Below are 72,089 nucleotides of genomic sequence, written 5' to 3' on the forward strand. Positions count from 1 at the left end.
GATTTGTCTAAGCAACTACTGAAAGCAATTAAATAAGCGATGGATCCACTTTGGTTATTTGGATTGATCATTGAAACTTATGTTCCTTAGGTTGATTCAATAGATTAGTTATGGAGATAGAAGACGCTTCTCACCACCATGTCTCTCCTTATGATTAAACCAATTAGGGAACGTCCTCTAATTAATTTCTAATTAACAGATTGCCAAGGAACGTCCTCGGGCTTTAGGCATCAAACAATTGTTAATTGCATGAAGAAAGAGAGAGATCCAATCCTAACTACTCAAACGCATGAGATGTCGCTAGATCATACAATTCCTTAGTTATTACACCAAGTGTTCTTATGTTTGAATAATTCCAGCAATTACGGACTAAAAATTATCCAAACTAACAATTAATTACCTTGCAATCAAGAAAGTGGCCAATTTAATCAAAACAACAAAGTAATAATAGAAATCAAGCATGAACTGTATGAATATTGAATAACCAAAAGACAAACAATGTGTGTTCAGATCTCACAATCCTTTAAACAACCTTAGTTTCAATCAATCTTCAACTAGATAAAAAGGTTTCAGCCACTCATGACTGAATCAAAATCAAAAATAAAAGAAAGGAAGAAGAAGAAGAAGCCGGATGAGAGTCTTAAGCCAATGGTGTTGCAAAAATGTGGAGAGAGTCTGGAGAGATGGGCGGCTGGCTTTGTGTACCTTTTTATAGAGTTTAGGTGCTGTCCTTGATTCCTAATTAGTGAAGAGGCTGCCCAAGACGCTGCCTATGTGCAACTTGCTGTCCAAGTTGTTGCAAAAGAGGAAAGAATCGCGTTGCAAGCTCACCAGATGAAGGAGGCGCGTGGCTTGTGTTCAGAAGAGGAAAGAATCATGCATTAATGCTTCCAGAAGAGGAAGGAGACGTGGCTGGAGCTTCAGAAGGAAAGAGACACGTTCCAAGGCTTTCAGAAGAGGAAGGACGCACGCCTTGGCCTCCAGAAGGCAAATGGCGTGTGCATGGACTGCAGAAGAGGAAGTGGAGCGCAGTCATTAATGTGCAGAAGTGGAAAGATATCTGTCTTGTCTTTCCTTTTTAGGTGGAGCCTTTGTTTGAATTTTGAATGCTGAATGAAGAAGAGGCAAGTGCATCTCCTTGAAATCTTACTGCCTAAATAGGAAGATTTGACTGCTGTAGTGTGTGCACATCTTTGAACAAGGAAAGAAATATCTGCGATTTGAATTTCAAATAATCTTCTGACTGAGCTTTCCTTATTTGCAAACTTTCTTTTTCTGAAAACTTTTCTTATTTGAAAACTTTCCTTTTTTGGCACTTTCCATATTTGGCACTTTTTGGCAGTTTTAAGAGTATTTTCTCCAGAATGTCTCTTTACACCTAATATCTGCAAAACATGATTAAAACCATAAAATTAGGCAGAAAAGATGCAAATAAATATGAAGAACATAATGATAAAGTGGACTAAAATATGCTCTATCAGGAAGTAATCAAGTTCAATGTTTATGATGCAATGAAATTCCACAATGATGTGTCTCCTGTTTATGGCATTGATATTATTGATGATTTAAGTTAAGAAATTTTTTATTTTGATCAAGATAATTTACTTAATGCTGGTTTATACAGGCAAGAAGACATGGACAGCAGCAGCACCAAGACAGATGCAAGGGAGACAATATGTTGTACCCTACTGGTTGCGGATGATTTGACCAAATCATCAGAACATGCAGATCCTGACTTGCCCAAATCACTGGAGCAGACAGACATAACCAGGAGCAATTTGACCAAATCACCAGAACAAGGATAAGAAAATCTGCCCAAACCAGTGAACATACAGCAAGCACTAGACCAGACAGCAATTGCACCAGATCTGAAAGCTCTACCAGGACACCTCAAATACATTTACTTGGGGGCTGGAAAAACACTTCCAGTCATAATTTCCAATCAGTTGAGTCAACAAGAAGAGGAAAGTATCCTAGAGGTGTTGAGGAAACACAAGAAGGCAATAGGGTGGACTTTGGAAGATATAAAAGGCATCTCACCATCAACATGCATGCACCGAATACTCATGGAGGAGGAGTGCAAACCTGTCCAAAAAGCTCAAAGAAGGCTGAATCCCCCAATGATGGAGGTTGTGAAGAAAGAAATAGTGAAACTCTTAGACACTGGAGTCATCTACCCCATCTCTGACAGCAAGTGGGTGAGTCCTATCCATGTAGTACCAAAGAAGACTAGGATTACTATTGTCCCCAATTCTGAAGGAGAGCTTGTACCCACTCATGTGCAAAATGGGTGGAGAGTATGCATGGATTATAGGAAGCTCAATGCAGCCACAAGGAAGGACCACTTTCCCTTGCCCTTCATGGACCAAATACTTTAGAGACTTGCAGGAAAAAGCCACTACTGTTGCCTAGATGGATATTCAGGATTTTATCAAATCCCTGTTGCACCAGAAGATTAAGAAAAGACCACTTTCACCTATCCATTTGGCACCTTCGCATTTAGGAGGATGCCCTTCAGTCTTTGCAATGCACTAGCCACCTTTCAACGGTGCATGATGAGTATTTTTTCTGACTATGTGGAGAAAATTATTGAGGTTGGACGATTTCACGGTGTATGGCAACTCTTTCAATGAATGTCTAGCCAACTTGGAGAAGATACTTCAAAGATACTTGGAGATAAATTTGGTTTTAAATTATGAGAAGTGTCACTTCATGGTCAACCATGGTCTAATCCTAGGTCACATTGTTTCAGCAAAAGGGATAGAGGTAGATAAAGCTAAAGTAGATACCATCAAGGGACTACCCTATCCAACCAGCATTCGGGAAATTCGCTCATTCTTTGGCCATGCTAGTTTCTACCGTAGGTTCATCAAGGATTTTTCCAAGATAACTCAGCCTTTGTGCATGCTACTTCAACAGGATGTGCAATTTGACTTTGGAGAAGACTGCAAAATAGCCTTTGATTTGATCAAATCACTGCTGGTCACTGCCCCAATCATCTAGCCTCCTGACTGGACCCTTCCATTTGAGATTATGTGTGACGCCAGCAACTTTGCTGTAGGTGCAGTTTTGGGACAGCGCATAGGTAACTCTCCTCATGTCATTCACTATGCCTCACGCACCTTAGATGCAGCACAATGTAATTACTCCACAACAGAAAAAGAGTTGCTGGCCATAGTATTTGTATTGGAGAAATTTTGGTCCTATCTACTTGGGAAAAAGGTGATTGTCTACTCAGATCATGCTGCATTGAGATATTTGATCAAGAAAAAAGAAGGAAAACCAAGGCTGGTACGCTGGATACTGCTGTTACAGGAATTTGACCTGGAAATCCGTGACAAGAAGGGGAAGGAAAACCTTGTAGCTGATCACCTCAGCAGAATACCCTCAGAATTGGAGACCTTTCCCATCAATGAGACCTTCCCTGATGAGCACCTGTTTGCTATTCAAGAAGAAGAACCACGGTATGCTGATATAGTAAATTACCTAGCTACAGGTGAATTACCTACTGATTTGCCCAAATACATGAGAGACAAGATCAAAAAAGATGCAAGATATTATGTATGGGATGAACCTTACCTATGGAAGCATTGTGCAGACCAAGTGATACGTAGATGCATTCCTGATCATGAGATTTCTTCTGTCCTAGCCTTCTGCCACTCATATGGCTGTGGAGGACATTTTGGTTCACGTAAGACAGTCCTGAAGATCCTTGAATGTGGATTATATTGGCCTAACATATTTCGAGATACTTATCTATTTTGTAGGTCATGTGCAAGATGCCAACAAACAAGAAACCTCAGTAGCAGAAGTGAAATGCCACAAGCACCCATCATAGTATGTGAAATCTTTGACATTTGGGGCATTGACTTCATGGGACCATTCCCACCTTCCTTTGGCAACACCTACATACTGCTGGCAGTGGACTATGTGTCCAAATGGATAGAGGCAAAAGCAACAAGGTCTGATGATGCAAAAGTAGTTGAAGACTTTGTGAAATCCCACATCTTCTCAAGATTCGGTCTACCCAAAGCCATAATCAGTGATAGAGGCACTCATTTCTGCAACAAAGTAGTGGAAACTCTCCTTAAAAAGCACCATGTTGTCTATAGAACCTCTACTGCCTATCACCCTCAAACAAATGGACTGGCCGAAGTCTCAAACAGGGAGATCAAGTCCATCCTTGAGAAGACAATCTGCCCAAATCGCAAGGACTGGAGTGTCCCCATATAGGCTGATCTATGGGAAAGCTTGCCATCTGCCCGTGGAACTTGAACACAAAGCCTATTGGGCTGTTAAAAGTTGTAATCTTGATGAGAAAGAAGCTGGACCCATAGAAAATTGCAACTTCAAGAGCTGGAGGAAATCTGACATGATGCATATGAAGCTTCATGGGATTATAAAGTCAAGACTAAAGCCTTCCATGATAAACATATCTCCAGAAAACAATTTCAAGTTGGTGATAAGGTCTTGCTTTTTGACTCAAGGTTCAAATTATTTCCTGGAAAGCTTCGGTCTAGGTGGATTGGGCCATTCTTGGTGGAACACATCTATCCACATGGGGCTGTGGACATACGCAGTCCACAAACAAGCAAGGTTTTCAGGGTTAATGGGCACCGTCTGAAGCACTTCTATGGGGGATTTACTGTGCACCTGGTGGAGGAAGTTCCATTGGATCCCCCTCCCCTAACCTGCTGATCAAGTCAAGACAGTCCGGCCCAAGACAGAAAACCAGGGCGCTATTGGGAGGCAACCCAGCTGAAGTGATTGGGGCAGGTGATTTGCCCAAATCGACAAGCCTAATCACCAAGATTCAAACATCACAGGAATGGTGTGACCAGGGCCAATCAAGCAATTACAATGAGGAAGTAATTTGGCCAAGTGATTTGCCCAAATTACTGACCAAATCACCCTGCCAAGAAGTCACAGACCCAACATTAAATGATCAGGGCAGTTCAACTTCCCTAAATCACTTTAAATAGTTTTTTATTAATTCCTTTTCCCTCACGCTATCTCTCTCTGCTTCATCTCTTTCTTCTTCCCCAAGAACTCCACCACCGGCGACATCAAGCACCATGGCTAGAACCAAGATGATGGCCACCAATAGCCCCGGTATGTGGAGGAGGCGCAGGATGCCTAGACCCATTCGCATTCCCACTGACAGTGACGAGGAGGCCATGGAAAACCCTCCTCCCATCGCCGACAATGCCAACACAAGGACGACCTAGGGAACAGAGACCAGGCGCCCCGACACACCGGACGTCCAGACATATAGCCGGCGGAACAAAGCCAGAATGATTGCCCCACCACCTTCCTCACCAACAGTCGTGATGGACACCTAGGGAGACGAAACGCCTCAAGAAGACACCCCTTCCACTGACCATGGTCAGAACGGCCAAGAACACCTTCACCACTACCACCGTCGAGCCTAGAGCAACAACCAGAAACCCCTATTGACAGACATCCCACAAGCCACAAAGAAGGCAATCTGCTCAGTGATTTGCCCAGACCAGCACACCCAGACCATATCACACAGGCACTGACATTCAACAAAGCCTCTGAACGCACCAGGCTAGACAAAATCTCTTCTCTACCATACCATTCAGGTAAGTTCATACACCATGGCACCCTTGAAGCACTAGGACTTCAAGATCAGGTACGTTCCCTTATTTCTGTCATTGGTTGGGATACATTCTTCTACCTTCGCATGCCATCCTTCACTGAGCTCACACATGAGTTCTTCACCACCTTCTACTTTGACAAATCAACCATGAATACACTGCACACACCAGATACTATTGGTTTTAGGCTGTTAGGACAACGATTTCGCTTGTCCCTGCATGAGTTCAGTATTGCCATGAGCTCTGAGTGCCCTGACTCTACCTGGGATTTTCCCACTGAGTTTAATCCCAGCTCTGCATATTTAGCATTGTGTGACAACCCACCTGACACATACTCACCCACAAAGTCCAAAGACCTGTACATTAGAAATCCCTGCCTTAAGTATTTACACAGGTTCTTAGCATATACATTTTCTGGGAGGAGGGATGCACCAAACATCCTAACCAGAACAGAGTTATACATTCTGTGGAGTATGTCCAAAAACCAGAAAATTCACTTAGGCTATTGGGTTGCCACACAGCTCTCCAGCACCATCCAATATCACCGCCCCCTAATCCTTGGACATCTGATCACTTCCATAGCAGTAAACCTAAAATTACTGCATCCTGCACACACTGACCTTACCCCCACCCACAAACCAACCCCCCTAGACCTTTGCACTTTGGATGATATGGGGTTGCTTTGCAAAACAGGGGAAGTTTTTTCTATTGCACCTGCAGGACCTATCATACCATGCCATGAGCGTGTGTTCAGGAAGAAGACAACCAATCAACCAACTACCTCTCAGCACCCTGCTCCAGCAGAAGAAACAACAGAGATGGCAGTAGAGGAACCAGCAAGAGAGGCACATCCAGAAGCACCACAGCAAGAAGCAGATGAGGTACCACCAGAAGCACCTCAAGATTAGATAGTAGAGGCTCGTCTCAGCAGAATTGAAGACAGAATGCAACACATGAAGCACCAACTGCAACTGCTGGTGGACAATTTTTCTGCCCACAGACCATAACAGCCAGTGATTTGGTCGAGTGATTTGCCCAAATCACTGACCAAATCACCCACAGGCCAGGAAGTCCCTTTTCTCTCTTAATTCTTCTTTATGTCTTTTACATTGAGGGCAATGTTTAGACTAGGTGTGGGGGTACTGGGGGAGATTTTTTGCACTATATTTTGTTTTTGCCTCTTTTTGCATTCTTTTTACTACTTTTTGCATTCTTTTTACCCTTTTACACGCACTAAAAATTTTTCTCACACACATTTCTTTTTCACTTCTGCACACATGCACACACACACATATTTTGTTTTAACCTTTGCTCTACTCAGCATAGATGATCTGGTTAAAAGAGCCTCCTATCTTATGACCCCATTAAATTTTCCAACCCTTTAAACCTAAATTGAATCAATTACAGTGTGTTACCTTCACTTAGGAAGTTTTTCTCTTAAATTGGATCTTTGCACTTGTTATGGTCAAGGGAAAAACATATATACATGCAATAAAAAGTTAGTGTAACTCTCTATGAGATGATTTGCCCAAACTGCTATGAAAAAGGAAAAGAAAAGAAAAAAGGAAAAGAAAAGAAAAAAGGAAAAATAACTCAGCAAAAAGCACACAACACAAACCTGTTCCAATGGTCAAGGACTATGAACAGAGCTAGTAGCCACTTGAACAAGTGACCAACTGAGTAACCGGGGGTGGGTATCACCAATATGCACCTTCGTGTAAAAAGGTTAAGTGACTTTTTCAAGCAAGAATAAAAAGTGCTGCTGAATAAAAATGCTTTAAAGGGGGAAAATCACTCTTAGGGGTTACATTAAGTCTAAAATGAAAGAATAAAGCATGATCAAATAAAAAAACTTTTGGCCATGGTGGGTAAAAGGAAACAAGGAAAGAGAGGACAACCTTAGTGCATGTACTCTACACTGTAGTGCTTCAATTTGGGAGTCTGGGGGGGCTAATTAAGTGGTACTTAGGCTCAAAAGAAAAAGAGGTTTGATTGACTAAGTTATTTGTTGCTTGAGGACAAGCAAAAGGTTAGGTGTGGGGGTATTTGATCAAACATAATTTAGCCACATTTTTACTATCTTTATTACTGTTTAATTACACATTTTTCCAGCTTAATTTATGTTTTTGTGATGTTTTTGCAGAAAAGGAAGAAAATGGAAAGTTGGAGAAAAAGTGCAGAAAAAGCTGGAAAATCGATTGGGTCAAAGTGATTTGGCCAAATCACCCGCAGAAAACTGAAGCAGAAAGCTGAAGCAGAAACCTGGAAATGACTAACGGAAATGATTTGGGCAAGCGATTTGCCCAAATCAACTGCCCAAATCAAACTTGTAACGACCCCAAAATGGACCGTCACCGGCGCTAGGATTCAGGTCGACTTAAGGCCGCCAGAACCCGTAGTAAGCCTGCTATCCTCTCTGTGTACCTGTAAATCTCATACATGATCAAACATAATCTGTGAACAATAAAAACTCTGTTCTCTGTACCAGGACTTAACCTGTGCATGCATTATCTCAGTACCCTGTACTCTGTACCCCTGACTAGAGCTTGCTCTAGATGGGTTGTATCATACCTGTTAAGCCTGGTTTTTCACATATTCTGTAACATATATACATATACAGATCATGTACACAACAAAAGATTTACAACACAAACCACTAAGTCAAGCACATAGCTAACTGATTATACAACAAGCACAGCTCTTTAATATTACATGTCCACTCTAAGCTATTACAAGTCTTTTCTCTTTTCCTGGATTCGTCTGCACTTCCCCGGTACACTGTACACTGAACCTGCAAGACTGGGGTTAAGGGAGTGGGATGAGCTCTATAGCCCAGTGAGTAGAATACTAAAACAATTCATTAAAAGATGATCTGATGGAATGCATCATAACACAGACAGTCCACATCAAGGTAAACCCGTCACCACATAGTCCCAGTAAACTGTGCCAGGCCGTAGACTGGGGTCCTGGTCTTCCTGTACCATATATGTATATGTGTATATAACACCTGTACTTACCATTTGCCAGTATAGATCATGTACCTATACCCGCCAGGCCGTAGAATGGGGTCCTGGACTTCCTATACCTGCCAGGCCGTAGAATGGGGTCCTGGACTTCCTGTCTGGAACCACTGGATCATTCAGCATTTACCCACACCAACAATAAAGCTATGCAATGCAACATCTTTGTGGATTCTAATGCAAGCAACCTAATGCATAAATATGATGCATGAAATAACAGACCAGAGGAACCAGAGAGAGCAGCAGTGAGTACTGCGCTAGAGTGTACAGATCCTGCAGAGTCAGTCCAGAGCCAAATGTGAGTGGAACTAAACTGATACTCGTTTTCATTGAGACATTAAAGCTTTTAGCATATTTCATGCATCATATTTATGCATTAGGTTGCTTGCATTAGAATCCACAAAGATGTTGCATTGCATAGCTTTATTGTTGGTGTGGGTAAATGCTGAATGATCCAGTGGTTCCAGACAGGAAGTCCAGGACCCCATTCTACGGCCTGGCAGGTATAGGAAGTCCAGGACCCCATTCTACGGCCTGGCGGGTATAGGTACATGATCTATACTGGCAAATGGTAAGTACAGGTGTTATATACACATATACATATATGGTACAGGAAGACCAGGACCCTAGTCTACGGCCTGGCACAGTTTACTGGGACTATGTGGTGACGGGTTTACCTTGATGTGGACTGTCTGTGTTATGATGCATTCCATCAGATCATCTTTTAATGAATTGTTTTAGTATTCTACTCACTGGGCTATAGAGCTCATCCCACTCCTTTAACCCCAGTCTTGCAGGTTCAGTGTACAGTGTACCGGGGAAGTGCAGACGAATCCAGGAAAAGAGAAAAGACTTGTAATAGCTTAGAGTGGACATGTAATATTAAAGAGCTGTGCTTGTTGTATAATCAGTTAGCTATGTGCTTGACTTAGTGGTTTGTGTTGTAAATCTTTTGTTGTGTACATGATCTGTATATGTATATGTGTTACAGAATATGTGAAAAACCAGGCTTAACAGGTATGATACAACCCATCTAGAGCAAGCTCTAGTCAGGGGTACAGAGTACAGGGTACTGAGATAATGCATGCACAGGTTAAGTCCTGGTACAGAGAACAGAGTTTTTATTGTTCACAGATTATGTTTGATCATGTATGAGATTTACAGGTATACAGAGAGGATAGCAGGCTTGCTACGGGTTCTGGCGGCCTTAAGTCGACCTGAATCCTAGCGCCGGTGACGGTCCATTTTGGGGTCATTACAGATTGGTATCAGAGCCCTAGGTTCACATGAGTATATGTGTGTTGAAGAGTTAAAGTGTGCATGTTTTGAGAGGTTGAAGGGATGGAGGAGCTTGTTTGCCGTCGGGGCTGAGTTCTGGATGAACTTAGGTTCGGCAGCCGAAGGTTCATTCGGCCGCCGAACCTCTTGCATGGTGGCTTTGGCTGCCACAGCTTGCCCTCCTTCAGACCGCTACTATCTGGTACACAAAGTCGACTCCCGAAACGAAGGATCCCTTTATTATCAATTCTGAACTCTGCAGTGTTGCCTGACTGAACAGTCCTGGCAATTTTCATCAATAAAGACGCAATATGAGGGACCAAACTAGCGTAAGCCTAACTCTAGTAAACTTCCCAAGAATCCCCTTAACCTCACTCTAAAACTCAAGAAAAGCATGCAAAAGAAAAGTTGGACAGGACACTTTCGGCGGCAGGTTCGGCGGCCGAAAGTCCTCTCCAGAGACGAAACTCATGCACCTTCGGCGGCCGAACCCTTTCGGGGGCAAGTTTCAGGGGCCAAAACATACTCCAGAGACGAAAGTCTCTAACCTTCGGCGGCACCTTCGGCGGCCGAATCCCCTAAACAGAGCCGAACATGCAAAACTCTCGGGGGCAAGCTGTGGCAGCCAAAGCCACCATGCAAGAGGTTCGGCGGCCGAATGAACCTTCGGCTGCCGAACCTGAGTTCATCCAAAACTCAGCCCCGACGGCAAACAAGCTCCTCCATCCCTTCAACCTCTCAAAACATGCACACTTTAACTCCTCACCACACATATACTCATGTATATGTACAAAGGGGTCCAAAACTACCTAAACACCCCAACAAACACATCAAAGAGAACACATAATCATGCTTACATGCATAAACCATCAAAAACACCCTTTCTTCCCTAAGCATGCATCTCAACCCAACAAAACCTCTGTAAAACATAAAAAACATGTTCAAGATCTTCACTTACCTCCTGTAAACAAGAAGATGAACGATCTGAACAAAGAGAAATGGCTCAACTCCTCTTCAAAATCATAAAACCTCAAAACTAAGCTTTTTGCTTCAACCTTCAACTTTTGACAAAACAACAAAATAACGCAACTCTGCAGGAGCTGTACCATATGGGAGACGTAGCCACACTTCTGGACAGGGTGTGGAACTAACACCTGTCCAAAATGCTGACTAAGGAAGGCACAAGAGCTGGCTGGCCAACTCAGCTTCGGCAGCCGAATCGCATGCAAAACCATGCAACATTGGGGGGCCGAATCTAACCTTCGGAAGCCGAACATTGGGCATTTTCGGCGGCCGAACTTACCTTCGGCGGCCGAACTTGGCAAAAGTCTCCCTAGACTTTTCTCTTCAAAACACATATCCGTTCAACTTGAACACCTTAAACCAAAATATAACATGTAAGAAAACATCATGCCTACCTTCCTATCGAAGTCTAACACCCCGGATTCCACCAGACGACAGGAATTCCGGTGCCGGATTCTAGCCGGGTATTACAAAACTAATGCCAGAGAGACCAGTAACACGGGAAAGAAGAACAGAAAATCAAAATTCAAAAGTAATGAAGTCCAATTCTACTTCAAACACTACAAAGTCAATTCCAAGAGCCACGAGAAGGTCTTTCACCCAAGGGATTCCATTCACAATTAAATACAAAGTCAAAAGAGGAATCAAAGACTACAAAAGACCAAGTCAAAATTGGGATTCCAAGCCCTAATTGAACTAGGATTCTCCACCTATAAAAAGGTGTCATGAGAGGGCGCTATTATTACACATGGGTATTAAGTAGGTTAAACATATTATGGAAGATGTACATATTAGAAGTTGTGATCCGCACATGAGTAGAAGAGTACTTATAGAGAGAATGCTGAAATTAGGACGTTTCTAGTCTACAAAAGAAGTGGATTATGCCTAGTTTGTCAAAAGGTGCCACGAGTGCTAGATTCGTGGGAATTTGAACCATATGTCGCTAAATGAGCTGCACAATATATCTTCACCTTGGTCTTTTGTTGTATGAGGCATTAATATTATTGGAAATTCACTCCGACTGTGTCTAATGGTCATAAGTTTATTATAGTGGCTATCAATTACTTTTTCAAGTGGATAGAGGCTGAGTCTTATAAGACATTGAGGGCAAAGCATATATCCAATCTTATCATAAAGAATATAATTTGCTAGTATCGGATACCTCATGAGATAGTCTCCGATAATGATATGCAATTCAAAGGTAAATTTCAAGATCTAGTTAATGAATACCATATTCAACACTACAAGTCCTCTCCCTACAAACCATAGACTAATGGGACGGTCGAAACATCCAATAAGAACATTAAGAATATTCTCAGAAAAATAGTAGAAACCTATAAGGATTGTTTAGAAAAGCTGCCTTATGCTCTTTAGGGATATAGAACGATAACTAGGACTTTTACTAGTATGACACCTTTCTCTTCGGTTTATGAGACTGAAGTGGTTCTATCGATTGAGTTGGAAGTGAAATCTCTAAAGGTTGTACTAGAGACTGTGATACCTGAAAATGAAAATGAATGGGTACAGAAGTGGTATGATAAGTTAGCCCTTCTTGATGAGAAAAGACTTCAAACCTTACACCATATGTAGGTCTATCCGAAGAAGATAGCTCGAGTCTTCAATAGAAAGGTAAAACAAAAATTGATCAAATTAGGAGATTTAGTACTTAAATAAGCGTAACTCGTGCCTTTCCATCCCCGTGGGAAATTTAAGACACATTGGGATGATCATTACTTGGTCAAGCAAATCCCGCTTGGAGATGCAGTCAAGTTGTCTGCTTTAGATAGTAATGAGTTTCAAGAACCCGTCAACCTAGACAAGATGAAGCGGTACTTTGTGTGAGATTACCCGATAGGCTAAAAACCCATAAAATGCAATCCATGCAAAAGTTAGGGTAAAGAAAGAAAGAAAAAAAGATAATTGAAAAGCAAAAAGAGAAAAGAAAAAGAAAAAGAAAATAAAATTAGCTAGGCTGAAAACCCACAAAGAGTGATCTAAGTAAAAGGAGAACGAGAGAGAAGGTCTGGATGAAAAATCTAAAAGGGTCATATGGCATGTTGTGAGCCTCATAAAACTTGTATAGTGGGATTTTTTAATTAGTTATAATTTGAGAAAAATTGAGTGTACCCTAGTTAATAAAATTTGCACATGTTTATATATTTGTTTTTATTGTCATTTTTTCTAAGTATTTTGTCTTCAGAAAGGATCAACAATATAGTAAGTAGAATGGGAGTAGAAGTCTCTTTATTACATTTCAGAAATAATTTTTCATTCTCCAAATGAATTCTTTAGGAAAAAAAAAAGAAAAGCTCGCTGAGTTGAAAACCTGAAAAGGTGGCTCAAGTAAAAGTTAGAGCAGAAAAAGAAAAAGTCTACTGAGTTGAAAACCTAAAAAGGAAGCTTATAAAAAGAGAACTAAAGAGTGCAGAAGAGATAAAGAACGAGCTGAAGACCCATTGTATGCTAATAGTTCGTCATTTTAGGGTCTTTTTCATGACCCAGTCTTCTAGAAAAAGAGTTCGTAGTGAGTAGAAGATGCGAGATAAAAAAATGCCAAAGAAAGTACTATTAGTTCAAATTTAAAGTTTGCATTCTGTTTTTCAAAATTATTTTCTAGAATTAAGGTTTTCGTAAAAGGAAAATTTTCTAGTGACAGACATTAGAAAAGAAGTCAAAAAAATTAGAAAGTAGAAAAGAAAAAGATAAAAAAAAAGGAAAAAGAAAAAACATCGAGAGAGAATGGTATCTGCAGGAGGCAAGTAGTTTCTTCTTTTCAAACATAAATCCTTAATATCAACAGAGAAATGGACACCTGATGGTCAAAATAGAAGATCAAAGTCTTTTGTTTTAGATTTGGAGCTTGCATTTATATATTTGCATTTCATGTCATCTAAAATTCATTCTTCATGATATTCTTTAGCATGTTTAGAAATATGCTTAAGCAAGTATGGAAATGAGTTCGAAGAGATGGTGGAGCAAGCATCAAGTGAAGGAATGAGTTTCGATCTATGCTTGAGCGAGTATAGACATAAGAGGAAATACATGCTTGAGCAAGCATGGAGAAACGACATGGAAATATGTACTTGAGCAATCATTAAATAAAGGAATGGGTTGCAATTTATGATTAAGTATACACATAAGAGGGAATACATGCTTGGGAAAGAATGGACAAAAGAAATGACAGAAAGATATGCTTGAGCAAGCATAAATTTAAGAAAGAATTTTATAATGTGCTCGAGTAAGCATAAGCAATAGAATGAATTTGAAAACATGTTTGAGCAAAACATGAACAAAAGAATGAGATTGATGATATGCTTGAGTAAGCATAACTATAAGAATGAGTCTAATAGATGCTTGAGCAAGCATGGATAAAAGATTAAGATGAAAGATGCGCTTAAGCAAGCATAAACCCAAGAATGAGCTTATGCTCGAGCTAGCATGAATATAAGATAATATACCTCTTGAGCAAGTATGAGATTGAAAAAATGCTTGAGCGAGCATGGACACAAAATTAATTCTTGCATCCTACAAAAGTCTATAAGGTACAAAGCACGCCTTAGAGCTTTTCCACTAGACTTAAGATAGGTAGCCTAGATTTTCAATCACACAATCATATTGCATTTCTTCAAGGATTCTAAGGTACAAAGCTTACTTTAGAGCTTTTTCACTAGATTCAATATAGGTAGTCTAGGTTTTTAGTTGCACAATCATATTGTATTTTCTTGAGAGTTCTAAGGTACAAAGCACTCCTTGGAACATCCCCACTAGGTTTAAGATAGGTAGCCTAGGTTTTTTGAACTACATGAGGGTTTGATTATTCCAGGATGGGAGACACGTAGGAAGTCTAGGAGAATTTAGATACAAACCTCAAAAACATAGTTAGATGAGTTAATTGCACAAGTCTTGATTTGGTTCAGGCAAGCTGAGATAGAAGGTGGTGATCTCAAACCTTATGCTATATTACTACACTTTGATGAACTTTAGATATCCTCCAACCTTTGCTAAACTGGGGGACAAACTATAGAATCCTATGTTTTATATTGAGGTAAATGTGCATCTGAAGCAGTGATGGCTCAATGATGAAAATCATATCATAGTCATGGTACAGTTAAAAATAATTTTTTAAAACTGCTGAGAGACATTAAAAAATATTAAAAAATAAAATAAAAATAAAAAATGATAAAACTAAATAAAAATAATTATTTAAATAATAAAATTAATTAAATAATTGAATTGAGAAAAATAAAAGAAAAAGAGAATTAAATTAAAAAAAAGAACAAAAGAAAAGAAAAAGAAAAAACTAAAATAAAAAAAAATTAAAAAAATAGGAGAGGCGGTCCCCTTCACTCCAAACATAATAATAATAATAATAAATTATTTTCTTTCTGTTTTTTTTTTTCTTTTCCTATTTAAACTTATTGAATTATTACTTGTATTTTTTGAAATTCCCTTCAATTTTCATGTATTACTTTTTGATTTATATTGAATTATTTATAAATTTTTAAAATGACAAATATAAGTATGAAATTTTAGTAAGTTACAGTTCAATATCCGAAATTTCATATATTATTTATATTGAATTATTTATAAATTTTTAAAATGACAAATATAAATGTGAAATTTTAGTAAGTTACAGTGCAATATTTGGAATTTCAAAGACTAATAACTTGATTTTAAGATCACAAGATAAGGTGATTCTCGAACCTAAAATTAATTTTGAGAAGCTCACTACAACTTTTATATTTTGAAAATTTCATTTTTCTGTCTCTAACATAACACCATATCACAAATAAAATTAATAAGCAGAGTATAACCTATACTATGATAGTTTAATAGTGATGGAAATAACTAAAAAAATACAAATCTTTTTGGTATCTTTTTTAAGACATTCTCATAAAATTTCACAATTTTCTAAGCATTTTTGCTATTTTTCATTGAATTTTATTTTTTAGTGCCATAATTGATGATAGGAATTTTTTTATAGGTCTAACCTTTGTGAATAACCTTAGGATAAGATGATCATAAAATTGGAATTCAAGGATGCATGCTAGAAATCTAGTGAGACTTTTTTTTGCTATGCGCTAAATATAAACTTAAAAAATATGCATGATTAGGTTCTCCTCTTTGGTGCAAATTAGTTAATGGTATGAAATGAGTAGATGAACATAATAATTTAGGGCAACTTGGTAACTCCTTCACATTAATTTAAAGTATAAATTTGGCATGTTTAAGCTAATGGATGCATATGAAATGGATGCTTTGTGTGATCAATGCACATGGAATAAATAAAGTGCATATCAATGCAGGGGGTTGGTACTTGTTCTCAAGTAAAGTTCGGACGAGAAACGTACCTAACATCTTTCCTTTATCGTACCCACTATCCCAAACCTAGACTGTTGGATTATGGATTAAGAAAAATAGTGGACTCCTGTTAAGGGTAGGTCACGTAACCATGTCCTTCTATGTATTCCCTTCTTTCATGAGGGTGGCGACTCCTTGCCTTCGCTCTTCACCGATCGCTAAAACATCTGAATCCTGTGGTAGTGTTATGGGAAGATGAGACCCTAATCAGTTATGGAGAATTTGTGCACCCATATATTTCAACAAACTCAATAAATAAACAAAAAAAAATAGGGTTAGGGCCCAAAAAATAAATTAAATTAACAACTAACCATAAAACCCCAAGACTCGACAACCGTGAAAGACCCAAACAAGTGTAAAACAAAAGCGTTGCTCTCCTATTCTATGAGACTGCCGACCACTGTTGACCATAAAAAACTAGCATCATCACTTGAACAAAGCAATACTCCTCCAATATAAAACATGAAAGGAACTATGGATCTACTCTTACCTCTTGTAGAACGAGAGGGGAGACGATCCAACTCGGAGATGGGGAGAAATCCGCTCTTTGGTCTCCAAGTTTCCCAAAACTTGCTCTTTTTGTTCAAATATCTTCAAATCAACATAAAGCTTGTTAAAGCATGAAATATCGAAGGAAAAACATCTAAAATGAACTATGGGAGAGCAAGAACTCACCGTGGCCGAAAATGGGGAGAAAACTCGCCCGTTTCGGCCATGGAGCTCTTATATAGGGGCTGACAGACCACCTTTCGGCAGCCTAAAGTGCCTCCAAAACTCCTGCAAGTTCGGCGGCCGAACATGAGGTTCGGCGGCCGAACATGAGGTTCGGCGGCCGAACCTTTGAAACTTTCGGAAGCCTAACTTGCCCCCCTAAACCATCCCACGTTCGGCGGCCGAACCTGGAAATGTCTCCTTGGTCTTCTTCTTTTAAAACTCAATTTCCTTTTTGCTTAAATCCATAAGATACATTAAAACATTTTATAAAAACATGCTTTTACCCTTCTAGAGGTTTCCGACATCCGAGATTCCACCGGGCGGTAGGAATTCCGATACCGGAGTCTAGCCGGGTATTACATATTATTTCACAATTGAACTTAGTCGTAGCCTCTAAACACAGGAAAGCCTCTAGATCTTGGACAGTAGTGATAGGAAAGAGGGAGAGTGCACCGAAACATCAAATCCAAAATATTCATCGCCTTCAAATCATCATGATTTTTGGAGAATAAATATTTAGAATGCTAAAATTTGTAGATGCAAAAATGAAAAAAACTAGAAAAAAGACCAAACAAACCAAGGCAAGGCACAAAATATCTTTCCACTCTTTAAGCATTGCTCGTAAAAAAACTAAAGAAACAAACAAAAACAATTTATCATCTCATCTGGAGGGGAGGGAGACAACCCACATCCGAATAGGTGGGGCAAAGAGTCACACTCACCCTAAAAGAGCAATGGCAACTGCAAAAAACCGATAAAGAACAGTCTTATTTCCCAAAAAAGCAAGACCAAACAAAGAGAAAAACCTCTATTTAAGAAAATAGAGAGAGGAAGAGTTTTTCCATGAACCTAAACATAGGATCTACCTATGAACTTTGGAGGTTTGGAATTCTGTGCTAGTCTCTTCCTTTTTTATATTTTAAACTCAATAAAATACATCAAATTTGAGTGTCTTTAACTTAACTCTACAGTAAATGCATTTAGTTAAAATTTGAGAAATATCGAATGTAATATCATAATCTCATACCCCTTATATTAGAAAAATAATCATCAAACTTTACCAGAATCATCACATTTATTATTGTTATTCAATTTTTTTTATATCAAATATTGTTATTTAGTTAAGGGTATTAATTTCAGCAACCGTATAGCATAACAAACTTTAATCGGTAGGCGTTACTGTCTGCCTATTTTCGATCTTCTTTGTTGTTATATTCGGTATATTCTCATTCTTTATTAGTGAGTTTTATTTGAAAAATAGGTATTTTGAGTTTGTGTATGGTTTGTATTTGATCTTACAAGTTTTGTCTCCCTTCCTTGTCTAGGTTTTTCCTCGATTTAGGTGGAACTGGTATTATTTTGTGTTGTTTTGGTATTTCTCAGGCCTCTATTGCTTATTAGGAGAGTTTTCTTTTCGGCTTAAGTTTTTTAGGTTCACCTTTGAGGGTTGCTTTATTCTGGCCTCCGGAGAAGTCTAGTTCAATGGTGGTCCTAGTATCTCGGGATCGCACCAATACGTCTGGTGGCTCACGCTTCCGTAGGTAACTGATTGCTGTGAGCTCTGCCATGCCACTTCTCTAGTGGTCTTATTGTTGTTTGAGTCGAGCTTGATTTGTATTGTTCATGCCGAGAGTCTTTTCATTTGTGCTTATCTCGCATGTCTATTTTTGTGTTGCTTGTGACTGGTTGTTGCCTTTGTCAGCTTCGCATGGCGTTGCTATGTTCGGTCGATGTTTTGGCGGTGACAACAGGTACATGCTTCATAGGGTTGGGTGATTTGGTAGTGGTGATGGGTACATACGTCTCCGTGGATTGCATTCTCGGGATGGTTTGGACCGTGGGTTTGGTGCACATTAGTCACCGTGGTTGATTTTTTCGTATAGAGTTCATGGTTTACGTCTAATTTGCATTTGTGAGTTGGGTGTCTCGTTAGTCGCTATTATCGGCTTTTTGCCATATTTGATCGATATTCTAATGTTGACAATGGTTACCTGTATCACCGAGTAGATCCATTATGGATTGAATGGTTTGGTTTTATGAACCGGTTTGGAGAAACTTTTAAATTATTTTCTTTGCCTTTTTATACTTCTTTATTTAGTTCATTTCATATGAGTCTTGAAATGCGTTAATGCAGTACATATATATGTATATAAAATAATTTTTAAAATATTTTTATCAATGTATTATAAATTTATTTGTAATCTATATGCATCTTATGCCAAGTTTTTTTTTAAAAATATGTGATTTATAAGTGTCTTTTGGTAATAGGATTTCACATAATTAATTTGATAATTGATTATTTACCCATCATGTTAATTTTTTTCTTCTATGTTAATTTTTAATAAAGTGTTTATGTTAATTTTTAATAAAGCGAGAGATAAAATAAAAGAATTAAATTGCATTCACAGACTTAATGTGGTGGTAAGGACATCTGAATAAATATAGAGATTTCATATTTTATTCTTTTAATTTTTAAATCTCCTATTTAAAAAAAAATATAAAAAAATTAAATTAAAATATTTTATAAAAATAATAATTATCGCATAAATTTATACAAATATTTTTTTTATATATTGCGATGATTAACAAATTTATTGTCATAATTTGAAACTCATTATATATTTTAGCGCTTACGAGTTTTTTAAAGTATATTTTGATATTATTTTATTAATCAAATTTTAAATATTTTTAGTTTTCAAATTTTTTATTATTAACATTTTCATTGCCAACTTTTTAAAAAGTATTAAAATGTCCATATTTTAAAAGGACAATTTAGTCGTTTAAAAAAATTATTAATTAATTTTACGCATTTAACTGTTAAAAAAAAATAATAAAACTGATGTATTAAGTTGAAAGTTACATGTTCAATTCTTCCTTCTCCATTCCCTGAAAAATAAAAACTAATAAATAGGTAAATAATAAAAGTGATGAGCTTAAACGACACGTCACTGTCGGGCGATCACCTACGCCTATCAACCAAGCCCATTCCAGTAATTTTACTTCTTACCCGCTGTTCCCATCTCAGGACAAAAAACGAAAATGTCTCACGAGCACTGTGTCAACTCTTCTCTCTTACACACTCTCTCTCCTCTGACTCTCTTTGACCAAACCCAATGGGTAACCGTAGCAGCACTTCCTCCACCTTCACCGCCAATGCCCCTGACTCTTCCGCCGCCTCCAGCCACCCTCCTCATTCCAATGTCACCACCCTCCATCCCCCATCCGCTTCTTCCACGACTCGCCCTCCACCACCGCATTCTCTACAACCCTCCAATCGCCCCTCGCCTACCACTCCCCCGGTTGGCCGAGTCCTCGGTCGTCCCATGGAGGACGTCCGCAACACATACACGTTCGGCCGTGAGCTGGGTCGAGGCCAGTTCGGAGTCACCTATCTCGTTACCCACAAGGAAACGAAGCAGCAGTTTGCTTGCAAATCCATCTCCACCCGCAGACTCATTAAGAGTGATGACATTGAAGACGTCCGCCGTGAGGTCCAGATTATGCATCACCTCACCGGTCACAGGTCAATGCTCGAATAAATATTGACCAGATAATATTTTCTTTCAATTTGAGGTAAAATAATCGAATTTAAGATTCTTCCCTCTCTATCTTTTAATAGGAATATAGTGGAGCTAAAAGGTGCATATGAGGATCGGCACTCGGTGAACTTGGTGATGGAGCTATGCGCTGGAGGGGAGTTGTTTGATCGGATCATAGCTAAGGGTCATTACTCAGAGAGGGCAGCAGCTAATCTATGTAGACAGATTGTTACTGTTGTGCATGATTGTCATTCAATGGGAGTTATACATAGGGATCTGAAGCCTGAGAATTTTCTTTTCTTGGGTACTGATGAGAATTCTCCTTTGAAGGCTACTGATTTTGGCCTTTCTGTGTTCTTTAAGCCAGGTGATTCTTTTGAGGTTACATATTGATTCTTTGACAATTGTGTAAACTAAAACTGATATAACCAAGATCAGTGTAGACATAGTACTCTAATTCTTCAGTAAAGCAATTTGATCATGGAGTTCAGGAAGTTTAGGCTTGAAGGAGAATTTCTTAATTTTACTTGGTTGTCTTAATGGTGTTCTAGAGGTTCAGAAGTTAGCATTCATTGTGCTTGATTTATTTCTGGTCTTCTCTTGGATTTTACTTAGCTCCTAGCTGTCTTATGATTTAAAATTTTCTTCCTCTTCTCAGCGGCTATGATGAGAGTTTAGCCCCCACGTTTAATACCTAATATGCATGATAACATTAACAGAACTGTGGGGCCATTTGAAAATCTAGATAGCATATGGCTTAAAAAGAGAGAGAGAGAAGTCGCCATATTTATGTGTTCCCATGTTTTTTTTTGGCTCAAATATTAATATCATGAAAATGGAGTTTTCTCTGTAATGAACAAATGACCAAATACATATTTACACCATAATACAATTTGAGATTAACCCATTAAACAACTTAATTAAAGTGATCTATTGAACAGCTAAACTTACAAAGACATAACAATTAAATGCAAATTAACCATGTATCATCATTAAAAAAATTAGAAATAATTCCACTTATTGCTAACAGTACTCTTAATTTTAGTGATTGTATTCTAATTTTTCATAAAATGATAAAATTATTGTCTTCTAATTTTATTAACTTACAAAAATTTAGAGGAAATATGTGTGATCAGTTGTTTACATCTTTCCAATAAATCATGATGATATTGTAATATGTGTGTAATTGTTATAATTTTTATAAATTCAAGTGTCTAATAGGTTGCTTTTTAATTTAGGTGTTCAATGAGTGAATTCCAATTAGTGCAGGAGTGCAAGTATATGAATCATTAATAAATAATAAAGGTCTTGGTGCTCTAAAATCCTAGCAAATTCTTAAGAGTAGAAAGCTTGGAGGAATTTCCACTCTTCATCTTTCTTCCACTTTTCCAATATCAGTAGAGTTTTATTGCTAATTTTCATTGGTTACAAATATATCAACTTAATGCATTAAGTTGTTGCAATTTCTTTTGGCTTGTTCCTACTAATCTTTGAATTCTGAACTTCAAAGCATTTTCCTCTCGTACTGTTATAAAGCATTTTTTCCTTCTCTTTCTATAATCTATGTGTGATTGCAGGAGATATGTTTAAAGACCTTGTTGGAAGTGCATATTACGTGGCTCCTGAAGTATTACTTCGACATTATGGAGCTGAGGTTGATATTTGGAGTGCTGGAGTTATACTGTATATTCTTCTTAGTGGTGTTCCGCCCTTTTGGGGAAGTAAGCCTTTTGTATCTTAGTGTAGGATTAATAACATTTGAAAAATTGTTGATGTTGATGCTGATGCCATCCATGTGTTAAATTTGATAAAGTCCCAACTTATTCTGAGGTAGACATTTGACTGAACTTGAATTGTTGGCTTGTCTTCTTACTGATTGTAAATTGATCTTGTAAAGTGTTAATTCTAGTTAAGCTTCATTATCTATTTCTGGAGTACAATGTGTACTTACTAATTGGAAATTTACATATTAGAGGTGCTTCAGTGATCACGCCTCTCGTTTATTTACCTTTTTTTTCTAGGTTTACCTTTTGATCATGCCTCTCATTTATTCTTTTCTTATGAAGTTAGTATCCTCTTGCACATGCAGAGAATGACAAAGCCATATTTAATTCCGTTCTTCGGGGATATATTGATTTCTCCTCTGATCCATGGCCTTCCATATCCAGCAGCGCCAAAGATCTTGTGAAGAAGATGCTAAGAGCTGATCCCAAGGAACGACTTTCAGCAGTAGAAGTCCTAAGTAAGTTCTATTTTGGAAAAGACAGTCTAGGGAGAGTTATTTCCATGAGAAGAGTGAAAATTTTTTTAGGCTTTGGCCTTGCAGTTCAACACTTTATTTATGCTCTTTTAGTTTCTGCTCTCAAGAAATACACACCTACCAAACAGTTTTGCATTAATATTTTTAGTATTCGGGGTCATGCATTGGACATTATGACTGCACGATTGCCCCGTGTTGCTTTTTTGTGCTAAGCATGTTTTATGGTCATACTTTGACCAAGTTACCTAGCTATCTCATGTGTCATAATGTATCCACGTCGCCAACCAGTATCTTGAAACTAGTTGATGGTTGTGTTATGAACAAAATTTTTTTGGCTTCTAGATTGGTTTGAGGTTGAGAACTGCTGACATGATTTTGATTATATACTGCTCACTGTTTTGACTTCATCTGGTCTAAAGTTTTGTTTTAAGTTCCTTGACTTGTGCAAATAAAGAATGAGGCTTGAGGAGAATGAAAAATGCATTGCAGATCATCCATGGATGCAAGAAGATGGTGATGCATCTGATAAGCCTCTTGATATTGCTGTGTTAACTAGAATGAAACAATTCAGAGCAATGAACAAACTTAAAAAAGTAGCTCTAAAGGTGAGATGTCTTTTTGCTGTTAAATATATTACTGTTATTTTTATCTTTCTTTGTATTGGATCATTTGAAAACAAAAGGACAAGGATGATATTTTTTCAATCTAAATGGTACAAAAGCTAAAAGTGTAAAAGCAAGAGGATATTATTGCAGATTGATTCCATAGGGAATCATCTCAAGGAGGTTTGTGCTGCCCCTGTGGACCTCTAAGGTGGCAAGGTAGAAAATCTGCACCACCTTTGTTGACATGTTGCCTGAGTTAATGAAAACCCTAATCAATCTGCTAGATCTCAAAGCAAGTTGCTAATTTTGTTGCAGGATTAATCTTTTTCCATTCCATGTAATGGGGATAGATGGCATCAGTATCATCATTATCATTTAGTCTTTGCATGCTATTCTTTCAACTCTTCCCTTTCCAGGTAATTGCTGAGAACCTTTCTGAGGAAGAAATTATGGGCTTGAAGGAAATGTTCAAATCCATGGATACGGATAACAGTGGAACGGTCACTTATGAAGAGTTGAAAGCTGGTCTTCCAAAATTGGGTACCGAGATTTCTGAGTCTGAAGTGAGGCAACTATTGGAAGCGGTAACATGTCTGATCTTGTAATTTTTAACTCTCTATTTGCTTAATGGTTGGTACTTTTGGAGAAACCCACTCGGGCAAAAGTACAATGAAGGTGTTGAAAGTTATCCTCTTAGAAATTCATCATTTTCAAATTGTTCTTTGTCCTAAAATGTTTAACTTGTCCCAAACTAGGGCACAGTTTTTTTTTTTTTTTTTTAATCAGGATTTGCAAAGGAAGTCAGCAGGATTAAGAATTGGTGGAGATTTTCTCTAGATCTATGATACTGATAATGATGATGAATGAAGTTGTTACTGTTAAGGATTGAATCCCTAACAAGACAAAAAAGGAGGAAAGGTGAGAGAAAATAGAAGAAATAGTAGAGAAAGAAATGGGAGAATTATAGAGTAGACAGAAATAGAGAGAGAGAGTGAGTTAGGAAGAAAGAAAGATTGATTAGAATTGATAATGCTTGGAATGCCATACAAGATATGATCTGTGAGTTATATAGCAGACTCAGCAACTGCCAATAACTAATTCAGCTACTTGACAGCCACCTAACAGCTTGAGCTAACTACTTGATTCCTTTCCTGCCTTTCTAATGCCACCTTGTCAATCCTTTGCCACTTAATAACTCTTCTCTCTAAAATGTAACAGTTACATATCATGTAACTTTACGTTACACAGTCCTTTTGCGACGAACATTGTTACAAGTAAAGCCAATTAACAATCTCCAGGTACATGTTTGCTTATTTATTCTAGGACATCATGTTCTCAGTTGAATTCCTAGTTCTTTTTTGTAAATTTAACTTACAGATATTGTTATATGATTATTTAGTATGTTTCAAGACTAAACCATCTGATGATCTGAGATCCAGAAAATAGAGTTTTACAAGGGTTGTCTAAGCTTAGTCTGAGAGGAGAATGCTCCTCTCCTTTTATTCTTTTCCTTCGTTTGTTAATGACGTGTAACGGCCTCACTGCCATTGAGCCACCTGTCTCTGCTATACTGATACGGACGTACGAGAAGATCAGATCTCTGCTCCATGCGTAACGGCCATTTAATTCCCTCCCGGTATGCATGCGGATGGACCCACTAGGCAGATGGGCTGGCTACTTCTTGTCCTCCGGACTGGGCTGGAAGACGAGATTAAGGTTGAAGCCCAGAGGAGGTCCGATCTTAGGGCCGAACGGACTGGGCTGGCCCATCGAGAAGACTTAGAGGCCTCAGAATCAGGACAGTCGTTATGGGTCCGGCCTCGTAACGGGATGGTGAAATCCAGCGGTCATCAATTGCCCCTTTACCTTCTCATCAGTTATTGTACAGATAATGAGGGGGTAAATATCGAGAGTTATAATGACCACGCCGTCCAATCATAGTTTCATCAGAACACCTTTTCGCCTCATTGCTGTTTCAAATTTCGAATTCTCTCCGTCTTCTCCAAGCTCTTGCTTTCCTCTGTTCTTCGTGCGCACTGGTATCTTCGTCTCTCTGCCCTCTTTGTTTTCAAGGTACGCTTCTCATTCTTCCATGGAAGGCCCAAAGCTTCCCGAAGTCTTTAATCTAGAGTCCTGTATCACCCCTTCTACCTTGACGAACTTCTTTTCTCGGAAGTATTTGGACACCCCCCTCTACCATATTCGAGCTCCTTACCGGAATGAGAGGATCGTTCTTCCCGATCCTCCTCCTTTCGGTTTGATAGATCCCCAGAAAGATCTTAGCCTAGTCTTTTTTGTTAAACAGCGAGACTACGGTCTAACTTTTCCTTTTACTCCTTTCTTTACCGAGGTCTTCCAGTTCTTCGGGATAACCCCCCGGATGCTGTCTCCTAACTCCATTTTGTTTATGTGTTCTTTCGAGTCCATCTGTCTGAGCTGGGGATTAACGCCCACGGCGCGTCTGTTTGTGACCTTTTTTCGTCTCGTCCGAGCAAGTCAGTGCTTCTACTACTTTGCCCACCGTGGTGGATTGTCCATTTTCACGGGCTATAAGGATTCCATAAAGGGCTGGGTAGAGGGTTTTGTAGTGGTGGAGTTGAAGAAAGACTCCGGTCTGTCATGGAGGGTAGAACTCGACTGGGAAGATGTCTCTCTGGGTTGCAACGACCTGCCCCCGCTGAGCCTTACTGAGCAGGTCGGGTTCATTCGACTGACTTCTGTCGAAAAGAAGTATGATGTCGAAAAGTGCATGTTTGCGTCCAATCTTCGGGATATCCAGGACGCGGGTACTTTATATCATTTAACTATTTTGTCGTGTCTTTGTGGTTTTTGCTGAGGGCTGTTCTAATTCGTTTTGATTTTGAATCTTTATAGCTTCCAGGACCAGATCAAGCCCCCAAAGAACTTCACGCTATCTAGGGAGAGCATGAATGCTACGTTGGACGCCCTCCTAGCTGGGCGATCAGTGGGAGAGACTGCTCAGAGGGTGGCTGAGGTCATTTCCTCTAGGTCGGTTAGCCGGCCTCCTGCTCCAACTTCTTCCCAAGCTCCCAAGCCGAGCTCTCGAGGTACCAGGTATTCCAGGCCGCCTAGTCGTAGCAGGTCGAGCTCGGCTCCTCATGCCCCCAGGTCTTAACGGACCTCTACTGAGGGGACGAAGAAAGCTCCGAAGGTCACTGCCAGGCCGGTTGAGGGCACCGAGCTGGTGAGGACGGATTCTATTCTATCTTCTGAGGAGGTTTCTGAGGGGAGGCTCGAGATCTCTGTGACTAAGGAGAGGGCTCCTGAAGGAGGGAAGGAGATTATCCCGGCTGATGAAGATGTCCAGGAGGCTCCTCTTGAGGTTGCCCCTGTCTCCGAGGGGGTGGAGCCCAGACTGGTTGATGATGAGGGCGCTGCAGAGAAGGTCGGGAGCAAGTGTCCTGCTCCTTCTAAAGCGCCTGCCCCGGCTCCTGTCCCCAAGAAGTCTCAGGCCTCAAGGAGACCAGCTCCAGCTCTGCCTCCGCTCGAGAAGGAAAAGACTGCGGTGGTGCCCCTGCTCTCTGCCCCTGATAATGACATTCTTAACGCAGAGGACATCACCCATCAGTCTCCGGCGAGCGTGGTCGCGGAGATTATCAAGGAGCGGATGTTTGGTGGGGTCATGGAGGCTTCAGACCCCCGCTTGCTTGCTCTTACTAGTCTTCTGGCCACTTCCACCAGAGAGCAGGCAGCATTCCGGTCTCGTCCTCGAGGGGAGCTCGGAGACACTATCAGGGAGATGCTTTTGATGGTGAGCTATTCTTCTTACTTTTGAATTTTTTTTCTTTTGGTTCTTGTTGTCTGTCATTCTAATACTTTTCTTTCTGTGCTAGCTGATGGGCCTCTTCATGAAGGTAGACGCCCGCGATCACTCTCTCCGAGACTTCGTGGATTGCCGGATCGAGGAAGCGCGCCTGGAGGAGAACCTGTCTGCCACCAGCGATGCTAGGGGCAACCTTGCGGCAGCTCGGGAGCACTCGAAGTTCCTCCAGGCAGAGCTGACTTATGCGAAGGAGGCCCTCAAAAGGGCTGAGTTGCAGCTGAGATTAGTTGGGATGAAGCATTGAAGCAGCTGTCCTCCTTGGAGGAGATTCGGCAGGAGAGGGACGAGGCGGTGAGCCAGAAAGAGGAGGTCCAGCATCAGCACGAGTTGCTAAAGGCAGAGTTTGTGGGGGCTCGGGCTCATTGTGAGGCTGTGATGGCCCAACGGGAGGAAGCCTGGGCTCGGATGGTTGTTTTGGAGCAGGAGCTGAGCAAGCATGCTGACAGTGTTAAAGACTTGACCTTGGCGGCAGAGGAGTCTAAACTTCAGAATCAGCAACTCTGCCAACAAATTAAAGTTTTGGAGAAGAGGTGCTCAGCCCTGCTCGAAGATGCAAAGCTTGCTGAAGACAGGGTCCAGCTGGAGTGCGAGGAGCGCCTGAGGGAGTACAAGGAGTCAGCCGAGCTGAAGAAAGAGATTGAGCAGGCCTGTGAAGCTCATCTTCAAAGCTATAAGGACTCTTCTGAGCTGAAAGCCAAAATAGCTGAGGCCTGCGAGGAGTGACTTGCGGAATTTAGAGCCTCTGGCGAGATGAAGACGGCGATATGGAATAAGAGCTTCCGCATGTTCGTCTCTGGTTACAATCGAGGTTTGAGGGAGGCCAGATATGCCCCTTCCACCCCGTTGGCTGAACTCCGAGCTGCTGAGGAAAACTCCGATGGCGAGGAGGTGCTTTACGGGGAGGATGACAAACCCTTGCCCAAAGGAGCTCCTCGCACTACAGCTGGGCCTTCTGAAGCAGATGCTGAGCTGAGGGAGGAGGACGACGAGGCTGCCGAAGATGCTGGGCCTCAGGGGGAAGAGGATGCAGGGCCCCAAGGAGGGGAAATTGTACCATTTGTAGATAGTAGTGTAAATAATAGCAATGTAGATATTGAAGTACCTAGGCATGTAAGTCTCTTAAGGACAGTTTTTCCTCTGATAGTTATAGATGATTAGGTTGTAATTTTCTTTTTAATGAAATTCAGTTTCTAATTGTGTTTATATTTGAGTTACCTTCACTTTTATTTTTCTGTCTTTATCAAATTACTTAATATGCTAAAAGTCTAATTGACTTAATCCATTGAAGGCCTACTCAGCTTGACCTGTCAATATGTTAAGAATAAAAACTCTTAAACCATGTACTCAGTAATTTTTACGAGGAATCAACTGTACTGTTTTTCATTTCTTGCCCTTGAGCCAATCAGAGCTAAAATTCTTAGTAATTGACTAAACTTCTAACTTATGAATTTTTCCAATCTTGCTAAGGCATTCTCATTAACTTTCTATTCTGTTAACTCGTCCATAATGCGAGCTTGAACATATAACATTCGTATAACCAAAGTGAAATAGACCATGTACCTTTTAAAATGCTGAGCAGAGCTGGCCTTTTTGTTTCTAGTTCTGTTCAGATAGGAATCGAGGCTGGGGCCTTGTCTGCTCTTGCCTTAGATTTGCCCCTTTGACTAGGGGAAATTTGTGACATTTAGCTTCTTGAGTTCGGCTCTCTTCTTATTTGGTTTTCCAAGTTCAGTTTTGCGTGTCTCAGATCTGCACTTTTGGCCTCAGTGATGTTTTATTATCTTGGTCGGTTTGTGGTGCCGGGGGCACTTGGGAGCCCGGTCACCTACCTCGCTGAGGTCTTGCGCAAGATTCAGGCACTGTGGCCTTACTGTCGCTTCGTCATCTCAGCCGGTTTAGTGGTGCCGGAGGCACTTGGGGAGCCCCGTCACCTACCTCACTGAGGTCTTGCGCAAGATTCAGTCACTGTGGCCTTACTGTCGCTTCGTCATCTCAGTCGGTTTAATGGTGCTGGGGGCACTTGGGAAGCCCCGTCACCTACCTCACTGAGGTCTTGAACAAGATTCAGGCACTGTGGCCTTACTGTCGCTTCGTCATCTCAGCCGGTTTAGTGGTGCCGTGGGCACTTGGGGAGCCCGGTCACCTACCTCACTGAGGTTTTGAACAAGATTCAGGCTCTATGGCCTTACTGTCGCTTCGTCATCTCAGCTCGGTTTTTTGGTGCCGGGGGTGCTTGGGGAGCCCGTTCACCTACCTCACTGAGGTCTTGAACAAGATTCAGGCTCTGTGGCCTTACTGTCGCTTCGTCATCTCAGCTCGGTTTTTTGGTGCCGAGGGCGCTTGGGGAGCCCGATCACCTACCTCACTGAGGTCTTGAACAAGATTCAGGCACTGTGGTCTTACTGTCGCTTCGTCATCTCCGCTCAGTTTTTTGGTGTCGAGGGCGCTTGGGGAGCCCGATCACCTACCTCACTGAGGTCTTGAACAAGATTCAGGCACTGTGGTCTTACTGTCGCTTCGTCATCTCAGCTCGGTTTTTTGGTACCGGGGACGCTTGGGGAGTCCGGTTACCTACCTCACTGAGGTCTTGAATAAGATTCAGGCACTGTGGCCTTACTGTCGCTTCATCATCTCAGCTCGGTTTTTTGGTGCCGGGGGCGCTTGGGGAGCCTGGTCACCTACCTCACTGAGGTATTGAACAAGATTCAGGCTCTATGGCCTTATTGTCGCTTCATCATTCAGCTCGGTTTTTTTGGTGCCGGGGGCGCTTGGGGACTGGTCACCTACCTCACTGAGGTCTTGAACCTGTTTTATTTTTCTTTTCTGTTTCTTTCAATGAAAGCAATGTAAGTTGTGGCAAATGAAGAATTGGACGATAATGTCTATTTTATTCCCATGCTTTAAAATACAATCAATCTTTTTACATTTGATAACATCTTAAGGGAAGTACCTTTTTAAATGCTAGATATTCCAAGCATGAGGCTCGGGGTTTCCCTGCATGTCCTCGATCCGATATACCCCTGGTTTGACCACTTTGACTATTTTGAACGGGCCCTCCCAGATCGGCGCCAGCTTTCCTACAACCGCTCTTTTTCTCGTAGCTTCTAGATTTCTCAGGGCCAGATCTCCTACTTTCAGGCTTCTTTCTCTGACCCTTTGATTGTAATAACGAGCTGCTCTTTGTTGATAAGCGGCTGTACGAACTTGAGCTTCCTCCCTGACTTCTTCCAAGGCATCCAGGTTACTTCTCAGTTTGTCATCGTTGGCATTCTCGTCATTGAACTGGACTCGATGTGTAGGGACTTGGAGCTCGATCGGAACTACGGCCTTAGTGCCAAATGCAAGTGCGAAAGGCGTCTCTTTGGTGGACGTCCTGGGATAGTTCGGAGTGCCCATAGGATGTTGTTAAGTTCATCGGCCCAGTTTGCTTTTGCACCATCCAGTCGCTTCTTTAATCCCTAGAGGATAGCTCTGTTATTGACCTCTGTTTGGCCGTTGGTCTGAGGATGGGCCATCGAGGAGAATTTATGCCAGATGCTCATATTTCTTGTAAATTCTCTAAAGGCATTGCAGTCAAATTGCCTGCCATTATCTGATATGAGCACCCTCGGTATACCAAACCTGCAGATGATGTTGCCCCAAACAAAGTCTATCATCTTTCAGGCTGTAATAGTAGGGATTGCCTCCGCCTCTGGCCACTTCGAGAAGTATTCCACAGCCACCACTACAAATTTCTTCTGCCCCGTGGTTTTGGGAAAAGGTCTCAGGATATCTATGCCCCATTGTGAGAACGGCCATGACTAGATATGCTGGACTGAGGGGTGGCTGGTACGTTGATGGTGTTGGCAAACCTCTAGCATACATCGCATCTTCGGATAAACTCTTCAGCCTCCTTTTTAATAGTGGGCCAGTAGTAGCCTTACCTGAATATCTTATTTGCTAGTGTTCCTGCTCCTTCATGAGCTCCACACATCCCTCGGTGTATTTCTTCCATCACCTTTATTGTCTCTTCCGAGCTCACACATCGGAGCCACGGGCTGGATTTTCCTCTTCTGTACAGAGTCCCCCTTATGGCCTGGTAATTGGCTGCTCGAGCAGCTATTTTCTTTGCCTCATCCTTGTCTTCAGGGAGCTTTCCCTTCTCTAGGTACTCCAAGTATGGGGTCATCCAGCTTTGGCCTTGTTCAATCTGCATTACAGTGGCCATTTTGTTAAAAGCGGGTGCGCTAATATGTTGAATGTATACCTCGTCTGGGAGTCATTCCAGCTCCTCTTTGGACAATCGGCTAAGTATGTCTGCCTCCTCATTCTCCTCCCGAGGTATCCTCTGGTATCTGACTATGATTCCTCTACTCTTGAGCTCGGCTTCTATGGCTTTCACCTTCGCCAGGTAATTCTGCATAGTAGGGTCTCTGACTTGATATGCCCCTGTTATCTGGTTGATTACTAGCTGGGAGTCACTATTCACCTTGAGATCGGTTGCCCCTACCTCCATTGCTATTAGCATTCCGTTTATCAGGGCCTCGTATTCCGCTACATTGTTAAAGGCTTTGAACTCTAGACGCAGAGCATAGCAAACTTTGAACCCTTCAGGTCCCTTTAACACTATTCCTACGCCACTGCCCCCAGCGCCAAATGCCCCGTCTACATACAGTTTCCAACTGAATTCTCAAGAGGACTGCCCTTCTCTCTCATTTCCCAACGCTTTCGGAGATGACTCACCCCCTTCATTGAAAGAGCATTCTGCTATGAAGTCAGCAAGGACTTGAGATTTTATGGTGGTCCGAGGTCGGTATTCTAAGCAGTAGGGGCTAATCTCAATGGACCAGGCAAACATCCGACTTGAAGTTTCCGGCCTGTGGAGGATCTTCTTCAACGGCTGGTCCGTCATCACTACTCCTTGGTGGCTTTCCAAATAAACCCTGAACTTTCTGACGGCCAGCAACAGAGCATAGGCTATTTTTTCGATGTTCAGATATCTGGTCTCGGCGTCTTTGAGCACTTTGCTGACGTAAAATATTGGCTTCTGTTCTCCTCCTTCTACCCTTACCAACACAGTACTAACAGCTTGTTCTGAGGCTGACAAGTAAATCAGGAGCTCTTCTCCTTCCAACGGACTGCTGAGAACATGAAGCGAGCTAAGGTAGTTTTTGAGCTCTTTGAAAGCTTCTCGACAGTCTTCAGTCCATTCGAAGTTCGGAACTTTCCTCAACTTCTTGAAAAACGGCAAGCATCTTTCTGCCGACCTCGACATGAAGCGGTTGAGTGCTACTACCCTTCCAGTGAGCCTCTGGACGTCTCTTACACAGGTCGGCTCGGGCATTTGCAGGATGGCTTCTACCTTCTTAGGATTGGGCTCAATGCCTTTTCCACTCACTATGTACCCCAAGAACTTTCCTCCTCTGATGAAGAAAGCACATTTAACTGGGTTCAGCCTCATTCTATATTGTTCAAGAACTTTGAATACCTCCTCCAGGTCTGGCAAGTGTTGCTGAAAAGTTGGGCTTTTTACCACTATGTCGTCCACGTAAACTTCTATGTTCCTGCCGATCTGATCTTTGAAGATTTTGTTCATCAATCTTTGGTATGTTGCCCCGGCATTCTTCAGCCCGAAAGGCATGGCTCTATAGCAGTAGGTCTCATTTTCCGTTATGAACGAGGTCTTTTCTTCATCCGACCTGTCCATTATTAATATCAGGGAGGGGATAACAATCTTTGGGACATGCTTGATTCAGGTCAGTGAAATCTATACACATCCTATATTTGCCATTGGCTTTTTTGACTAATACAGGATTTGCTAACCATTGAAGGTACATCACTTCCCTGATAAACCCTGCCTCCTCTAACTTCTGCACCTCCTCCCTGGTGGCCTGCTGCTTCTCTCTTCCCACTACCCTCTTCTTTTGCTTTACCAGTCTGGCCTTTGGAAGGACGTTCAGCTTGTGGGTCATCACCTTCGGATCTATCCCAGGCATATCAGAAGGCTTCCAGGCGAAGCTTGAGGCGTGACCTCGGATCAGAGCCATTACTTCAGTTTTCTGCTCTCCAGTCAGGCCGGCGTTAAGACTGAAGACCTTGTCTGTTTCCGTTTCCAATAAGGGGAAGGTTTCCAGCTCTCCAACCGGCTCTGTTCTGGCCTCTTTTTTCTCGTCTCGGACCTCCAGAACCTCTTGAGTCAGGCTTCTCTCCTGTTGAGCTCGGCTCTGATACCGTGGCCAGGTACACTGCTCTTGCCTCTTCCTGACTCCCTCGGACTACTCCCACTCCTGCTTCAGTTGGGAATTTCATGGCCAAGTACCTTATGCTGGTCACGGCCTCGAAGTCAAACAGCATAGGTCTTCCCAGTATGGCATTGTAGCTCAGGGGGAGTTTCACCACTAGGAACACCGCGTAGTGGGTTCGAGTCCTGGGTGCTTCTCCGAGGGTGAGAGCCAGCTTCACCTTCCCTTCCAGAGGCACTGGGGCTCCCCCGATCCCTTTGACTGGGGCTTGGTCTCAAACCAACTGTTCCTCAGGGATTCCCATCTGCTGGAAGACCCTGTACGGCAACAAATTCACCTTGCTTCCGTCATCCACCAAGATCTTCTTAACCCGGTAGTTGTGGATGACGGCTTCAATAACGAGAGCGTCGTCATGAGGCATTTGAATGCCCCGAGCATCCTCTGACGAGAAGGAGATGGTCATTGGTGAGTGGTCAATTATCTGCATGACCTCGGCATTGCTACCTTCCCCATCTCGGCCTCTTTTCCTTCCTCTCCTGCTCGTTTGACCTCCTGTTCCTCCTACGATCATATTGATGGTCCCACTGGAGCCATCATTCACCGGCCTTGCTCCCGTCCTCCTGGGTCTCTCTGCTGTAGGGTTCGGCTGAGGCCTTTCTCCCTCTGGCTTCTTCACAAAGTTTTGCAGGTGACTCCTTTTGATCAGCCTCTCAATCTCACTGATCAGCTGGTAGCAGTTGTCGGTGTCATGGCCGTGGGTACGATGATACTGACAGTATTTGTCAGGATCTTGCTGGTTTGCTTCTGCTCTCATAGGCTTGGGCCATTGGAGGAACTCCTTGTCCTAAACTGCCATGAGCACCTCGGCTCTAGATGCGTTAAGAGGGGTCAGGTTCTTTGGAACTCGCGGGGGGAGTGGTCTTTGTTCTGGAATCCGAGGAGGGAACGGTCTCTGGTCCCTCCTATCCCAAGGCTGTCTGTACGGCTCAGGCCTCTTGCCTTGCTTTCTCTCCTGCCTTTCCGGCCTCCTTTCTTCGGGGGCTTTTCCTCTGTCCGCCACCCCCTTGGCGAATCTGCTTGTCACCAAGGCATCATCCTGCCTTATGTACTTCTCCGCTCTCTTCATCAGCTCTGCTAGCGTGGTAGGGGGCTTTCTACTCAACGAGCCAAAAAACTCGGGGGAGGTCGTCCCCTTCTGCATGGCCTCCACCGCTCTGCCCTCATCCAGCTCGGGGATCTGTAGGGCCTCCGTGTTGAAACGGGCAACATACTCCCTCAACGATTCGTCTCGTCTCTGCCTGACCGTCTCCAAGTAGCTGGTCTTCCTATCAGCTGGCACTCCGGCTATGAACCGACTGATGAAAGCGTTGGCTAGATCTCTAAAACTTCTGATGCTTCCAGCCTCCAGGCTGTTAAACCACGCCCGTGCTGGTCCTGTGAGCGTCGTGGGGAATACCTTGCACATCAAGGCATCCGATAGAGTTTGCAGCTCCATAAAGGTCTTATAGTTGAGGACGTGCTCTCTTGGGTTTCCCGTTCCGTCGTAGGCCGCCATGGGTGGCATCATAAACTTCTTCGGGATGGTCTCCTGTTGCACCCATTTCGAGAAAGGCGAGGACGTAGGTAGGAGGGTTTGGTTGTGGTCCTTCACCCCCAACTCAGCTAAGAGCTGTTCCCTCAGTTTCTGCAGTTTTTGATCTACATTCTCTTCTTCTTGTCTGGGCCTCTTCTCCAGACGATACTCCTCTTCCTGCGCTTCACTTTCCGTCTTTCTGGTTATTCTGGCAGAGTAACTGTCTACCTCATCATTCTCTATCAGCTCCCTCACCCTTCTTCCATGAACTCTAGCTTCTGGTTCCTCTTCTACCCTGGCTCTTCTCCCCCTTTCTCCAGTTTCTCTGCTGTTTGTTTGAGGATGGTTGAAGGTAGGATGGGATTCGTTGGTTTGGGGCTCTTCTACCACCGGCAACGCGTTCATTAGGGTATTGAGTCCCCTTTGCTGCATCATCTGCCCCAACCAGTGAGCTGTGTTTTGTAGTTGAAGAGTCATAGCTTGGAGATCCTGGTTGGATAAGGTAGCTCCGGGTGCATTCCCTGCCGGGTTTGGCAAGGGGTTGAAGGGGATTGGTGTTTGATTGTTGGGGGTTATGGGGCTGGAGAAAGAGAACTGTTGCCCCTCCTGAGCCGAGCTCAGATCGTTGGGGGTATTAGCAAGGTTATTTTCATTATAGTTGGCCATCGTGGATCTTAGTGGGTGTTGTAAGAATGGAACTCCGGCGATGAAAAGATCTACTTCGTTCCCACAGACGGTGCCAATTGATGATCTGAGATCCAGAAAATAGGGTTTTACAAGGGTTGTCTAAGCTTAGTCTGAGAGAAGAATGCTCCTCTCCTTTTATTCTTTTCCTTCGTCTGTCAATGACGTGTAACGGCCTCACTGCCATTGGGCCACCTATCTCTGCTATACTGATACGGACGTACGAGAAGATCAAATCTCTGCTCCATGTGTAACGGCCATTTAATTCCGTCCTGGTACGCATGCGGATGGACCCACTAGGCAGATGGTCTGGCTACTTCTTCTCCTCCGGACTGGGCTGGAAGACAAGATTAAGGTTGAAGCCTAGGGGAGGTCCAATCTTAGGGCCGAACGGACTGGGCCGGCCCATCGAAAAGATTTAGAGGCCTCAAAATCAGGACAGTCGTTATGGGCCCGGTCTCGTAACGGGATGGTGAAATCCAACGGTCATCACCATCTAATGAGTAATCGAAATCAAAAATGGATTAGAGTAACATGCGAAAAGAAAATTTTTTTCCTGGGTGCGAATTTCCAAATAAAATCTGAGTGAACTTCCTTAAAAATTGATTGTTTATGGTTGGTACCGGAATTAAATTCAATACTAAAGTTTCATAATACTTCATATATAAATTACACAAACGTATATTAGCTAAAATTCTGTATCATTCATCACCTCTTTTTAGAAAATTAATTTAAACGTAAAATCTATTAAAACTATGTTTGCTTCTCCTCTGTCTCCCTCTCTCAATTGCATTTTGTCTTTGGTTTTCTTTCGCATTCTGGATCACACTTCTTGATGTGTTGAATTGTTCAGCTGAGAATTATGAACTTCTCTACTTTTTCAGGCAGATGTTGATGGAAATGGAACAATTGATTACACTGAGTTTATAACAGCTACAATGCACATGAATAGAATGGAAAGAGAGGACCACTTATACAAGGCCTTTGAATATTTTGACAAGGACAAGAGCGGGTAATCTCTTAACTTTCTTATTGTACTAAGAATTTATTCCCCTGTTTTCTGCCAGTATTATCATTTCTTTTTTCTCACTTTAGGTACATCACAATTGAAGAGTTGGAGCATGCCCTCAAGAAATATAAAATGGGCGATGCAAAAACGATAAAAGAGATCATTGTAGAAGTGGACACTGACAAAGTGTGTTTTCTTGCTTTTGATCCTCTTTTGTTCTGTAGATTTTTCCTTGGAAGCAAACAGTTTCATTTACTAAAATCTATTTGTTTCTATAGTAATCAAATTCATAATCATATGTTATGTATATTCTTCAATTTTTTTTACAGGATGGAAGAATTAACTACGAAGAGTTTGTAGCCATGATGAGAAAAGGAAATCCAGATTTGATCGCTAACAGAAGGCAAAAATAAGCCTCTTTCTTGTGATGGCTTGAATCAATGAATCAGCTTGTGTGTGCATTTGTTTGTGTTGTACTGTAATTGAAATCAATTTAGAACCTCAGTGTAGCTCCTTGGATTGCAGAGAAATCAACCCTTGTGAGATCCTTTCTAGTTTGCCATTCATGCCCTTTGCTTTGCACAGGCTTCAATTTTATCATTTTCTGTTAGAATTTTCAGCAATTTTGGGGGAAATTCTTCTACATTATGTTTGCAACTATTTGTTACTATTACTTGTTTGTTCCTGTTTAACTTATCAATGAAATTAGCGCTGAAAACTACAGCGATAGTAGGAGATTTGTATTTGATTTTCTTGCATTTTGCTTTTCTCTTTAGTTCATTTTCCTCAAATAGCACATGATGGATTTAAAACATGGATGTTCTTTCTTTGTGAGTAGAAAATTATTGCAGCTTTCTTAACATGATTATTCAACTGCCTAGTAATTTTCATTAAATTTTCACACTTCTCTCATAAATCACTCCACATGATGGATTTGTATAGGGATGTAGAACTGACGGCTACGAGCTGAGCCAGTACAATAAGTTTTTAAATTCAAAGGAATTCAAAATATAAGTTTTATATTTCATTAAAATCAACACGGCTCTAAAGACTGCTCTTAATGCTCTAGAGAAGCCCTTGACCTTGAGTATTCTATAACTATTTGAGAGTGATTCTAATGATGAGAATATGCAGTGTGGCCTTGATAACTTGCCCATAAGATTCGCCCAGTCCTGACCCATGTTATTCTAATGAGCTCTCCCAATGAAGTTGGTCATCGTATTGGTCAAGTTAATATTATTAATTAAATTTAAAAGTATATAAAAGTATAAATCTTATAAAAATACAATTACATAAACATCTAAATATCAATTTTAACATAACTAAAATAAAAAAATAATAATTTAAACTAATTAATAAACAATGAAAAAAAAAATCATCATCTTTCGGTGCCTTTTGTTTATTTATTTTATTTTATTTACTTTATATTATTATAAAATCTCTCTCCTCTATGGAATATGCAAAATTTTAATAGTTATTTACAAAATTGAAATTTTAATATATATCTTATTTATCTATATAAAAAGATAAAGAATTAAAAAAAGGGTCCAGCTGCTGGACCTTCAGGTGAGACAGACTACAATTGTTAAAAATAAACATATATTAATTTTATTAAGTACAATAAAAATTTCTAAAATTATTTTCATTCATTATTTAATGTCAAATATTTTTTATATTTTAATTTTATAACTTAATAAAAATAATTTAATTTATCATAAAAATCGTATTGTATTTTTATTAATAAAATTAGATAAGTATTGATTATTAAAATGATTTTTAGTTTATTACTTTTTAAATGTTTTAATTTTAAAAAAAAATTAGAAAATTAAAAAAATATAAAGGGAAGAATCGTGGATAATAGTCACGTGCAGCTCTACACGATTGAAAAGTTGCATCCCATTTGAAAATCGCGTCTCGTGTTAAAAAAAAAAAATAGACACAATTTACATTTGTATCAATTAAATTTTAAAATAAGTAAAAAATAAAAAATTTAACCCATCAAATTAATTTAATTTAATTTCTGTTGAAAATTAATTTAATTTAGTTATATATTTGTTTTATAATAAAATAAATGATATGTTATACTAATTAATAATTATATATTTTTTCAATAATAAAATAAATTATGTGATATATATAATTTTTAGAGTTTTATAAATACTTAACACGAATTAATTACCAACTATAACAATTATGGATATTATATTGTGTGTGAATTTTCCTTTTTCAAAACAAATCCTTAGAGAAGAAGATATTTTCTTTATAATAAATACACTAATTAAGTAACGAAATCCAATTTACCAAATCCCACGAATTGCACGTTTCCAAACGCCAATCCGTCCGGGAAATGAATTAACAACCACATTTCAGAATTCACATTGCCTATCCCACAGGCTATAAGGAATCTATTTCCAAGTGGCTCGTCAGTCGTCTCCCCTCCAATATTACCTCCTCCCAACTGCCAAACACGCCCTACTCTCTCTCTCTTTCTCTCTCCGTTGATTAGGGTTTGCGCAATTTTTTTCCTCCCAACAATTCTCCAATCCAAGAGAGAACAAATTCAGAGTTCCTGTGATGTAACTAATTACGGTTTCTAATCGTTTCCAATGTTGAGCTCTTCTTGCTCTCAATCTCTATTACGGCGTGGCCCAACTCTCCCCCCATCCGTTTCCAGACTCAGGGTTATTAACAGACCCGGGAATTCTCCCCTTTTGACTAGGAACGCTCAGATCTTCGATTCCCATTCAAAGTTCTCCAAAAATGTAAATATCGCTTCAATTTGCTGTTTATCAATTTTTTTTTAATCAATCTTGAGGCTGTTGATACACATGATTAGCTTTTTGTGTGGTGGGGTTAGTGGTTGGGATAAGCAATTATCAAAAGCCTGATGCTTCAGTATATTTAGGATGATTGTTGATTTGTTTGATTGTATGTGTCATTGTCGTAGTTAAAGGAGTAATTAGTTTACCATTTGGCTTTTAATTGCTTGGTGGGTTATTTGCAGAAATGGAAAATTTCATGTTTTAGACATGAGGACTTTTCTCCTGTAAATCCCAAGTCTGATGGTGTTGAACACTGCCTGCCTGAGAAGCTGGTGAAGAAGCCCGAACTCGAAAATCCCACTGATGTTAAAAAGAATTGGATATCAAGTCTTCGAGAGGTATTTTTCTCCATTTGATTTGATTTGGAAATTTTCATAAAGTTAATTACTGGAATTCCGATTTTATGTTGGTGCTTGTTCTAGGTCCTGAATTCTGAGCACAAGTTGAGTGAAGATATATTCTGTGGAGAGAATAAACTTTTGAATGATGTTAGGTTTAGCGTCTTGGGTGCCTTATCCTGTTATGAAGCTTTACCTTGAGGCATTATAGGGTGAAACTTTAAACTTAACATGGTTTAAGATCAAAGAAGATCGCAAGTTCCCTCTTAGGACTTGCAAAGTGATATGTACCTAATTTTGGGGTGTTCCAGAGAGTTTGTGATTCATAAGACTGTTTTATGTCCTGTGGAATTCAGATGCACTGTTCCTGCTTGTTACTAGTGTTACCTTTCAGCATGTTGCTAGGAATTATTGGTTTTTACACTGTGATGGTTAAGTAGATTCAAACTTGTTGATTAATAGTTGACTTTGCTGATTGTGTTGATGACCTTTGTGCCACATGATCTTTTGTTTTATAAATTTTCCTTGTTGAGTTGGCATCTGCATTGAAGGTGGCTTTGAAGCCATCATAGTTTTAGCTTGTCTTTAATATTTGTGAATGAATTTCTCATTTTGTTAACTGGACTTGCATGCTGAACTTGAAGACAAATATGTAGAATGGACCATTGGGATGTTATCCAAACATTTCAATTTTGGACCAATTATCTAAATCTTTCTTTTTTGAAGAAATTTTAGCCAAAATTGAATATTAATTTGGTTGACAGCATCACACTTGGGACTTGTTTATGAATGCTTAACAAAACACCTTTGGATCTTATTTCACAAAGTGCTCATGAGAAAAATCAATTTTTCCCCTGAATTAAATTTCAATTTTGGCTTAGATTTCTTTGGAATTGAATGATTTGGATGATGGGTGCAAAATTGAAACATTTGGATAAAATTAACAAATTGGTGCAAGCATTTGAACTTTTTGGTCCAAAAGGCCTTGAGACGATTAGTTGACCTGAATTATTTAGGGAGGAGATTTAGCTTCAATGAAGGACTACATTTTGAATGGACATCTGTTCCATCATCAATGCTTCAATTCTCCATGACATCAATGGAAAAGTAAAGCATTCTAATCTCCATAACATCTGTTTCCAATGTCAGCAGAAAACATTTTGTGTTTCACCTCATTTCTGATGACAGAAACATAATAGTAATTATAAGAGAATGGTTTGGGCTATTGCCCAATGGTAGTTATACATATATTTTCTTAGTAATTTGGACATCTCATTAGTTAGTTTTTTTATGTTTCAGGCTGCAGATTTTGTGTATAGGGCAATTGGGAGCAGATGGACTGTGCCCTGGACAGCAGAGACCATATTGCAGGTGAGACTTTTCCTTGTGGTTGCTACATTCCTGGACATCTAGGGAATAAGAACTATATAATAAGCTTTTATAGCCGTTACTTACAAGGATGAGGTGAAAAGGTAGTCATTTTTTAAGAAACTATTAGAAGTTACACCAGAGCATGAGAATGGTTATTGCTGCAGAACTTGTCTTGGTATCTATTACTGATATATGTATTCTCTGCGGATATCTTTCTTTCAGATTATTATTATTCTTTTGGCTTTATAGATAGTTTTCAATTGATCATGCAATCTTAACTAAAATTCTTTTTGATGGAATTGAAATGACTTGGTGAAGTTACACAAATGAGTTTCTGTGGAAACCAAGATTTCCTCTTTCTTGTAGGCTAGTGGATTTTAACATCTTGCTCTATAAATTAAACTATTGTATTTAATAATTGAATACAAGGCCAGCAACTGAACTTCATATTGTCATGCAGGTTATGCTTCTGTGGGTTGTCTCATTCTGGTTTATAGGATCTTGGGTGATTCCTTTTGCAGCCCACATGGCAGGTTTCAACAAGGAATCCCTGACATTTAGAGGACAAGCCTTGTTCAGCCTTGTGACTGATGTAACTGAAGGCCTTGCTGGAATTGCTATTCTCCATCGCTGTTTGTCTCGATTTTGTCCCCTTCCATCTGATTGGTTTAGGTTTAGCCTGAAAGGTAACTGGCTATTGGACGTTGCTCTTGGATGTTTCATGTTTCCCTTGGTCAACCGCCTCTCTCAGTTCAATCTTAGCTTATTGCCCATTCTACCTTCTACACCTGTTACTCTCTCCAGCGTTGAGCAGTCAATTGCAGCAAGAGATCCAGTGGCAATGACTTTGTATGCGATAGTAGTTTCAGTGTGTGCCCCTGTGTGGGAGGAGATTGTCTTTCGGGGTTTCCTCCTTCCTTCCTTAACAAGATACATGCCCGTGTGGTGTGCAATCCTGGTTAGCTCAGTTGCCTTTGCTCTAGCACATTTCAATGTACAGAGAATGCTTCCGCTTATTTTTCTGGGAGTGGTGATGGGTGTCATTTTTACAAGGTCGAGGAATTTAATGCCATCTATGCTTTTGCATAGCCTTTGGAATGGTTTTGTGTTCTTAGATTTAATGAGATGACTTGTTAGCCTTGCGCAGCACATACAACAGATCATGAATCAGCTGATCATCTCTCAAAAGTGTATATTTGTGGCTTTGAAGGATATTTTTTATCATAAGGCCTCTGAAGGCCTGCTCCATTGGCAACTTTGATTTACACTCATCCTCAGAATGCTTTGTAGGTCCAACAAACAGAGATAAAGTAGTATTGACAGAAATTAATAGGCCATTCTATAATTTCTTCATTTATGGAATTAGTCTAGTACATCTTTCATATGTGTAATTATACTAGAAACAAAGGGGTAAAGCTATCCCTTTGGCCTGCAGAGATCTTGCTTAACGTTGTAAAACTCTCAATCCAGTAAATTAGCACTCTTTTTTTCTTGTAATTTATTTGTCTCCTTTCTTTTTTTTTTGAGGTCAGAAGGCCAAGATGGGGAGAGGGGGAAGGGGAAGAGGAAGGATAATAAGAACTGGAGTTTTTTCCTGATCTGGCCATTTTATCACTATCCTCAATAGTTGGTTCGTTGCTTGTGTATCAAGAACAATATTATGTTGCAACTTGAATTTTTGTGCAGGACAATTACTGATTAAATAGTTATCACTGAGCACCGTAAAAAAATGTTATTAAAAAAGACCGATATTCGTTGGCTGTCCACGGTGGAAGCCAACACTATGTCCAGATTCAAGGGAAGGCTTTTTTATTTTTTTTCTTTATACATTTAGGTTTTTATGTCCAGTGAGAAAAATTGAACACTTTAACCCATCCAATGGTTGATAGCAAAGTCTATGCTAACGATTTGATCGATATGATAATCTCGATTATAGAATGGGATGTCATGGTGCAAAATTCCAACAAAATGTGAATTAAGATGCACTGTTCCTGCTTGTTACTAGTGTTACCTTTCAGCATGTTGCTAGGAATTATTGGTTTTTACACTGTAATGGTTATGTAAATTCAAACTTGTTGATTAATAGTTGACTTTGCTGATTGTGTTGATGACCTTTGTGCCACATGATCTTTTGTTTTATAAATTTTCCTTGTTAAGTTGGCATCTGCTTTGAAGGTGGCTTTGAAGCCATCATAGTTTTAGCTTGTCTTCAATATTTGTGAATGAATTCCTCATTTTGTTAACTGGACTTGCATGCTGAACTTGAAGACAAATATGTAGAATGGACCATTGGGATGTTATCCAAACATTTCTATTTTAGACCAATTATCTAAATCTTTCAGTTTTGAAGAAATTTTAGCCAAAATTGAATATTAATTTGATTGACAGCATCACACTTGGGACTTGTTTATGAATGCTTAACAAAACACCTTTGGATCTTATTTCACAAAGTGCTCATGAGAAAAATCAATTTTTCCCCTGAATTAAATTTCAATTTTGGCTTAGATTTCTTTGGAATTGAATGATTTGGATGATGGGTGGAAAATTGAAACTTTTGGATAAAATTAACAAAGTGGTGCAAGCATTTGAACTTTTTGGTCCAAAAGGCCTTGAGACGATTAGTTGACCTAAATTATTTAGGGAGGAGATTTAGCTTCAATGAAGGACTACATTTTGAATGGACATCTTTTCCATCATCAATGCTTCAATTCTCCATGACATCAATGGAAAAGTAAAGCATTCTAATCTTCATAATATCTATTTCCAATGTCAGCCGAAAACATTTTGTGTTTCACCTCATTTCTGATGGCAGAAACATAATAGTAATTATAAGAAAATGGTTTGGGTTATTGCCCAATGGTAGTTATACATATATTTTCTTAGTAATTTGGACATCTCATTAGTTAGTTTTTTATGTTTCAGGCTGCAGATTTTGTGTATAGGGCAATTGGGAGCAGATGGACTGTGCCCTAGACAGCAGAGACCATATTGCAGGTGAGACTTTTCCTTGTGGTTGCTACATTCCTGGACATCTAGGGAATAAGAACTATATAATAAGCTTTATAGCCGTTACTTACAAGGATGAGGTGAAAAGGTAGTCATTTTTTAAGAAACTATTAGAAGCTACACCAGAGCATGAGAATGGTTATTGCTGCAGAACTTGTCCTGGTATCTATTACTGATATATGTATTCTCGCGGATATCTTTCTTTCAGATTATTATTATTCTTTTGGCTTTATTGATAGTTTTCAATTGATCATGCAATCTTAACTAAAATTCTTTTTGATGGAATTGAAATGACTTGGTGAAGTTACACAAATGAGTTTCTGCGGAAACCAAGATTTCCTCTTTCTTGTAGGCTAGTGGATTTTAACATCTTGCTCTATAAATTAAACTATTGTATTTAATAATTGAATACAAGGCCAGCAACTGAACTTCATATTGTCATGCAGGTTATGCTTCTGTGGGTTGTTTCATTCTGGTTTATAGGATCTTGGGTGATTCCTTTTGCAGCCCACATGGCAGGTTTCAACAAGGAATCCCTGACATTTAGAGGACAAGCCTTGTTCAGCCTTGTGACTGATGTAACTGAAGGCCTTGCTGGAATTGCTATTCTTCATCGCTATTTGTCTAGATTTTGTCCCCTTCCATCTGATTGGTTTAGGTTTAGCCTGAAAGGTAACTGGCTATTGGACGTTGCTCTTGGATGTTTCATGTTTCCCTTGGTCAACCGCCTCTCTCAGTTCAATCTTAGCTTATTGCCCATTCCACCTTCTACACCTGTTACTCTCTCAAGCGTTGAGCAGTCAATTGCAGCAAGAGATCCAGTGGCTATGACTTTGTATGCGATAGTAGTTTCAGTGTGTGCCCCTGTGCGGGAGGAGATTGTCTTTCGGGGTTTCCTCATTCCTTCCTTAACAAGATACATGCCCGTGTGGTGTGCAATCCTGGTTAGCTCAGTTGCCTTTGCTCTAGCACATTTCAATGTACAGAGAATGCTTTCGCTTATTTTTCTGGGAGTGGTGATGGGTGTCATTTTTACAAGGTCGAGGAATTTAATGCCATCTATGCTTTTACATAGCTTTTGGAATGGTTTTGTGTTCATAGATTTAATGAGATGACTTGTTAGCCTTGCGCAGCACATACAACAGATCATGAATTAGCTGATCATCTCTCAAAAATGTATATTCGTGGCTTTGAAGGATATTTTTGATCATAAGGCCTCTGAAGGCCTGCTCCATTGGCAACGTTGATTTACACTCATCCTCAAAATGTTTTGTAGGTCCAACAAACAGAGATAAAGTAGTATTGACAGAAATTGATAGGCCATTCTATAATTTCTTCATTTATGGAATTAGTCCAGTACATCTTTCATATGTGTAATTATACTAGAAACAAAGGGGTAAAGCTATCCCTTTGGCCCGTAGAGATCTTGCTTAACGTTGTAAAACTCTCAATCCAGTAAATTAGCACTCTTTTTTTCTTGTAATTTATTTGTCTCCTTTCTTTTTTTTTTTTGACGTCAGAAGGCCCAGATGGAGAGAGGGGGAAGGGGAAGAGGAAGGATGATAAGAATTGGAGTTTTTTCCTGATCTGGCCATTTTATCACTATTCTCAATAGTTGGTTCGTTGCTTGTGTATCAAGAACAAGCAATATTATGTTGCAACTTGAATTTTTGTGCAGGACAATTACTGATGAAATAGTTACCACTGAGCACCGTAAAAAAATGTTACTAAAGAAGACCGATATTCGTTGGTTGTCCTCGGTGGAAGCCAACACTATGTCCAGATTCAAGAGAAGGCTTTTTTATTTTTTTTTCTTTATACATTTAGGTTTTTTGGTCCAGTGAGAAAAATTGAACACTTTAACCCATCCAATGGTTGATAGCAAAGCCTATGCTAACGATTTGGTCGATATGATAATCTCGATTATAGAATGGGACGTCATGGTGCAAAATTCCAACAAAATGTGAATTCAGATGCACTGTTCTTGCTTGTTACTAGTGTTACCTTTCAGCATGTTGCTAGAAATTATTGGTTTTTACACTGTGATGGTTAAGTAAATTCAAACTTCTTGATTAATAGTTGACTTTGCTGATTGTGTTGATGACCTTTGTGCCACATGATCTTTTGTTTTATAAATTTTCCTTGTTCAGTTGGCATCTGCTTTGAAGGTGGCTTTGAAGCCATCATAGTTTTAGCTTGTGTTCAATATTTGTGAATGAATTCCTCATTTTGTTAACTGGACTTGCATGCGGAACGTGAAGACAAATATGTTGAATGGACCATTAGGATGTTATCCAAACATTTCAATTTTGGACCAATTATCTAAGTCTTTCTGTTTTGAAGAAATTTTAGCCAAAATTAAATATTAATTTGATTGACAGCATCACACTTGGGACTTGTTTATGAATGCTTAACAAAACACCTTTGGATCTTCTTTCACAAAGTGCTCATGAGAAAAATCAATTTTTCCCCTGAATTAAATTTCAATTTTGGCTTAGATTTCTTTGGAATTGAATGATTTGGATGATGGGTGCAAAATTGAAACATTTGGATAAAATTAACAAATTGGTGCAAGCATTTGAACTTTTTGGTCCAAAAGGCCTTGAGACGATTAGTTGACTTGAATTATTTAGGGAGGATCTTATTTCACAAAGTGCTCATGAGAAAAATCAATTTTTCCCCTGAATTAAATTTCAATTTTGGCTTAGATTTCTTTGGAATTGAATGATTTGGATGATGGGTGCAAAATTGAAACATTTGGATAAAATTAACAAATTGGTGCAAGCATTCGAACTTTTTGGTCCAAAAGACCTTGAGACGATTAGTTGACCTGAATTATTTAGGGAGGAGATTTAGCTTCAATGAAGGACTACATTTTGAATGGACATCTGTTCTATCATCAATGCTTCAATTCTCCATGACATCAATGGAAAAGTAAAGCATTCTAATATCCATAACATCTGTTTCCAATGTCAGCAGAAAACATTTTGTGTTTCACATCATTTCCGATGACAGAAACATAATAGTAATTATAAGAGAATGATTTGGGCTATTGCCCAATGGTAGTTATACATATATTTTCTTAGTAATTTGGACATCTCATTAGTTAGTTTTTTTATGTTTCAGGCTACAGATTTTGTGTATAGGGCAATTGGGAGCAGATAAACTGTGCCCTGGACAGCAGGGACCATATTTCAGGTGAGACTTTTCCTTGTGGTTGCTACATTTCTGGACATCTAGGGAATAAGAACTATATAATAAGCTTTTATAGCCATTACTTACAAGGATGAGGTGAAAAGGTAGTCATTTTTTAAGAAACTATTAGAAGCTACACCAGAGCATGAGAATGGTTATTGCTGCAGAACTTGTTCTGGTATCTATTACTGATATATGTATTCTCGCGGATATCTTTCTTTCAGATTATTATTATTCTTTTGGCTTTATTGATAGTTTTCAATTGATCATGCAATCTTAACTAAAATTCTTTTTGATGGAATTGAAATGACTTGGTGAAGTTACACAAATGAGTTTCTGTGGAAACCAAGATTTCCTCTTTCTTGTAGGCTAGTGGATTTTAACATCTTGCTCTATAAATTAAACTATTGTATTTAATAATTGAATACAAGGCCAGCAACTGAACTTCATATTGTCATGCAGGTTATGCTTCTGTGGGTTGTCTCATTCTGGTTTATAGGATCTTGGGTGATTCCTTTTGTAGCCCACATGGCAGGTTTTAACAAGGAATCCCTGACATTTAGAGGACAAGCCTTGTTCAGCCTTGTGACTGATGTAATTGAAGGCCTTGCTGGAATTGCTATTCTCCATCGTTGTTTGTCTCGATTTTGTCCCCTTCCATCTGATTGGATTAAGTTTAGCCTGAAAGGTAACTGGCTATTGGACGTTGCTCTTGGATGGTTATGCTTCTGTGGGTTGTCTCATTCTGGTTTATAGGATCTTGGGTGATTCCTTTTGCAGCCCACATGGCAGGTTTCAACAAGGAATCCCTGACATTTAGAGGACAAGCCTTGTTCAACCTTGTGACTGATGTAACTGAAGGCCTTGCTGGAATTGCTATTCTCCATCGTTGTTTGTCTCGATTTTGTCCCCTTCCATCTGATTGGTTTAGGTTTAGCCTGAAAGGTAACTGGCTATTGGACGTTGCTCTTGGATGTTTCATGTTTCCCTTGGTCAACCGCCTCTCTCAGTTCAATCTTAGCTTATTGCCCATTCTACCTTCTACACCCGTTACTCTCTCAAGCCTTGAGTAGTCAATTGCAGCAAGAGATCCAGTGGCAATGACTTTGTATGCGATAGTAGTTTCAGTGTGTGCCCCTGTGTGGGAGGAGATTGTCTTTCGGGGTTTCCTCCTTCCTTCCTTAACAAGATACATGCCCGTGTGGTGTGCAATCCTGGTTAGCTCAGTTGCCTTTGCTCTAGCATATTTCGATGTACAGAGAATGCTTCCGCTTATTTTTCTGGGAGTGGTGATGGGTGTCATTTTTACAAGGTCGAGGAATTTAATGTCATCTATGCTTTTGCATAGCCTTTGGAATGGTTTTGTATTCTTAGATTTAATGAGATGACTTGTTAGCCTTGCGCAACACATACAACAGATCATGAATCAGCTGATCATCTCTCAAAAGTGTATATTCGTGGCTTTGAAGAATATTTTTTATCATAAGGCCTCTGAAGGCCTGCTCCATTGGCAACGTTGATTTACCCTCATCCTCAGAATGCTTTGTAGGTCCAACAAACAGAGATAAAGTAGTATTGACAGAAATTGATAGGCCATTCTATAATTTCTTCATTTATGGAATTAGTCCAGTACATCTTTCATATGTGTAATTATACTAGAAACAAAGGGGTAAAGCTATCCCTTTGGCCCGCAGAGATCTTGCTTAACGTTGTAAAACTCTCAATCCAGTAAATTAGCACTCTTTTTTTCTTGTAATATATTTGTCTCCTTTCTTCTTTTTTGAGGTCAGAAGGCCAAGATGGGGAGAGGGGGGAAGGGGAAGAGGAAGGATAATAAGAACTGGCCATTGTATCACTACCCTCAATAGTTGGTTGGTTGCTTGTGTATCAAGAACAAGCAATATTATGTTGCAACTTGAATTTTTGTGCAGGACAAATATTAAATAAGCTAAATGACTGATGAAATAGTTACCACTGAGCACCGTAAAAAAAGGTTACTAAAGAAGACCGATATTCGTAGGCTGTCCTCGGTGGAAGCCAACGCTATGTCCAGATTCAAGAGAAGGCTTTTTTATTTTTTTTTCTTTATACATATAGTTTTTTCGGTCGATTGAGAAAAATTGAACACTTTAACCCATCCAATGGTTGATAGCAATGTCTATGCTAACGATTTGGTCGATATGATAATCTCGATTATAGAATGGGACGTCATGGTGCAAAATTCCAACAAAATGTGATTTTGATAGTAATGTTCTATTGACATTTTGTTAGTAGTTTTGATAGTTTTGTTCTGAGATTCAATAGAAGATTGGATTAGGATATGAGTGTGTAAACTTAGCCTAAATAGTTTAGACCTCTCTTCCTTTATTCTTTTTTCCCTTTTTCCCCTTTTTCCCCTAGTGACGTGTAATCATCACTTTGCTACAGTACAATATGTTGTTATCACGCAGGGACATATGGACAGATGTACTATGTCTTTCTCCATCATCAGGCGACCATTTAATTACCTCCGGTACCTGTATTGACATGATCCTGAATGTGTAGGGGTTTGTTGCCTCACTGACCCATTAAATAAGTTGAGCTAGATCCCTCTTTGTTGGGTTCGAGCCCTGCTCTGTCTGTCCTGCTGATGCGAAGCCTGGACCACACTTATATAGATGGATCGGCGCATTGGGCTTTCACAGGGCTGTAGCCTAGTCTTCTCTCATGGGCTCAGCTATAGCATGGGTATCCGAGCCCCAACTGTTATCTAGTGCCCCCTTTACCCACTCATTAATCATGGAATGATTAATGAGGGGTCTGTTGTCTCACTGACCCATCAAGTCAGTTGAGCTGGATCCCTCTCAGTTGGGTCTGAGCCCTGCTCTGTCTGTCCTGCTGGCGCGGAGCCTGGACCACGCTTACATGGATGGACCGGCGCGTTGGGCTTTCACAGGGCTGTAGCCTAGTCTTCCCTCATGGGCTCAGCTATAGCATGGGTATCCGAGCCCCAACTGTTATCCAGTGCCCCTTTACCCACTCATTAATCATTCCATGATTAATGAGAGGTAAATCCCGAAGCCCCAATTATTACTGGGCGACTCTAGGAGTGCTTTTGTCAAAACGTCTTCTCACCACCTTTACCCATTTCAAATTTATACTTATAATTTTGCTCTCTATTCTTCTTCTTGCGCTCTTCTACTAACTTGCTCTCCTTCTCCTCTGTAATCTCTGCTTTCTCGCTTCGAGGTACGTTTCACTCTTCTCATGACTTTCATTAGAATCCCTGATGTCGTGGGTTTAGTATCCTCTGTTTCCCCTTCTTCCCTCTTTAATTTCTCTCCAGCAAGTATGCTGATACCATTATCTATAGGATTAGGGCTCCCCTTCCTAATGAGAGGATTGTTCTTCCCAATCTACCTCCAGCGGGCTTAATAGATGCCCAACAAAGACGTAGCTTAGTTTTCTTTGTTAAGCAACGTGATTTCAGGCTGACATTCACTTTCACCCGTTTCTTCATTGAGGTCTTCTATCACTTCGGAGTGACCCCGCCGCATGTTGTTTCCCAACTCCATCCTCTTCATGTGCTGTTTCAAGTCTGTCTATTTGTGTTGGGGTTTGGCCCTCTCTGTCGCATTATTTTCCACCTTCTTTCGTCTCGTTAGATACAACCTTGGATTTTATTATTTTGGTCCTCAAGGAGGGTTGTCTATTTTCACCAAGTACAAAGACTCGATAAAGGGCTGGGCTGAGGCCTTTATGGTAGTCGAGCTGAAAGAGAGCTTAGGGATCAACAGGGATGTTGATCTCTCTTAGGGGGAAGTCCCTCAGGGCTTCAACGACTTCCCCAGGCTGACCCTGTTGGACTAAATTTGCCTTCTTCGACTGACCTTTGTATGGAAGAAGTATGACATCGAGAAGTGCATGTTCATGTCCAACCTCCGGGACTGCTAGGAAGCTGGTACTGCTAACTATTATTTTTCTATTTTTCTACCTTGTTGTGCTTTCTTTTGTTACTCTAAGTTCTAATATGAATTTACATCTCTTTTTTAGCTTCTACCGTTCCCATGAACAACATTAAGCTCCCGAAGAACTTCTCCCTATCCCGAGAGTGCATGAAGACCACGTTGGATGCCTTCAAGGCTGGCAAAATGGTGGCGGATGACTTGAGAGGTCTTTCAAGCCGTAGCCCCTACTGTAGCAAATCGAACTACTGCCCCTGCTCCAACTTTGGAGTTGGTACCTGCCGCAGGGGGTTCTCGATCTGTAGCTTCGAGGGCCTCCATCCCTGTTAAGGCGCCGACTCCAGCCAAATATCCAACAGCTCCTAAGTCGGCCTCCAAGGAGCTTATTGCCATCATCGAGTCTGCTAAGAGTGGTTCGAAAGAAGACACTAGGGTTGCCACTTTGTGTCACGGGCCTGCATTTTGACACTCATTTGGGACCGTGCGGCACTTAACTTGAACATCTTCAAGCCAAATTAGCCTTAAGAATCACCCGATACCCTGTGAAAATGAATATCATGATTAGTCAAGGTTATATAAGCGAACAATGAAGCCAACAGACAACATTCAATCTGAAGCCTCAAAGTAGGCACAAAAGATAAGAACTGAACATGAGAATTCATAAACAGGCTATTTATTTTATTCCAAGGGAAAAATAGTAATTATATATTATTATCGACACAATCGTTATAATAATTTTTACCTTATAGATAGGGGGAACGATCTATGAGAAGTGAAAGCACAACTCAGGATCTCCGTAGGCCTACGGTAGCCAACTGGACCCAGCCCTTGCTAGTGGCCGACTAGTCACTCCCCCTTAAAGAGTCTTAGGAACAACTTGGCTTGTGACAGGAGGAGACATCAATATATCTTAGATGATAGACCTTCTTAAATAAATAATCTAAAGGGAATTTCAGATATCTGACACGACCCTTAACTTACTAATATTTACACTAATTTATCCCAATATTATTTCCCAAAAACTCTACTGTTGAAAATTTATAGTTTTGGTCTCTGAGATTCTAGGACCCTAACACTTTGGATGTCCCACCTCTCCAAGCTATGAGGGCCATTATGATCGGAGGGGCAGCTAGCAAGCGAGCCTGGACCTCAGAGCCTGCTATTGAAGGTAGGGCTACCAAGCGAGCTCATGTTATGAGTGTAATACCCGGCTAGACTCCGGTATCGGAATCCCTACCGTCCGGTGGGACCTCAGATGTCGGAAACCTCTAGAAGGGTAAAACCATGATTTTATGAAATGTTTTCATTTTTTTAAGTAAGAATTAAATGAGTTTTTGCATGAAAAATCTTTGGAGGAAAACCCAGGTTCGGCCGCCGAACTTTGAGGTTCGGCCGCCGAACATGCATGCTTTCGGAGGGACTTTAGGCGCCCGAAAGTTTTGAGTGAGGGAAATGCAGGTTCGGCCGCCGAACTCCAAGTTCGGTCGCCGAACCTTGCATGCATGCGGAGGCACCTTCGGCCCCCGAACGTGGCCTGGCCAGCCACTATAAAAGGGACCCTTAGCCGAAATGGGCGAGGTTTTCTCCCATTTTCGGCCACAACAAGCTTCCGATCTCCCTCTCCTCAAATCTGGTGTTCTTTCACTAGATCTCCTCCATCTTTCTTGAGTTTTAAACCCACATTGCAAGTTTTAAGCTTTAAAGGCAAGTTTTGGAGCTTTGGAAACTCAGGAGCTCTCGTGCTTGGATCTCCGAGTTGAGTCGTCTCTTCCTCGATCTTCAAGAGGTAAGAGCCGATCTTAAGCTCAATGTATGTTTCAAATGAGTTTCATGAAGTTTTAAGGGGTAGAGAAGCATGTTAGAGTTAGTTGAGCATATGTTAGGTTTATGTGATTTTTGAACAATGTGGCTTGCTTGATGTGTGTTTGAAGTGTTGTAGTTGGGGCATATGTTTGTATGAGACCCCTAGAAACTGGTATGATGTGTATGCATGAGTAGAATCAAGTTTATGCAGGTTTTGAGGCGTTTTGGAGGCTGTGGACACAAGGGAGCCAAGTTTCTGCCCTTCGGCAGAAACTCAGGTTCGGCCGCCGAAGTGACTTTCGGCCGCCGAACCCCCTTGTGGAGGCAGTTTCGGCTGCCGAAGCCTGCCCCCGAAACTCAAGGTTCGTCTCTGTCTGGGAGGTTCGGCCGCCGAAAGTGCCGCCGAACCTGCATGACTTTCGGCTGCAGAGGGACTTTCGGCCGCCGAACCTGCCGCCGAAAGTGCCCTGTTCAGCCATTTCTTGCATGTTTTCATGTGATGTTTTCAGGATGTTTTAGGGGGTTTTAGGGGAGCTTTTCAGAGTCACGTTCATGTATGTTTGGTGCCTCATTTGAGTCCACCTGTGTAGGTTCGGACCCGAGGAACCGAGACCCCCGGTTGTGAGATAGTTGTTCAGAGTTCGTTGTCAAGCTTCAGTTACCAGGTGAGTGGAACAACCCCTTAAGTTTTAAAGTAATTGAATAAATGAATGAATCATAAAGCATTGCCCATGCATCATTATGCCATGCAATATTAGGTTGCTTGCATTAGAATGCACGAATATGTTGCATTGCATAATTTGTTGTTGATGTGGATGAACATTGAATGATCCATTAGCCCTCGTATGACATGATAGCCTATGTGAGTCCAGGTGTGCCTGCTACGGCTCTACGCCCCTGGCACTATGATTGATGATGGAAGTCCGGGTGTGCCTGCTACGGCTCTACGCCCCCGGCATGTATAAGTAAGAAGGATAGGGGCTAAATGGTGACAAGTTCATCCTTGTTGTGAAATGTTTGTGTTATGACGCATACATGAAAGCATGAATAAGAAAAAGAATGAAAATAAAAGTTATTTGATAATAAAAATAAAAATGAATAATAATGTACCTAAAAATGGAGGAATTAAAACAAATGTTTTTAGTTTCCGCTCACTGGGCTTTTAGCTCACCCCACTCCCATTATCCCCAGAGTTGCAGGTACAGGAGAGATCAAGAAGTCGGCTAGAGTGAAGTAAAGTCATATGTATGTAATAGCTAGAGTATGTTGACATGACAAATGATAAGAATGTAATGTAAAGTTTTGAACAGTTATGTTTATGTAATTATGTTATTGAGGATAGAGTTGTGCTTGACCATAGTATATGTTAATCCCTTGGTATGTACATGATCTTATTTTATGATGTATATGTGAACCAACTCAACACAGGATATATATTGCCCATTGAGGCTTTGATGAAATCCCACAGAGGGATTAATGTTTATGTATATGATGAATATAGTGCATGCACAGGTTGAGTTTGGTGAATGAAGAAAAAGAAAAGTTTTTAATTCTTATGTATGTTTGTTGATCATGTATGGGATTAAACAGGTAAACAGGATGTATGTAGGCTTGCTACGGGTTCCGGCGGCCTTAAGTCGACCTGAATCCTAGCGCCGGTAGCGGTCCGATTTTCGGGTCGTTACAGAGTGGTATCAGAGCCCTAGGTTCATATGATCGGACCTAGAGTGTCGGGCTCATAGATGTTCTAGAAGGTCAAGCACACTAGGAAAATCATGTCCACTAGGATAGGATGTAGAGTCCTGTCAATATGATGATATGATATGCCATGATGATATGCATGTGCATAAATGCTATGATGTGATGCTATGTATGTGATGAGGGTTCATGTGTTTCCACATGAGCCATATGATGCTAATGATTGTTTATGCTATGTGCTGTTTTTCAGAAGATAGAATGAGAGGAACTCGTCGATCTGCACGATTGACTGGAGTGCCACCTCAGGACGAGGGCACTGATGCCCGTCCTCCAGCATTGCCTAGGGCAATGTCCAGTAGGTCCAACAGAGACAGAGTAGCTAGAGACCCTAGAAGGTCTTTAGATCTGGGAAGAAGCAGATCAGTAAGGGGAACAGTGCAGGGAGGAATGTCTGAGGATATGGAAGTAGACCAGAGGAGGGATGGCAGTCTCGGTGTGAGCATGCCGGAAGAGGGCATGGGAGAATCAGAAGGAGGCACTCAGGCCTCGAGTTATGTCCAGCCACATCACTACCCACCCTATTCACACCATCCGGGGTATTCGATGGGAGGTACATCGGATTACCCCAGTTTTAGCCCTTATCCTCCACATATGCCATACCCACCTTACTACCCACCATACTCTCAGTACCCCATGTACCCACCTCCACCTCCCTTTACCAGTACAGCAAACCCTACCCCAGGGGATGTTGTACCTCCACCACCACCAGTATCTACTGTCCTGGAAACACAAGTACCCAAACCTACCTCATCTGGAGGGAGCAAGGTCAAGATGACCGATTATATGAAGCTGGGTGCTCCCCAGTTTGAAACCGGTGATGATCCGTTCGTGTACTTGGAGCGGGTCAAGGCAATTACAGATGAGATAGGGGCTGACGACAGTAGAGCCATTCAGATGGCCGGGTTCACGTTTAAGTGCAAGAAGGCACGGGAGTGGTTCAAGAATTATGTGAACCCGAGAGTGGACAGCATGAATTGGGAAGAGTTTTCAAACGAGTTTGCAGGATGGGCTTTCCCTGATAGTTCAAGGGAATTGAAGATGATAGAATTCGAGCAGTTGAGGCAAACTGATGACATGAGTGTAGACGAGTACACAGACAGGTTCCTGGAGTTGTTGCCATATGCTGGGCTGAATTTGGACACAGATCAAAAGAAGTCGAGGAGATATATTATGAGGCTGCACTCCAGGTATTCCTCTTTGGTACAGTCAGCAGAGAGGGAGAGTTTCCATGCCATAGTAGATATGGCTAGGAGAATGGAGGCTAGTGCTATCGTTGAGGGGAAGGTAAAACAGTCAGTGGCACAGTCTTCTGGTTCCAAGACCCCAGGTGGGGAAAGGTTAGACTCTTCTTCTCTGAGTGCGGCAGTTGCAGGCAGTAAGAAGTGGGACAGAGGCCACAGAAAATCTAAGAAGAATAAGTTCTGGAACAAGATCAAGTCAGGTCTGGGTTTAGGCAGTGGCTCAAGCTCTGGCGCAGAGGTTACAGTATGTATGAGATGTGGGAGACCACACAAGGGAGTATGTCTGGCAGGGACAAACACATGTTTCAGGTGCGGACAAGCGGGTCATTTGGCTCGAGATTGTCCCAGAGCAGCCTTTGCAGCACCGTCTCAGCAGACAACCTCCGGCAGTGTGGTGCAGCCAGTAGCTCCACCCGCAACGCAGGCCAGTGGCAGAGGCAGAGGGAGAGGGTCAGCCTCTTCATCAGCAGGATACAGAGGTGAAGGTCCATCAGCTCCGGCACGGATCTTCACTATGACTCAGCAGGAGGCCAGCACATCCAACACCGTGGTGGCAGGTACTCTCATCATTGGTTGTTCTGATGTGTATGCCTTAATGGACCCGGGTGCATCTCATTCTTTTGTTGCTCCGAGAGTCGTGGAGAGGGTAGGATTGATGGTCTCTGGATTAGAGTGTCCCCTATGGGTCAGTGGACCCAAATGTGACCCGTCAGTGGCAGAGGCAGTCTGCCAATGTAGTCCAGTTTTCATAGAGGGAAAATGCCTTTCCGCCGACCTCGTGGTTCTAGATTTGACAGATTTTGACGTCATTCTAGGGATGGATTGGTTATCGACCCATGGTGCTACCTTGGACTGTAGAGACAAGGTAGTCAGATTCAGAGATCAGGATGGGTCAGAGGTCGTCTTCAGAGGAGACAAGAGGGGTACACCTAGAGGTCTGATCTCAGCTCTTCAGGCTCGTAGGTTGCTTAGGAGGGGATGTCAGGGGTTTCTAGCTCATGTGAGGGAGTTAGATAGTCATGTCAGAGAGCCCGTCTCAGTGCCTGTGGTGAGTGAGTTCTTAGATGTTTTCCCAGACGAGCTTCCAGGACTACCACCTGCAAGGGAGATAGAGTTTGAAATAGAGCTGATGCCTGGAACTAGGCCTATCTCTATCCCTCCCTACAGGATGGCGCCAGCAGAGTTGAAAGAGCTAAAGGAACAGTTGCAAGAACTGGTGGACAAGGGTTTCATCCGACCGAGTACCTCACCTTGGGGTGCTCCAGTGCTCTTTGTAAAGAAAAAGGATGGATCCCTTAGGCTTTGTATCGACTACAGACAGTTGAACAAAGCCACCATCAAGAACAAGTACCCTTTGCCGAGAATCGACGATCTATTCGACCAGCTAGCAGGAGCAGGTTGTTTCTCCAAAATAGATCTGAGATCAGGGTACCATCAGTTGAGGATAAGGAATGAAGATGTACCGAAGACAGCTTTCAGGACCAGGTATGGGCACTATGAGTTCCTTGTGATGCCGTTTGGGTTGACCAACGCCCCTGCAGCATTCATGGACCTCATGAACAGAGTATTCAGTCAGTATCTGGATCACTTCGTTATTGTCTTCATAGACGATATCTTAGTGTATTCCAGAAATGCAGAGGAGCATGCCCATCACCTGAGGATAGTTTTGCAGACCTTGAGAGAGCATGGCTTGTATGCCAAGTTCTCCAAGTGTGAGTTTTGGCTTAGGAGCATTTCATTCTTGGGGCACATTGTGTCAGAACAGGGTATTGAAGTAGACCCCAAGAAGGTAGAGGCTGTAGCTAACTGGCCTAGACCCACCACAGTGACCGAGATCAAAAGTTTTTGGGTTTAGCAGGTTACTACAGGAGGTTCGTTCAGGACTTCTCAAAGATTGCTGCTCCTATGACCAAATTGACAAAGAAGAATCAGAAGTTCATATGGACCGATCAGTGTGAGGAAAGCTTTGAGGAGCTTAAGAGGAGGTTGACTTCAGCACCGGTGTTAGCTCTGCCAAAAGGTGATGATGACTTCTCAGTATATTGTGATGCGTCCCGTGTGGGACTGGGTTGTGTGCTAATGCAAAATGAGAGGGTGATCGCTTATGCTTCTAGGCAGCTGAAGAAGCATGAGCTGAATTACCCCACACATGACCTGGAGATGGCGGCAGTGATCTTTGCACTCAAGATGTGGAGGCATTACCTTTATGGGGTAAAGTGTGAGTTCTTCACAGATCATAAGAGCTTGCAGTACATCCTGAGTCAGAGAGAACTGAACTTGAGGCAGAGGAGATGGGTAGAGCTGTTGAGTGACTACGATTGCAAGATTCAGTACCATCCGGGTAAGGCGAATGTTGTGGCAGACGCCCTAAGCCGGAAATCACTCGGCAGTCTATCCCACATTTCAGCAGAGAGGAGGCCGGTGGTGAAGGAGTTCCACAGACTTATGAGTGAGGGATTACAGTTGGAGTTGTCTGGCACAGGTGCTTTGATTGCACAGATGAAGGTAACACCAGTGTTTCTGGAGCAGGTGGCTCAGAAACAGCATGAGGACCCAGAGTTAGTGAAGATTGCCAGGACGGTTCAGTCAGGCAAAGATAGTGAGTTCAGATTTGATGATAAGGGGATCCTCCGCTACGGGAACAGATTATGTGTGCCAGATGACATTGGTCTGAAGGGAGATATTATGGGGGAAGCCCATAATACCAGGTATAGTGTTCACCCTGGAGCCACCAAGATGTATCAGGATCTGAAGAGAGTGTATTGGTGGCCAGCTATGAAGAAGGACGTGGCACTGTTCGTGTCAGCCTGCGATGTGTGTCAGAGGGTGAAACTAGAGCATCAGAAGCCGGCTGGAATGCTTAACCCGCTACCTATTCCAGAATGGAAATGGGAGAACATAGCTATGGACTTCGTAGTGGGGTTACCGGCAACATCCAACAGACTAGACTCCATATGGGTGATTGTGGACAGACTCACCAAATCTGCTCACTTCATTCCAGTTAGGAGCAACTACTCTGTGGATAAGTTAGCGCAGGTTTATGTGGATGAAGTCGTCAGACTACATGGGGTCCCGGTATCTATAGTGTCAGATAGAGGGCCCCAGTTCACCTCCAGGTTTTGGCGGAGTCTGCAGAGTGCTATGGGTACCAGGTTAGATTTCAGTACTGCCTTCCACCCCCAGACCGATGGACAGTCAGAGAGGACCATCCAGACCGTAGAAGATATGCTCAGAATGTGCGTGTTAGATTTTGGCGGTTCTTGGAAGCAACATCTACCTTTGGTGGAGTTTGCCTACAATAACAGCTATCATGCTAGCATAGGGATGGCTCCATATGAAGCTTTATATGGGAGGAAGTGCAGGTCACCCGTTTGCGGGGAAGAGGTAGGAGAGAGGTCCTTAGCAGGGCCTGAGCTTGTAGAGATTACCAGCAGGGTGGTGCCCATGATCAGAGAAAGGATAAAGACTGCCACCAGCAGGCAGAAAAGTTATGCAGACATCCGCAGGAAACAGGTAGAGTTTCAGGAGGGGGATCTAGTATTGCTCAAGGTGTCTCCGATGAAAGGGGTGGTTCGGTTTGGTAAGAAGGGTAAGCTAGCTCCGCGGTACATTGGACCCTTTGAAGTCCTGCAAAGGATTGGGAATGTATCGTACAAGCTGGACTTGCCTGCTTCTATGGAGAGAATCCATCCGGTTTTCCATGTTTCCATGTTGAGGAAGTTCGTGTCAGATCCGGGCAAGGTTCTTAGTGAGCCTGATATGGAGATCCATGAGGATCTCACCTATGTAGAACAGCCAGTGCGGATCCTAGACACTCAGATCAGAAAGTTGAGGAACAAGGAAATCCCGATGGTAAAGGTCCTTTGGAACCACCACAACTTAGAGGAATGCACATGGGAGACACGGGAGTCCATGCTCCAGCAGTACCCCCATCTGTTTTGAGGTGAGTGTTAGTTGTTCTATGTGTTGCATGTATGATATGTTGTATGTTATGATTGATGCCATGCTTTATATGTTAGTTGAGGAACATTCGGGGACGAATGTTCTTAAGGGGGGGAGAATGTAATACCCGGCTAGACTCCGGTATCGGAATCCCTACCGTCCGGTGGGACCTCGGATGTCGGAAACCTCTAGAAGGGTAAAACCATGATTTTATGAAATGTTTTCATTTTTTTAAGTAAGAATTAAATGAGTTTTTGCATGAAAAATCTTTGGAGGAAAACCCAGGTTCGGCCGCCGAACTTTGAGGTTCGGCCGCCGAACATGCATGCTTTCGGAGGGACTTTAGGCGCCCGAAAGTTTTGAGTGAGGGAAATGCAGGTTCGGCCGCCGAACTCCAAGTTCGGCCGCCGAACCTTGCATGCATGCGGAGGCACCTTCGGCCCCCGAACGTGGCCTGGCCAGCCACTATAAAAGGGACCCTTAGCCGAAATGGGCGAGGTTTTCTCCCATTTTCGGCCACAACAAGCTTCCGATCTCCCTCTCCTCAAATCTGGTGTTCTTTCACTAGATCTCCTCCATCTTTCTTGAGTTTTAAACCCACATTGCAAGTTTTAAGCTTTAAAGGCAAGTTTTGGAGCTTTGGAAACTCAGGAGCTCTCGTGCTTGGATCTCCGAGTTGAGTCGTCTCTTCCTCGATCTTCAAGAGGTAAGAGCCGATCTTAAGCTCAATGTATGTTTCAAATGAGTTTCATGAAGTTTTAAGGGGTAGAGAAGCATGTTAGAGTTAGTTGAGCATATGTTAGGTTTATGTGATTTTTGAACAATGTGGCTTGCTTGATGTGTGTTTGAAGTGTTGTAGTTGGGGCATATGTTTGTATGAGACCCCTAGAAACTGGTATGATGTGTATGCATGAGTAGAATCAAGTTTATGCAGGTTTTGAGGCGTTTTGGAGGCTGTGGACACAAGGGAGCCAAGTTTCTGCCCTTCGGCAGAAACTCAGGTTCGGCCGCCGAAGTGACTTTCGGCCGCCGAACCCCCTTGTGGAGGCAGTTTCGGCTGCCGAAGCCTGCCCCCGAAACTCAAGGTTCGTCTCTGTCTGGGAGGTTCGGCCGCCGAAAGTGCCGCCGAACCTGCATGACTTTCGGCTGCAGAGGGACTTTCGGCCGCCGAACCTGCCGCCGAAAGTGCCCTGTTCAGCCATTTCTTGCATGTTTTCATGTGATGTTTTCAGGATGTTTTAGGGGGTTTTAGGGGAGCTTTTCAGAGTCACGTTCATGTATGTTTGGTGCCTCATTTGAGTCCACCTGTGTAGGTTCGGACCCGAGGAACCGAGACCCCCGGTTGTGAGATAGTTGTTCAGAGTTCGTTGTCAAGCTTCAGTTACCAGGTGAGTGGAACAACCCCTTAAGTTTTAAAGTAATTGAATAAATGAATGAATCATAAAGCATTGCCCATGCATCATTATGCCATGCAATATTAGGTTGCTTGCATTAGAATGCACGAATATGTTGCATTGCATAATTTGTTGTTGATGTGGATGAACATTGAATGATCCATTAGCCCTCGTATGACATGATAGCCTATGTGAGTCCAGGTGTGCCTGCTACGGCTCTACGCCCCTGGCACTATGATTGATGATGGAAGTCCGGGTGTGCCTGCTACGGCTCTACGCCCCCGGCATGTATAAGTAAGAAGGATAGGGGCTAAATGGTGACAAGTTCATCCTTGTTGTGAAATGTTTGTGTTATGACGCATACATGAAAGCATGAATAAGAAAAAGAATGAAAATAAAAGTTATTTGATAATAAAATAAAAATGAATAATAATGTACCTAAAAATGGAGGAATTAAAACAAATGTTTTTAGTTTCCGCTCACTGGGCTTTTAGCTCACCCCACTCCCATTATCCCCAGAGTTGCAGGTACAGGAGAGATCAAGAAGTCGGCTAGAGTGAAGTAAAGTCATATGTATGTAATAGCTAGAGTATGTGGACATGACAAATGATAAGAATGTAATGTAAAGTTTTGAACAGTTATGTTTATGTAATTATGTTATTGAGGATAGAGTTGTGCTTGACCATAGTATATGTTAATCCCTTGGTATGTACATGATCTTATTTTATGATGTATATGTGAACCAACTCAACACAGGATATATATTGCCCATTGAGGCTTTGATGAAATCCCACAGAGGGATTAATGTTTATGTATATGATGAATATAGTGCATGCACAGGTTGAGTTTGGTGAATGAAGAAAAAGAAAAGTTTTTAATTCTTATGTATGTTTGTTGATCATGTATGGGATTAAACAGGTAAACAGGATGTATGTAGGCTTGCTACGGGTTCCGGCGGCCTTAAGTCGACCTGAATCCTAGCGCCGGTAGCGGTCCGATTTTCGGGTCGTTACAATGAGGCCTACGAAGACAACCCCTCCTCCCTCCACTGATAAAGGGAAGAGCGCAGTGGAGCAGTTATCCTCAACTCCTGACAAGGACTCTTGAATGCTGCTGAAGTGACTCCCGAATCTATGCCAACCTCAGCAGCCAAGAAGTTTTGTAATAAAATGTTTGGGGGGACTTTGGATGCTTCAAATCCCCATTTTCTGGCTCTCATCAGCCACCTTGCCTACTCCACCAAGCAACAAGCAACATTCAGCACTCGTTCTTTGGACGATCTCAGAGACAGCTTAAGGGAAATGTTTCCCATGGTAAGCCATGTGCTCTTCTCAAGGGTATTTATGAGTTCTTTGACTCTCTTAACTTTGTTTTTCTTTTTCTTTGACAGACCTTTGAGGTGTTCCTTGAGATCGACGCTAGGAACCGGTCTTTTCAGAACTTGGTGGAGCAGCGCGTAGCTAAGGAGCGCCGGGATGAAAACATCATTGTCACTAGTGAGGCCTGCAGACAAATCATTGAGTTTAAAGGGGTTATTGAGGACCTCATCAAGAAACTAGGGGAGATGAAGGTAGAGGTTGCCTAGGCATCCCAATAAGTTTCTGCGGCTGAGTCTCAGTGAGACGAGGCCTTAGCACAATTGTCCTCTTTAGAGGAGTCCTGCCATTGGCGTGATGAGGTCAGGGCCCAGCGTGATGAGGCCTTAGCTCACACTGCTATCCTCCAGCAGGAGCTCAGCAAGCACATCGAGGATCTGAAAGACATGGCTTCGGTGGCGGAGGAGTCTCATCTCCAGCAACAACAACTTCGTCAAGAGGTCACTGCTCTGGAGAGGGGTTTTGCATTATTGAGGTGTGCTCGGGCTGCAGAGGATAGGGTCCAGCAGGCTTGTGAGGAGCCCTTGCAAGAGTACAAGGACTTTGTTGAGCTAAAAGCTAAGATCTAGAAGGCCTGCAAAGTGCAACTTGAGGAGTACAAGGCCTCCAAGGAGACGAAAGAAAGAATATACAGGAAAGCCTTCTGCATGTTCGCTTTGGGCTACAATCAAGGCCTTAAGGCAGCTAGGGATGCCTCCTTCACTCCGTTGGCAAACCCACGAGCTCCTGAAGTGGACTCTGATGGCGAGGATGTGTGCTATAGAGAGGACGACAACTTTTTGCCTAAAAAGGCTTCTTGCTTGCCTTCTGGACCTCAAGGGGAAGACACTGTAAATAAGCCCTTAAATGACTTAGTTAGTTCTGGTTCCCCCTCCCCTGCTGTATCTATAACTCATTCCAACAATCAATAAAAATTTATATTTCATTATTTTTCCCTCTGTTTATTTTTGTTTTTTATACTTATTGAATTTATTTGTATATCTATACTTGAGCTATTAACTTGGGGATGTTACCTAGTTGGCAGTTCGTTAATTTTGATTTGTTTATTTTTGTATACTTAGATTATTTTTGTATATACAGCCTGTGGACTTCACAAGGCTGGCAGCCTATGAGCTCTGTCGGGCTGTTAGCTTGTTTAACCTAATTCGTTTATGTTTATATACTTAAGTTATTTTTATGTATAAAGCCTGTGAGCTCTACCGGGCTGTCAGCTCATTTAACTTAATTCGTTTATATTTGTATACTTAGACTGTTTTTATGTATACAGCTTGTGAGCTCTGCCAAGCTGTCAGCTCGTCAGCTCATTAATCTTGCCTTATGCGTATCGCGTTTTTCCTATTGTGTTATTTCTCCTATTTACTGAATATCTTGGCACTTTTCTTTCTGTTTTCTTGAAGCCTTTATTTGGGCTAAAGTTTGATTTTCTTACAGCTCTTTATTTTAGCTCGTACTACCCTTTAGCTAGTTGAGTTTTTTTAATTTTTCCTTCGTGTACTTGTTTATGGAGCTTAACAATAAGGCTTACTTTTATCTTAATTTTGCCTTGATTTTGTTTGCCTAGGGGCCTTAAGAGTATCGGGCTCATTTTTGAGGTCGGCCTGGCGTTTTGGCTCTATAAGCCTTCAATTAGTTTTTCCATGGGCAACACCATTTCGTGAAGTGGGCATTAGGATATCTCAAGTTAATTTAATTATTTTTTTTACGCTGAGCCTTTTCGTGAGATCAAGATCTCATTTTTCATGCCTTATGCGTATCGCGTTTTTCCTATTGTGTTATTTCTCCTATTTATTGAATATCTTGGCACTTTTCTTTCTGTTTTCTTGAAGCCTTTATTTGGGCTAAAGTTTGATTTTCTTACAGCTCTTTATTTTAGCTCGTATTACCCTTTAGCTAGTTGAGTTTTTTAATTTTTCCTTCGTGTACTTGTTTATGGAGCTTAACAATAAGGCTTACTTTTATCTTAATTTTGCCTTGATTTTGTTTGCCTAGGGGCCTTAAGAGTATCAGACTCATTTTTGAGGTCGGCATGGCGTTTTGGCTCTATAAGCCTTCAATTAGTTTTTCCATGGGCAACACCATTTCGTGAAGTGGGCATTAGGATATCTCAAGTTAATTTAATTATTTTTTTTACGCTGAGCCTTTTCGTGAGATCAAGATCTCATTTTTCATTGGTCTGAGCCCTTTAACTAGGCCGGAGTTAAGCTTTTTGCTGGTATTGTTGCAATCTGTGTCCCTTAGTGAGGTCGGATTCGAGTTTTTCACTTGTGTTCCTGTGGCTCGAACCTTCGTGTGAGGTCGGAGCCAAATTCTTGTTTGTTATTTCTGTGCGATCTAAGCTCTTTTAGTGAGGTTGGAGCTGGATTTTTGTTTGTTTGCTGAGCCTTATTTGTGCCAAGGTCCTATCTTAGGTCGGCTGCGTGTTTTTCAAATTTTCGTCCTTGGGCTTATAACCTTTGTTGATGTTGGGCCTTCATTATTGGCCTTTGTTCCCCTTCCAGTTTTGTAGTATCAGTGGTCATGTTCTGGAACCGGTCACCTACATCACTGGAGTATTCTTCTCCTCAGTCGGTTTTGTGGTATCGGCAGTCATGTTTCGAGATCGATCACCTACCTCACTAGGGTCTTCTTTTCCTTAGTCAATTTTGTGGTGTTGGCGGTCATATTCCGAGACCGGTCACCTACCTCACTGAGAGCTTTATTTTCCTAACTGATTTTATGGTGTCGGCAGTCATGTTCCGAGACCGGTCACCAACCTCACTGGGATCTTCTTCTCTTCAGTTGGTTTTGTGGTGCCGACGGTCATATTCCGAGACCGGTCACCTACCTCACTAAGAGCTTCGTCTCCCCAGTCAGTTTTATAGAGTTGGCAGCTTTACTGTGGCTAGGTATACAACTCTGACTTCCTTCTGTCTTCCCTGAACTACCCCCACCCTTGCTTCTATCATGAATTTCATGGTCAGATACCGGATCTAGTCACTGCTTCAAAGTCATACAGTATCGGTCTTTCCAAGATTACATTAAAGTTCAAGGTAACTTCACCACAAGGAACATTGTGTAGTGAGTTTGGGATAGGGGTGGCTCTCCCAGGGTAAGGGCTACCTTTACCTTCTCCTTCACTGCCATTGGAATCCCTCCTATTCCCTTAACTGGGGCTTGGTCCCTGACCAACTGTTCCTCTGGTATGTTCATCTGCTGGAAGACCTGGTAGGGCACTAGGTTCACCTTGTTGCCGTCATCTACTAGAACTTTTCGGACCCTGAAGTTATGAATGATGGCCTCTATGACCAAAGCATCATCGTGGGGCATCTGCACTTCCTGGGCATTCTCCAAAGAGAAGGAGATAGTTACTAGGGAATGCTCCACTATCTACATAACTTCAGCCATGTATTTGCAGAGCTCGAGGATTTGCAGAGCCTCCGAGTTGAACCTAGCCACGTATTCCCTTAGGGACTCATTCCTCATGCTGGACCGTTCCAGGTAGCTTGTTTTTCTATCCGGAGGGGCCGCAGCGATGAACCTACTAATAAACACACTGGCTATGTCTATAAAGCTTTTGATGCTTTCTACTTCGAAACTATTGAACCATGCTCGAGCCGGTCCGATAAGGGTGGTTGGGAAGACTTTAAACATTAGGACGTCCGAGTGAGTCTGAAGCTCCATGAACGTCTTGTAGTTCAAGACATGCTCTCAGGGTTCCCCGTCACATCGTATGCGGCCATTGTCGGCATCATGAACTTTTTAGGGGTAGTTTCCTGCTGCACTCATCTCACGAACGGAGATGAGGTTGGTAGTAGGGGTTGCTATTGTCTCGTGCCCCCGGCTCTGCTAGGAGTTACTCCTTTAGCCTCTCTAGCTTCTGATTTATATCTGTCTCTTCTCTCCTTGGCCTTTTTTCTAGGCGGTAGTTTTTTTCCAACTCTTCCTTTCTGACTTTTTTGCCAGCTCAAAAGAATAGTTTTTGGCCCCATCATTCTCGATGAGCTCCCTTACTACCCGACCTCTTGCTCTGGCCATAAGCTCGTTTCTCCTGCTGGCCTCTCTATCTCCATTACCCGTCCTCTTACTACTTTATTGAGGGGTTTTGTGGTTCAGTGTGGGTTGGGACTCATTAACATTGAATCCTTCAGTTACTGGGGGTATTCTCCATGGGGTATTGAGTCCCTTTTGTTGCAGCATCTTTTCTAGTCGATGAGCAATATTTTGGAGTTGAAGAGCCATATTTTGTAGCTTCTGGTTAAATAGGGTAGTTCGGGACATGGTCCCTACCGAGCTTGGCAAGGGCTTAGACAACACAGGTGGTTGGTTTAGTGGGGCGGTAGGGCTGGAAAATGAAAACCGTGGTCCTTCTTAAGCAGAGCCCAAGTCGTTTGGGGTGTTTCTGATGTGATTTTCGCCGTGATTGGCCATGTGGATCTCAGTAGGTATGATGAGGATGAGAACTTTGGTGACAAAAAGATCTCCTTCATTCCCACAGACGACGCCAATTGATATTTTGAGATTTAATAGAAGGTTGGATTAGGGTATGTATATGTGAACTTAGCCCAAATGGCGCAGGTCTCCCTTTCTTTATTTTTTTTCCCTTTTTGTCCTCTATTCTTTTTTTTTGTCCTCTAATGACGTGTAACCGTCATCCTGTTACAGTACAACATGTCGTTGTCAAATAGGGCCGTGTGTACGGATATACTGTCTTTCTCCATCGTCAGGTGGCCATTTAATTCCCTCCAGCGTCTGCGTTGACATGATCCCGGATGTAAATTTAATTTTCTGCGGCGCCTGCGTTGACATGATCCTGGATGTATAGGGGTCTGTTGCTCCACTGACCTATCAAGTCAGTTGAGCTGGATCCCTCTCAATTGGGCTCCTGGATGTATAGGGGTCTGTTGCTCCACTAACCTATTAAGTCAGTTGAGCTGGATCCTTCTCAATTGGACCCAAGTCCTGCTCTGTCTGTCCGGCTGGTGCAGGGCCTGGACTGTGCTTACATGGGACCAGCGCGTTGGGCTTTCACAAAGCTGTAGTCTGATCTTCCCTCATTGGCTCAGCGCGGAGGGTGCCTGTGTTGACATAATCCCGGATGTATAGGGGTCTGTTGCTCCACTGACCTATCAAGTCAGTTGTGCTAGATCCCTCTCAGTTGGGACCGAGTCCTGCTCTGTCTGTCCTGCTGGCGCAGAGCCTGGACCTCGCTTACATGGATGGACCGACGCGTTGGCCTTTCACAAAACTATAGTATGATCTTCCCTCATGGGCTCAGTTGTGGTTTAGATATCTGAGACCTAACTGTTATCAGATAGTTTCACCCTTTTGAATGATCGCATTGCCTACACAGGAAATAAGACGGGGTTTACGTACGGTACGGATGTACTGTGCCTTTCTCCATCGTTAGACAACAATTTAATTTCCTTTGACACCTGTATTGATATGATCACGAATGTGTAGGGATTTATTGCACCACTGACCTATCAAGTCAGTTGAGTTGGATCCTTCACAATTGAACCGAGTCTTGCACTGTCTGTCTTGCTGGCACAGGGCTTGGACTATGCTTACATGGGTGGATTGGCGGGCTTTGTAATCCAATCTTCCATCATGGTCTCAGTTGTGGCCTGAGTATAACTGTTTTTCACGAATGATTGCATAATATGTAGGTACTGGATGATCAAATAGAAAATTAAATAAAAATGTCAGAAGTGGGATTTGAACCCACGCCCTCTCACGAGGACCAGAACTTGAGTCTGGCGCCTTAGACCACTCGGCCATCCTGACTGACTTGAGTTGCACACAGTTGTGATACTTATCTTGAATAATATTTTGTCATTTAAATGGAACACGGCATCCATCAAAGTGCTGGAGGTGAATAGATGAGGTTGAGAATTCGTACTTATGATGGCACAGAATACTTTACTCTTTAGTATTAATAAGATTTAATTTTAATTTTAATTTAGTAGCTAAAAATATCTGCATTTAAAATAAAAAAACAATTTTTTTAAATGATAGAATAAAATAATTTTAAAGAAAAATTATTTGTTATTTTAGTATTATTATACCTCAAACTTATTAAAATTTATTTTTAAATTATGTTTTAATGCTCTCTACATAATACAATTAATTTTAGATTATTAGTAAATTTTAATTTTGAATTATTTTATTTTTACTGATTTAAATCCCAATGATAAAATTAAATATTTTAACATTTTTTCCTAACCTTAATCACCCTTAATTAACTCAAGTATCTAAGTGTTTATACAAAGGAAAGAGTAAAAATAGATATAGCTTGTGCTTTTCTTTTGAATTTTATGTGTACCTAGCTTTTGTCAAGTTTTATTTTGTCAAATTTCAAGATGGAACTTGAATTGGAAAAATTTATCAAGAGGCAAATTATACATAAACTTAACTTTACCTTTCTATTAATCATTAAATATAACTAATAATTGATTATTTTCCACATTATTTGCATTTCTGAAATTATGGTTAAATCTGAAAACATACCTCGCTTGCCTTTTAGCCTCTATAGCTTGAACCACATCCTCCAAGGATAACGGTGCCTTCTGCCTATCTTTCAGAATGTCCACTACTTTGAGGCTATTTGTTTCAACCATGAGATTATCAATGTTTAGAGTCCTTGCCATGTTAATACCCCATAGATTGTGAGAATCTTTGCTCTTAAGATTGTTGATCTAACAAAGCTTGTCGTGAGTCCTCATAACCAGTCTCTGTTCAAATTCCTTACCAGTCATCCTCCGTATACCAAATTATTGTGTTTGCTCCAAGAGTCATCCATATTTAGCTTGAAGAGAGGAGATCTTAAAGGTTTCCATCTTGTGTCCAAAGGGTGATCCAACTCAGTGTCCGACTACCCAGGGATTTTTTAGGCTAACTGTTGTATCTCCATTGCCCTTTGCTTGGCTTGACATAAGAGGGACCTCGTGTCTACCAACTTTCCATTGAAGATGTATTCATTTCTTCTGTTTTAGAGAAGCCAACACATCATTCCAAAAAAATATAGGCCATTGATCTCCATTATACTCCTTGTTTCTTGCTTGGAGGTTGGTTATCATCCACTCATTAGGATTTGTGCATGGATCAAAAAATATTAAGCCTGCACCAACAGTCGAAGCTTATTCCATATGCACTTCAGTGCAATAGTCAAGTAGGCTGTGTAAGACAGATTCTACTTCTCTGTTGCATAACGGGCATGAGATACTGTGTGTTAAGTGCCTCCTAGCACGCTCCTAGTTTGTCATAATTCTATTATGACCTGCAAACTAGAGGAAAGTGCCTTTTTTTTGTAGCCCGGACCATTTCCAAATGGTCTTCCAACTGAGGTTGTTGTGGTCATTGTGGGAATCTATAAGAAGAATGTAAGCTGATTTAGTTTTGAACTTCCCAGAACTTGACTCCTGCCAAAACATTATCCTGCTCTTGCTCATCTTAGGAAACAAGTATCATCGAGAGTTGCATGAGAGCTGAAGCAGATAACAACGACTCAAGTCGTTCCCATCTTTATCCCATTTGGGTATCATAAAAAGCATCTACGGTCTCTTCCAGCATGTTATCTGGGACTGGACTACATGCCTCTTCCCAAAGCCTTCTTCCTCCTAGAGTCCAAAATTTAATGGATCTACCATTATCCCACTAACACACACCGGCCTTAAGATCATCCCAAACCGCATGGACACCATGCCACAGATTCGAGCAGTGTGTGTTAGTCACATGTGGAGGGTAACTTTGTACTTGGCTCTGAACACTCTTACCGAAAGACTGTCAGTATTGCTGATGAACTCTGTGTGAGTATTCAATCTATTCGGTTTTAAATTGAATCGAATCAAATCGAATAAATTAAAAATTAAAATTTTAATATTTGTAAAAATCGAATCAAATTAATTTTGAATAGAAATTAAATCGAATTGAGCCGGTTTGATTCAATTTTGTTTGTTCAGTAAGATTTTTTAATAAAATTTTTTATTTTTTACATTTTATTTTTAGTATTCTAAAATTTAATCGAAGTATTTCAATTTTAATTATGATCTAATCTTTCTATATTATCAAAAATAATATATTATTATCACTAATCGGTTCGATTTAATTTTTTTATTTTTTTTTACTAAAATTAAAATAAATTAAAATATTAAAATTTTTAAAATTAAAAATTAAATTAAATTAAAATAAATAAAAAATTAAATTAAATTATTTTTTGGATTTAAATGAATACTAGTCTAATGCTACTTTGAGCATGAAGCTCTGTTCATCATTCTTGAATCACGAAACCCAAGACCACCCATCTTCTTTGGACGGATGATTTGCTCCCATGGCACTAGAGACAACTTATTTTCTCCTTCGAGGTTACCCCAGATGAAGCTCCTGTAAATCTTGCCAATGGCCAGCTGGCACACTAAGATGGGTAGGTAAGTGGTTTGCATAAAATACATCGATATAGCCAAGAGCATTGATTGGGCTAGTGTGATGCCCCCAATTAATTTCAACTTGGAATAGTCCCACTCTGCCAACTTGTTCCTTACTTTGTCAATAATGAATTAAAAACTCTGTTTTGTTGTTATCTCGTAAGAGCAAGATGCCAAGGTACTTACCTAACTCATTCTTTGTTTGGACACCAAGGGTACTACTGATGCTCCTCTAGACATCTAAACTCTATTTTTGGAGAAAAAAAAATTCTAGTCTTATATCTCTGTTAAGCTTTTTCCTAGAGCTGGCATAAAAAATTTCAAGCATGTCATTGATAATATCTGCTTGGGCACTCAAAGCTTTCGCAAAAAGGATAAGCTCATTTACAAAATTAAGTAGGTTAATAACGACCCACCTCTACGTAGTTGGATTAGCTTCCACTCACCTTGGTCCACTGCCTGATGAATGGCATGGGCAAGCCTCTCCACACAGAAAATAAAAAGATATGGAGATAGCGGGTCACTTTGCCTTAGACCACAAGAGGAGTGAAAAGACTCGGTTAGCTCACCATTCCAAATGATTTTCATCTTAGAGTAGGTGACACAGATGATAATTACTTTAGTGAAATTGAGAGGGAAGCCAACATCTAAAAGTCTATCCTTGAGAAAATCCCATCGGGTTAACCTTCTTGGCAATGAGTGTAATTAAAGTGTTCTCGAGAGAATCATCAACCAAGGCTCCATCTAA

The 72,089-nt window shown here is 41.2% G+C and overlaps 2 protein-coding genes, 2 non-coding genes and 1 pseudogene across 4 annotated transcripts; 4 read left to right on the top strand and 1 right to left on the bottom strand.

Annotated features, from left to right (window-relative positions):
* The first annotated feature begins 20,050 nt into the window (after positions 1–20,050).
* Positions 20,051–37,410, top strand: LOC110626456 (calcium-dependent protein kinase 1). Its single transcript, XM_021772373.2, has 9 exons — positions 20,051–20,540; positions 20,637–20,923; positions 22,134–22,277; positions 22,646–22,798; positions 23,306–23,421; positions 23,838–24,005; positions 36,628–36,755; positions 36,839–36,938; positions 37,082–37,410. Exons 1-9 carry the CDS (start codon positions 20,131–20,133, stop codon positions 37,163–37,165), a joined length of 1,590 nt encoding a protein of 529 aa, XP_021628065.1. The 5' UTR covers positions 20,051–20,130; the 3' UTR covers positions 37,166–37,410.
* A 1,728-nt stretch (positions 37,411–39,138) lies between these two features.
* LOC110626466 lies at positions 39,139–42,780 on the top strand. The gene is made up of 4 exons (XM_021772385.2): positions 39,139–39,514; positions 39,757–39,912; positions 41,212–41,283; positions 41,744–42,780. The coding sequence occupies exons 1-4, from the start codon at positions 39,359–39,361 to the stop codon at positions 42,410–42,412; spliced, it is 1,053 nt and encodes a 350-aa protein (XP_021628077.1). The 5' UTR covers positions 39,139–39,358; the 3' UTR covers positions 42,413–42,780.
* Positions 41,290–49,240, top strand: LOC110626475 (annotated as a pseudogene).
* Positions 42,928–45,769, top strand: LOC110626486. The gene is made up of 2 exons (XR_006350198.1): positions 42,928–44,277; positions 44,736–45,769. It is a non-coding gene; the product is annotated as an uncharacterized LOC110626486 (transcript).
* A 19,381-nt stretch (positions 49,241–68,621) lies between the features above and the next one.
* On the bottom strand, positions 68,622–68,705 carry TRNAL-CAA. The gene has a single exon. It is a non-coding gene; the product is annotated as a tRNA-Leu (tRNA).
* Between the last annotated feature and the right edge of the window lie 3,384 nt (positions 68,706–72,089).

This window comes from Manihot esculenta, chromosome 1 (assembly GCF_001659605.2).
Source record: "Manihot esculenta cultivar AM560-2 chromosome 1, M.esculenta_v8, whole genome shotgun sequence".
Classification (NCBI taxonomy): Eukaryota; Viridiplantae; Streptophyta; class Magnoliopsida; order Malpighiales; family Euphorbiaceae; genus Manihot; species Manihot esculenta.

Coding starts and splice junctions, on each gene's coding strand:
- LOC110626456 (XM_021772373.2), top strand. CDS start 20,131: ATGGGTAACCGTAGCAGCACTTCCTCCACCTTCACCGCCAATGCCCCT. Junction 22,278..22,645: donor TGTTCCGCCCTTTTGGGGAA/GTAAGCCTTTTG, acceptor TTGCACATGCAG/AGAATGACAAAGCCATATTT. Junction 36,756..36,838: donor TTTGACAAGGACAAGAGCGG/GTAATCTCTTAA, acceptor TTCTCACTTTAG/GTACATCACAATTGAAGAGT.
- LOC110626466 (XM_021772385.2), top strand. CDS start 39,359: ATGTTGAGCTCTTCTTGCTCTCAATCTCTATTACGGCGTGGCCCAACT. Junction 39,515..39,756: donor ATTCAAAGTTCTCCAAAAAT/GTAAATATCGCT, acceptor GGTTATTTGCAG/AAATGGAAAATTTCATGTTT. Junction 39,913..41,211: donor GGATATCAAGTCTTCGAGAG/GTATTTTTCTCC, acceptor TTTATGTTTCAG/GCTGCAGATTTTGTGTATAG.